Source organism: Coffea arabica, chromosome 11c, assembly GCF_036785885.1.
Source record: "Coffea arabica cultivar ET-39 chromosome 11c, Coffea Arabica ET-39 HiFi, whole genome shotgun sequence".
NCBI classification, from domain to species: Eukaryota; Viridiplantae; Streptophyta; class Magnoliopsida; order Gentianales; family Rubiaceae; genus Coffea; species Coffea arabica.
Genome location: NC_092330.1, coordinates 37,349,443 through 37,419,853, shown reverse-complemented (window position 1 = coordinate 37,419,853; position 70,411 = coordinate 37,349,443). Strand labels below are relative to the sequence as shown.

Genomic DNA, 70,411 nt, shown 5'->3' with positions numbered 1-70,411 from the left:
TCAAAAAACTCACTTGCCAAACGGGACCTTAATTATAATGGGTGAATTAGGGCAATAGTAAAACTTAAGAGGTCTAGATAAGAATATATTCAATTATAGTGGGATTGGGAACGCTAAAGGAGGAACATCTTCGTGACTTTTTGTTATAGCTTTTCATGAATGGAGATTCCATATTTTGTAGAACCATCTAATGAACTTAGTACCTCACATGTATTCTTGATTCCAATAAATGGAAAGAAACCACTTGTGGCATCCTTCCATTATTAGAAAGAAAAAGAAAAGTGCCTCTAGATAGGAAAAGAGAACCTGCTTTCACTAAGTTGGACCACTGGGGTATCTCCATATCCGCAAAATGCAAAGATTCTAAATAGCTAGCTGAAATAGAAAGGATTCTAAAAATGGGGCAAAAGAGGTACACTAATAAAAAGAGCAGCATTGCCTAATACCAACATTAACGAGATCATTGTCTGAAGAAAACCATTGTCCCATATTTAGAAATATTAAACTCAAGGTAGATGCAATGTTTTACAGCGATCTAGTCTCCTCTCTACAATAATAAAGCCTATCTAGGTGTTAATTTGGTGTCAACTTTGTTTGTTTCCAAATTTACCCTTATTTTTGTTATTCATTAATCCTTATTTCTATTATCCATTAATTCTTATCTTTATTATCAACTGATACACAAATTCTATCTAACCAAAATTACCTCCCTTTAATTCCCACATTCTTCCTTATTAACGGTTGTTTACTTCCAATTGTACATATTTCTGTATAATACATTGTTATTACATATTACATAAAATAATTATATTCACTTGCACTATTTTTGGAATTCTTTCAATTAAAAATATTTTTTTGACAAGTTATACACGCATCGAGTGTGCCTCGATAAATCCTACGTAAGTGTTAACTTGGTTCTAACTTTGTTTGTTTCTAAAGTTACCTTTATCTCTGTTATCCATTAATCCTTAAGTTTATTATCCATTAATCTTTATTTCTATTATCAACTGATACACAAATTCTATCCAACCAAAATTACCTCCCTTCAATTCTCACGTTCTTCCTTATTGACGGTTTTTTACTTCCAATTATACATATTTCTGTCTAATACAGTTTTATTACATATTACATAAAATAATTATATTTACTTGCACTATTTTTGTGATTCTTTCAATTAAAAATATTTTTTGACAAGTTATACACGCATCGAGTGTGCCTCGATAAAGCCTACGTAAGTGTTAACTTGGTTCTAACTTTGTTTGTTTCTAAAGTTACCTTTATCTCTGTTATCCATTAATCCTTAAGTTTATTATCCATTAATCTTTATTTCTATTATCAACTGATACACAAATTCTATTCAACCAAAATTACCTCCCTTCAATTCTCACGTTCTTCCTTATTGACGGTTTTTTACTTCCAATTATACATATTTCTGTCTAATACAGTTTTATTACATATTACATAAAATAATTATATTTACTTGCACTATTTTTGTGATTCTTTCAATTAAAAATATTTTTTGACAAGTTGCACATGCATCGAGTGTGCCTCGATAGCTAGTGTATGTAAGAGCAACAAGCTTCTGACCTTTAACAACTAATGGTGCAAATCCAATAATAAGGATCGGATTAATTGGTAAATTCACATTTCCTAATTAATAAAACAAATAACGTGTAAGGATTAAGAACTAATTGAACCACTCGTTGGTCCTTTATATTTGGTCCGAACCCTTATCCTATATCTCTCATTCTCTTGCACTGGATGCGATCCAAAATTTGAAAATACCGAATATAGGCAAAAATATCCACTATAAGACTAGGGAATCAGGACAAACATGCTACATCAGAATATGCAGGTATACTTTTTTTTTTTCTTTTGGACTTGGCAAAACATGTTTACATGAAATGTAACGAAAAGAAAGAGTTTTCAATAATCATGGTCCAGAAGAGTACGTGGTAAACTAAATGTGAGTGTACAAGATTTTCTGCTAGCTTCTGAATACTTGGAGCTAATCAACAATGAAATGAAAACACACCCTCTAGATTGAGAAAATAAAAAGTTAATAACTAAAACAATCAAAAAGAAAAGTAGGGTCCATTATAAAGAAAAAGAAGAAAGATTATTCTTGCGGCAACATCTGAGTTATGTGAGATGGGGGAATGAGTCTATAAAAAGAAAACCTAACTTCAGTATTCCATGCATATGCATGATATGCAATGTTGTCTTCTAAATTGTTTGATATCAATATGTTCTGATATCATGCTTTTTACAATCTACCAAAAAAAAAAAACCAAAAACTCCAGAAATATATTGAGGCCAGAACAAAGACTTCAAGACGATAAAGAAGAATGGAAGCAAAGTACGGTGGGCAGGTCCAAGGCAAGAAGAAGTTTAGGTTAAAATGGACCAAATTACTCCATGATTGCTTCGTTAAGGCAGTAAATCAGCTTGGAGGAGCATATGGTAAGGAAAAAAAAATCTAATTTCATCAAAAACAATTTTGGGAAGCAAACATACTCCTTAGTTCTTAAATTTCTTCAGCTAAATAGAAAATTTGCCATGCATGTAGAAGCAACTCCAAAAGATATAGTCAAAGTTATGGGAATCAAGGAAATTACTACAGACCATATTAAAAGTTATCTCCAGGTATCCTAATTTCCAATATTTCCAAGAGGTGAATTGGAGATCAGGTTTGCTTGAACTAGCACTAAGTTCTCCTTCTTAATTTTAGAAGTACAGGCTAAGTCAAGAAGTATATGGGGCAGCCTATACAAAAGCTGCATGGAGTGGTAGTAGTAAGATGACCCTCTCTCTCTATCTCTCTCATTTTTGTTTTATTTATCATTAATTTTCATTATCAACATGAGAAGACTCCTTTATGTACATCTGCCTCCGATATCTGAAAATGTTTTCTGCCTACTGGTGTACATATATTCTTCTCATCTTTTCCCATGGCAGGAATGATGTTGGAAGCAATTCAAGAGAAAGAGCAAAGAAGGAATCTTGCAAGGCAGATGAATGGGTAAGAAAACTGATGTTAATTAATTTTCTTAAGGATTTTCCAGTTTCCAGATCGTAAACATTTCGTTTTAGAGCATCAATATGCATCCAAACGAGCAAAGGAAAGAGCCCACTGATTGAAGGGCAGACAAATAGCTGCAAAGAGATTGAGGTATTTATTAGATAATGTCATCGAACTTCACTTTTTTTCCTTTTTTTTTTTTTGGTTTCTTTCACACTAATTATCTAAAAAGAAAATAATACCACTCTTAAACCCTTTTTTTCAGTCTTAAACCTTGATTCTGCTATGTTGAATCAGAATTGCAAAGTAATGAGAAAAATGTCCATTGTCCATTTTCTTTACTTGGACTGTTCAATAATCTATAATCGATATATCAAGCCCGGTAACTAATTTTGAAAAGTTCCAATATGGAATATAACTGCAAGAAGATTATTCTGGATATCCTAAGATTGACAACCCTGATATTAGATTGTATAAAGCTGCAGTCCTTTCCTTTTTCCATTCCACAATTTCGAATTTCTAAGCCAAGATCGATGCAGATAACTGGATTCTTAAAATAGTACTGCACCTAAATAGTTAAAGCCCAAATGATGGTACTTTTCATAAATGGTCAAGACACACATGACAATTCAATCCGGCTATGGAGTGCCATCGGTAACTTTACAATTTTATTTTCATGGTGTGTACTGGCTTCACACCGTTAGTATATTCTTCCCTTCTTGTACAATCAATTCTGCAACAGTTGAATCCAATATTTCGCACATTTTACCTACATGATGGCTTTTAACCCAGGGCTATGCAATGTGTGATCATATATGTGTGTTAGACTGAGACCACATTTGGGGTTGTAATGCATTTCTTTTAACCATCAAAAATGCTTTTAAGGTATTTGGTAACTAATTTTCATAAATTAAGGAGTCCAATTTTTGATAATTTAAAAACACTTTTATTAAAAATACTTATATCAAAAGTGTTTCTTTATAAATCACATCAACCCCAAATCAGCCTAAAGCAAATAATATCTAACCTTTCTTAGATGCCTGGCAAGTTGCTAAAAGATAAGATTATACTACTTTGTACTCCCCAAAAGATAAACTTGTGATTAATCACACTACAAACTTTTGATTTTGACAATCTAGTATATAAGCTTTTTTTTTTTTTTTTTGTACTTTTGCCCTAGTTGAACACTAAACGACTGCACGCACTGATAAAAGATAGCAACATGTGCACAAACTAACAAATAGCGACAATTGTCGTTAACCATTCCTCTCGCTGTATAGCTTATATTCGATATTAATTTCTCAATCAATTTTTATCTAATAGTGAAGTATTTTGAGTCTATTGAATACGGTGACTCTCGATTTCATTCTTGTGCATGTTAATTTACACTTCAAAGGTACAAGTGTTATTCATGTGTCTAATTCCTATCTTATAATAAGCTTCTAGTCAACCAATTGTGATGCAAGTGCAAACTATACTATAAAATTTGACTGGTTGAATTACCATAATCAAAAGTTTATAAGCAAAGTATGGCAAGCCTAACGAATCGAGTATGTCAGATAATGCACATACAATTTGTTCTCACACACGATATATATGACCAATATCAACATCTACACTACAACTAGATTCTAATTGCTCTTAAGCGAAGGTTCCATGGACAATAAATGGGCAGAACTTGCAAGCTGAAGAAGCAGAAACCACAAAATGTCAGCTTTTTCCGCCAGCCACCAATGATCAACTTCCTGTTCATCCACTAAGCAGCTGGTTAACATTGTATGAAGCACCCTCAGCGAATCATGTCAAGCGGATACAGGCTGCTAAAGCTGATTATGCAAATGCATCAGTGAGCAAGACAGAAAAAAAGTTGCAAACCCTTCAGACAGCTAAAGACAAAAGTGCATGGTTATTACGAACAAAATCTAGTGAAGGCAAAGGTTTACTTTCTTGGCCTCCGGCTTCAATGAGAGATGGAATTTTTGCGGGAAAAACAATGACCAGGCATCAAAGCTATCGTGATCTTACATCAACCAGTGGTGGGCTTCAAGTTGGTGGCAAAATTACTTCAACGAAAGGCAAATTAGCTACAGAAAACGAGCCTATTGACTTGAATGTTTCAGCTCAAGATATGTATGGCGCGTTGAAAAGGGCTCTATAGATTGAATAGAAATTAAATGATCTTGTATAGAATGTATTGAGAAATTTCAAGTTAATTTGTCTGAAATGAAGAATAATGCAGTGTAACGACAGGATAGGCCGAGGAATGTGCAAGTCACTAGATTCGAAGTATTTATGGAGAAAAACTTCCACAGGCTTACAAACTCTTTATCTTCCTTGTTTGTGGCAAGGAAGAAATCAGTGTAGATAAATCTTACTTTGCAATAGTCATTATTCCATCATTTTTCTTATGCACCGCATTACTTTAAAAAACATTCAACCATAGGATTGGCAGGGTAACAACCGACCTCAATGAAGTAATATTTATTTGCTTTATGGGAGAATCTAAACCTTATAAAGGGAAAGAAAAATGAAAGGTATTAAAAATCAAAGAAATAATCTCATAATCGTCTGGCTAATGTCGGGAAGATTTTAATAAATAAGGTTGGTTCAAAAGTGAATTTCATATTTTTGTATCTCACGCAAATGATATAGACGATCCCATAGACTCACTGTTTTCCAAGCATAGTGAAGATAAGCTACTGAAAATTTGAGTTTGAAAATGATAGTCATGAAATAATTCTAGCAAACAATCAATTAGTTGTCCCATGATTAATTAAAGTTAGAAAGCTCTAACTTCTAAGCTCATTAATTAATCATATTATATCCGTTTTTTGAGGGATGAAAATTTTGATATTGCGGTAGGCCTGCCTAAAGATGCAATTGTGAAAGCCCTATAGGGAAATTCTTGAACCTTGCTCACACGGCAATCTAGTCAACAGGCACTTCAATAATGCCCAAAGGCACCATCACGTGAGAAGTTGATGTGGCCTCTTTAATATAGTATCCCTTTAATTATGGGTTGTTTATCCTTTTTCTTTTCACTTCTCTGGTTGCTATCCAATCGAAAATTTTCAGTCAGTAAATGTTGACCTCTAATAATCTATAAATAAGTACTGGAATTGCACCTTATCTAGGTTTCAAGCTAGGTAGAATGAAAGTCTATTGGCAAGAAAATACATAAGCATCATAACTTTTTTTTTTCACATAAGCATCTTTTTTTTTCCTTTTTAAGTAAAAGATTTAAGTTCAAAATCTTTTAATCCCTTCTACTTTATCATCCAACCCAGCCCTTTCCAACATCTTAACATAGTAATTATGAAGTTAACTGAAGAAGGTAGCTTTATGGATAAACAATGTAGGGAATCAAATCATTCCAACTTTGGCAAATTGGAATTCTATATTTTTTAAGAGAGAAAGTGTGTAGAAATATGAAATGCAAAAGGGAGTGTTCGTGTCATATTTTTTTCTCAAATAGAATAGAAGTTTTGTTGAAAAATGAAGATGGTCAAACAATAATGGGTGCTGAAATTGGAGTTCAGTTTACATGTTTCCTCAATTCATTTTTGTCTTAGTTTTGCTTAGAAACCAGACAAACAATTAATCTTCTTGTGACTTTATATTCTTTTTTAGACAATTTTGTGAGCCTTCAAAGTCAATTGTGAAGAATTAAGTGTCAAAAGGTAGCATAGACATTTTCGAATGGTGAAATGCTGATAAGACAAGTATCAACTAGTATTTGAAAATGGTGAAATGGGCACCAAAGTAAGTGCTCTTTTCCTATCGATGATTACAATTCTATCATACTAATTAGGACCGATTGGATTTTTTTTTTTAATTTTTATAGAAAAATGTAGTGTGATGATTTAACGTACATGAAATAAAAAAAATTAAGAAATGTATTCAAAAAAATATTTTGGAAAAAAAAATGAATTTTCAAACAAGGCCAAATCGTCAAAGCATTGAACACCACAAGGTCAAATGCATGCCTCATTGCTGCATAGAAGCATAACATTGTGGAAAGAATCAGACAAAATGCAAAATCTAACCCTAGGAATAAACCGAACCGACCACGTTTCAAAGGTGGAGGTCCCTGCACACAGCTTTTCCCGTGACTTCCGCTTACTTTGTCTGACCAATATCTATCCAACATTGATGCTTTGCAGTCTCTTTTCATATTTTCATTCTGCTTTTAGTCCTTGCTTGCTTGGCAATTGGCCCCATTCTTGTTTTATTTTCTCCTTTCCATTATTCGTACTATCACTGAAGTGATAGTAGTATTTACCATCCATTCAACGTTTTCCGGGTTTATATTCTAGTTTTTTGACAAATTTGCTTCCTTGTTATGTAATCTCAGCCTAATATATTAGCGTTAGGAGTGAAAGATGAATCAAACTACTCGATACTTTTAATCGAGTTGAATTTAATATGAACCAATCAAATCAAACTTAAATAGTATTTTATGCTCAATAAACTTTCAAACTCGGATTAAATTTGGCTCGATTAATATAAAATTTCTAATTTTTGAGTAAAAAATACAATCTATTTAAACTTGCTTGATAAAAATTAGTTTGAGTTCAGTTCGTTAAATAAATAAACTAAATTTGAATGTAATTTTAAACTAGTTAAAATAATCAAACAAATTTAAATATTAGCAGTGTTAAACTCGTTTACTCATTTGCACTCCTAGCAAGTACTTGCTCCGAATCACAAAGTAATGTCCTTATTAAGCAAATTCATTGCATTTTACCTGTCGATCATGACAAATGGTTAACTCAGGTATGAAAATGTTCCGGACATTCACAACCCCCTTAATTTTCTTCTTGAGGATATTTATTAGCAGAACACAACCTCCCTCATTTTTATGATACCAAAAATCTAAGATGAAAACAATAAGAAAGGTCATTCATTAAAAATGCAAAGTTCTACGGTAGAAAGAACTCAAAGGAAGAGAGCTTAGTGTAGGAATGACTTGTGTATTGTTACTGTAAAAAGAGGAGCCAAAATTAGATTTTTTTTGTATTGGCAATTTGGCACTTGCCAAATGTCCGTGTGCTATATTGACCATTACTGATACTACAACCAGTTGTATAGAAAAATGTATTAGTTGATGTATATAAAGAAAAAAGGTAATTAAAAAATATATTTAAAAAAATATAATTTTTTTTTTTGTAAAAAATCACAATCCAAACATAAATTATATTCAAACTTATTCGATGATTTATCTAGTTATGCTCGACAATTATCACATTTTAACCCAAAATCATCAAGAATTTTGGTCTAATAACTTCCCAAAGATGGTAAGTAAAGCATCATTAGGACTGACTGGCAACTACTGCACAGATTGAGAATCAATTGACCAAATACATATTTCAAAGACGGTGACCTAGAAGACCCATTGTTCAAAAATTACAGAGAGAGAGAGAGTAAAAGAAATAAAGGAAACGTAAACTAATTGTTAAATGGCAAAAAAGATATTTTTTACCTGGATAACATTAAAAGGTAAGAGAAAAGTATTAACAGCACAAAATTAATACTTTCTAAGGATAAAATCGATATTTCTTCTTAATATTAACTGCTCACTTTGCTTGTGGTGATTAATTTTCAATATTCAGTATTATAAGAGAACTTTAATACCCAAAAAAAAAATTATAACGGGACTCCTAGAGAAAAAGAAGAAATGTGAAAAACCATAGACAAACAGGTTCTATAGCCCATGTTGGACCAGAATTTCCGCGTACACAAAATTTTGGCGTCCCCAACGACCTCGTATCCACCCAACAACTGTCTTAAAAGAGACGAAATGTCCGAAAAATATGCCAAAAACAAACAACAAAAAAGTGCGGTGCTGTTCAGCTACTATACTCGAGACTCTTGTTTCCTAATCTTCTTAACCACCTCACCAAAAACAACTCTAATGCCTCAAGCTGGAAGAAACAAAAAAATAAAAATAAAATGAAATAAAAGCAATCCCATATCTGGAAATCTTGCGAGAATATAGAGTTTTAAATGAAGGGGTGGTGAAGGTGAAAATGGAGGCAGCTGAGGCAGAGTTGGAGCGAAGAAGCAAGTTCTTGAACAGCTTAATACTGAAGAAGAAAGCTGTGGAGCAAAAAGAGCAGCATGAACGATTGAATGTACGTTTGAGAGCTTCTGATATGGCGGTGTCTTTGCAGAACCACGCCTTTAATTGCGCTAGAAACAATCTTGACTCCATGCCTAAAGGGAAGCTGGATAGTAAACGCCTTGCTCTTTCTCTCAAGAAGGTATAACAGCTACGGCACAAACTACAAACTTGTAGTAGTACTAATTTTTTAGCTTCTGGTCTCTGGATTGTTCAATCTTTTGGATTTCTTTGATGAACCTTGATTTTGTGTAGTTTCTTGGTATAAAAATTTGTGGGACTTTTATTTGCTTGTTTGAGTTTACAGAGCAGTGGGGTACTGATTTTATTCATGTTATCTGCTTAATCTAATAATAAGGCTCGTTTTTAGATTGCTCTCTCTCTCTCTGGTGCAATTATGGTAAATTTGATGCATCGAAAATGAATCCTCTTTCTTTTTTTTTTCCTTTGGAGTACATGACATTGGGAAGGATATTAGGGTGCTGTGATGGAATAATTAGAGTCAACAGTGACATATTGCTTTGGTGAGGGGTGGCCTTAGCATTTAAGCTACCCTTAGCTCACTGCAAAGAAATGATTGATTGCTGGCACCCTTACTAGATACCTAAAATTCTTTATTTATAATTGTGTATTTTTCTCTTAATTGGACTACATTGTGCCAATATGTTCTTATGTTCTTTTTTGGTTCTCCAAAGATTCTTGATGACTTTACTTAATGACATTGTGCCAAAGATTCTTTTTTTTGTTAAGGGAATGCTTTACTTTATATATTTATCTTGCTGTTGCTGGTCTGACTGATTGCTAATATCTAAGGGCAGAATCAATAGAAAACTCGTATTTTCAACTTTGGTTCGTATCTGGCTGCTTTTCTTAGATACTTGATTATTCCGGTTAGTTTAACATGGTGATTGCTCGGTGTTAATGCAACATCTAGAACACTGTCCTCCTCCCTGTTTATATTTATGGCAAAATGGTTTTTAGACCACGTTTGTTATCACATTTGAGATTATACTTTGCAGGTTGTACATTTGACACTATATACTGCAAGTCAAATGTCTTTTGACATAATATGAGGAAATTTCATTGGGCAGTGAGTTATGTTTTCCAAAATGTGCAGCTTGCATTTCAAATTTCGAAATTTGTATTATTTAAAAACTATATATGTGTGTATATCGTTTGGCTGTGTTGTCTTCATTTTCTGAGCTTCATCATTCTTGTTGAGTTCTTTGCCTTCATGTTTCAAATTTATTGAAAGGAAAATATAAGCATGCTTTTTTGAGCCAATCCTGCTGTTTGGTATCAGCAATAAGTTATGTTGATGGCTGTATTTCCTATGAAAATCGAGAGTTAGTTTCATTGCTATTGCTGAATCTCTTTGCCAAAGGACTAAAATCCTGCTGGTAAAGTTTTTAGAGGATTGATTACTTCCGAGCTTTCTTTTTGGGGCAAGTACTTCCAACCATATTTCTCTTTTGCCAGCATTGTTTCCTTTTTTTCTTTTTTTTTTAGCTCATAAGGTGTTTATTTACCCTGTATTTACTTCTTTTTACAAGTATTGGTACAAGCTGCTATGTGCTGTAATACATCATTATCACTTCATGAACTTGACAAGTTATAGGCAGGCCGATCTGAAGAAAAATTTAACTATCTAAATTGAAGCAGGAGAATTGACGTGACATGGCAAAGGAAGTCCTAATAAGATCACATATTGCACAGTTTTGCTAATTGGTAATAGGGACCGTGCATCCTTAATGGAACCATTCCACCTCAAGTTTCTGTACCTGTAACTCAACGACTTTCTATTATCTTTGTTAATTTTTTTGCTATCCTTCTGGCAATATGTTTGGGGTGTCATTTTGGCCAGTAAAATTAGCCTTGAAGGACTCTTTTTTTTTTTTACCATTTTCTTGGGTTTCCATTCTTTTAAGTCAAATAAATGGGGAATCAAACTGAGTCTTGTTTGATTGACCAACAGTGCAGAGGGAAGCAGTTGGTAATAATGATACGGCCTCCCAAACCCTTCTTCTAGTTGATGTTCATGATTGTGCCCTTTGCAGGGTATAGCATGTGCAATTTGGCATCTTAGATCATTTCTTGAAAATAACATCTCAGGAACTATGATTCAGACAGCAAACACTTGATCTGAAATGATGGATGGCGTACCTCATTTTATCATCATTAGAAGCAATGAACTTTGTGTTTAGGCCCTTGGTGCCCATCTTTGTTGGTCTCAACTTAATTATGTCTTCGTTTTGTTTACTTTTGTGTACTCCTTGTTAATAAGGATATACTGAAGCCTCTCAAATTATTCTCTCGACTCAAATGTATTGCTCAGTATGCATGTCTAATAAGAACTAAAAATTTTCATGTGAGGGACCTTTTAAGCCCAAATATGGATCATCATGGAATGTTAATTTTCACGTTGCAGGTTTCATTGTAGCAAAAACATATTAGAGGATGAGGACTTTGTCTTCTGTCTTGTATTGTACAGCTCGAACTTCATATAATCAGGGTCTGAAAAAATTCAGTAGAATTATGTTAGTATGTTAGCAATTATCTTCCTATATGATCACGGGAAGGTTTTCTTTATTCGGCCAGCTTCATAGTCTGAAACCTTAAGCTTGACAGAGAATTTTTTTTAGGGATGTTTCTTAAAGATACCTTGGTAACTCTGATACTCCACTTCTTATTCCTGCAACTAATTCCAATGTTCGTCCAGAGGTAATTATGGTAGAATCAAGACTAGATTGCTTATATCCTTCCCTTTTTATTTCAAAGATATGTCTCATGAGAATGCATTGTTTTTACAGTCGTACAATTTCATATGGTAGACAACTTCAGACTACTGGTTAATGGTTTCTGTATTGGCCTTACAGGAATTTGATTCGACATATGGTCCGGCTTGGCATTGCATTGTTGGAACAAGCTTTGGCTCATACGTGACACATTCCACAGGAGGTTTTTTGTATTTCTCAATCGATAAGGTCTACGTTCTTCTGTTCAAGACTGCTGTTGAACCATTAGACCGTTGAAACCCATGGTTATTTTATACTCTGTAATTGCAAAGATCTTGAATCCTGATTGCCTTTTGAAACTCAGAACCTTATGTAAAAAGCTGAAGGGAAAAAGGAAAAAAAAAAAAAGAAGAAGAAAGAAATCGACAATATGTAATTCTTCTCTGCCTTCGTTCTGTGTTGTATCTGATAACTGACCTATTGAATAGAGGAAAAGGAGGAAAATGTACTGTTTTTAACTATCCTTTAAAGTCCATAGGATTAATTGCAGAAGTTTGAATGTTTCATGAATTCTTGAAGTAGAATCTTGAAGATGAACAATCCAGCAGTTAGACTTACAGTCTAAAGCACTTCATCAACTCCACAACTCTGTTTGATGACCAAAAGAAACAATTTATGTGTACTGCATTTTCTTCTGCTCGTAGAAAGAGATATATTTTTCATCCCATCAAAATATTTCGCATAGTTTTCAAGAAAAATCTGTTGCGAGTTTCTGATTTTCAAACATGTTCCTCCTTGGAATCTCAAATAAGCTAGGATTATAGATCTGGAGAAATTGACGTCCTAGTTACAAAGGTGTATGGCATGGCAAGAATCTAAAATCGATGTATAATTGCTAAATATTTGATAATTCAACAGAGATTTAATCTATTTTTTTTTTTAATTTACGAGCAAATTATAGAGAATTAATTCTTCTAAAAATGAAGGAGCCAAACACAGCCCAACTGTGATACTCGACAAATTTTCTCAACCAAGCAATTTAGACACGTAATGTTTCCTCCTTCAAGTAGCCTTTTCTTCAGCCTTCTTCTACATCATCTTCTTCCTGTCTGGACTTAATTTAGGAGTTCGAAAAGATAACGAAACCTTGTCCTTCATCCTTTAAAACCTGTCCTTTCCGTCAACTGATGAGTTTGTACTAGCTTCACATATGGAAGAGAACTTAGTGCAAGATGCCTCAGATACTCCTCTCCAACAAGAAGAAGGGATGCCCCATGAAGCTCTATTTCTTGTCTTGTCTTATCTTCCTCTATATGAACTTCTTGTTATGGCTCAAGTCTGCAGATCAGTAAAAGAAGTTCTTACCAACGATATCTTGCCATGGCTGAATATGGTGGTGGGAAAGCCATTGAACAAGCGTTTCAACGATGTCCATCTGCTCAAAATTACCTCAAAAGCAGATGGTAGGCTAAAAACTCTGGCCTTGTTGAATTGCTCAAAGATTACAGATGAGGGGCTTCACCAGGTCATAGCAAGAAATCCTTACATAACCAGAGTATATTCATGAACCCTTTTATTCTTTTGTCCTGTCTTTGCCATCCTTTAGTGGGAACAGGAGATATAGTAATAAAAAATTAAATTTCATCATCCTCCACGATGCATGTTCTTTCTATTTGATTCTTCTTTATGTTATTGTTCAAAGTAACTACCTTTGTTGTAGGGGATGGAAAACGATAAGGTATGGTTTTAGTTGGACTAGATAAACTTTGTTGGTCTGTGATGTGAAGCTATGTTGGCATAGTGAAGGACTAAAGCTAAGCTCTAGAAAAGGCTGCTGTCTCAGTTCTTCCCTTTTTCTCAGCTCTGGTTACCAGCTTGCACCAGCTTAAGCACCAGTGGAGTGATTGAAGCAGTGAAGCTGCTTACCAAAAATAAGCACAAATTAAAGAGCCTAAGGATCAACGGCATCTATAATTTGAAGAAAGAAGATCTTGAAATACTACATTGTCTAATTGATGATGAAAACCACCCATGGCAGAAGAAAGGATTGAACTTCTATCATGAGTACAAAGAGTTTTCAACATTTAAACATTCAAACCCTCCTATTGATGTGGAAATATGCCCAAAATGTAAAGAAGCAAGAGTGGTTTTTGACTGCCCTAGAGATTCTTGCAAAAGTATGAGGCAGCAGCAGAAGCTTGAGTGCAGGGGCTGCCAACACTGCATCCCAAGGTGTGAAGAATGTGGCATATGTATCAAAGATGAAGATCCAGTAGAGGCAGCTTGTGTGGATGCATTATGTCTAGGCTGCTGGCTTCAGCTACCAAAATGTAGTTTTTGCAACAAACCTTACTGTAGCCAACATGCAGATCAAAAGTGCAGCCTAGTAGGCTCTTCAGGATTTGTATGTATAGATTGTCATGCAAGATTTATAGAGAATTAATCATCACAAGGGCACTAGAACTTTTAGCAATGAGATGAAATGTGTTAACTGTTATGGATTAGACTTGCATCTGAGAACTCCCACTCATTTGTTTGGTTGATTATAAGCATTACATCTACTGCATAATACCTCCACAGACTTTGAATTCTCTAGCAAAAAGTCGTTAGTTTCATATAATGGTTATATTTACCACTGATGCAACATTCCCATTGCTTATTGTAAAAATTCGTCACCTCAATGCAATTTAAGAGTAAAATTAACAACTACGAAACAAAGAAAGATCAAATCCAACAAGTGCCATTATAAACTTGACCACTCGAAACAATTTGCAGCAAAGGAGACATCTCAATGTCATTTACTTCTACCAACCTTTCTGCCCAATAAAAAAGAAAAGATGATACATGACAATATGAAGAGTCGAGACAACTCTATGGCAAATTCATTTTCAGGTTAAAAGAATACAATCCTTGAGTACAAATTGACTCTAATCTAACCTAATTACATCAATGGTTCGAAATAATCCCAAAGCCTTCTTTGTACATGTTAATGTACCACTCACCTCAAAGCAACTTGCCCAGCTATATAATCCAAGCAGATCCCAATGCCAACCCTAGCTCAATTCAGAGGACCAAAATTGGGTGTGGCAGAAGTTGTAGCAGTTTTCCACCCAAAGGTTTCTCAAGTGTCAACGTAGTTCAAAAGCAGCAAAAAGTAAGAGATCAATGTTTTACAAGAAAGCAACACCCCAGAGCATAAGACCAAGTGTTATGGAGTTAAAAAGGACACCTTTCTCGTTTAAATATTGTGAATGGCAGCCAGATACCGTGGAGTTCGACGATGGAGCTAGAGAGGTGCCATTTGTGGTGGTCCTATTCCTCCCACCACTTCATAACAAACCAAGAAGAAAACACAAACTCTCAGATGAAGCTTTTGCACATAAATAACAGAATATGGATGGCAATACAGAGATAGTAGACTAACTCAAAAACCATAGTTACAAACTCAATGCTTCATACCTTCCTGGAAATATACATGAATTATGACCTGCACAAGCAGAACGAACATTAGTATTTGATAATGCAACAAATGATGTTACAAGCAAGGAGTATAAGCATTTAATCTACACGAGTGCATAGAACATTTAACTACAAGATTCTTTATTTAAAGTTAAAGAAATCAGTCTTGGTATGTTTTCTTTCTTCGTCTTTGTACTCAGTAAATACATTCACCATTGACTTCACTAACTTCTCCAAGCTGCGGATTAGAGTCGTCCAATAGCTGATTATGCAAAAACCTTAATTCAGATGAAGGTATGCATAAAATGCAAAGCCAAGAACTCCCAATCAAAGAAAAAGTACGACTTTTACTCCATTTGCATCTGTGTTTTCAGGGAGAAGAAAAGAAATCTCCCCTTGAAATGCCATTTCATAGCTATTGATTAATTTTTTTTAGTTGTTTCTTTGTGGCACCTCACAATCTCAGTAACTAAGATAACAAAGCGTCAAAAGTCTCTTGGTAAACCAAGTCAATGCATAACAATATATTTATTACTTACTGGGATCCGAGGTTGTGACGGTAGCAACCCCATTGAAGTCACAGGTTCCATCTGTCATACCCATCTTGTGATAATAGGCATCAAAAGCATATGATGCATGTGCTACCACAGTATCCGGATCATAACATGGATTTCCTTGCATTAACGGATTGCAATCCACTTTTCCAGGGCCACAAGCCCAATCGAGGGCTGCTTGCAGCAACTTCTTATCAGCTCCTTCCTTTGCAACACAGTAAGTCTGATTCGTGGTGTCATTTGCAAGAACAGTCCCAGAACCTGTCAAGTGTAGGATATAAACAGGTACACCATTGGCATTAAAAAGTCCCCAGTTCTTCTCTGAAATAGACCCTGGTCTCAGATCTTCATTGTATAGCTCATAGATGTAGGTGCTCAGTGCAATCCCAGGGTGTTTTGGAGTCCCTGTGTTGTTAAGAACATGCCTGATAAGGTTACTATTGTAAGTATTAGCATTATCTAGAGTGGCATCTGGCTCAGAAGAGTCACCCTTTGAAGGCCAACCAGATTCAGTGATTATTATGGGAATATTGGTGAAGTTCAGATAGGACATGGCAAAATATGCTGCATCCACTACTGCATCAAAAACATTAGTATAATGCAGAAGAGTGTTACGGTCAACAGCTTCCTTGGTCGGTGGAAGAGGACGAAACAAAGCATAGTCTAACGGGATCGCACCATTTGATTGTACATAATCATAATATGGGTAAACGTTGAGCATAAGGAAGGAGCCAGTAGACTGCAAAAACTTGAGCAAGGGAACCATGACTGGCTCCAAGGTGCGGTTGAAAAATGCTTGAGAAGGTGGGAATGAATCAAGAATAATGGAAGAAGAGTGCGGGGTGGATACTTTTATCTGGGAAGCAAGATTAGAAGCAACTAGGGCAGACTGGATGAAATTCATTGCAGCAACCAGGACTGGGGCAGCATTTGGAAGGGTTGTCAGAACTTCAGATCCAACAGCTATAGCAGTGATGTTGGTTGCAGGAATATGGGCAATAACATTTCGGGAAACCCAATTGGCTGCTGTGGCATTTGACTGTCCAATTCCCAACAGTTGATCATTTGGTACTGATACAGTTACACGAATTCCAGTATTAGCAAGTGCGAGTAACATAGCTCTGTCAGCATCATACAACCTGACATGCCGGATTTGCTGAGCCTTGAGAAGGGCCACAACCTGAGTTGGGTCAGGCATGTCAGACAGGTCTGTACCTATATTTACACCAATGAAACCATCTGGAGGACAAGGACCCAAAAAACAATAAGATGTTTAGCAAAGGCATTGGCTGAGCAAGAGTTGGAGCATAAATTATTCTAATTCTCAGAGGAACTCCAACGAACATGAGTGTCATAAAGAATTGAAACCAAATACCATCTTAGACCGCATAGTTAATATAATTCAAAAATTTGAAATTCAGGAAATCGGAGCAAGTTTTTCTGCTTCATATACAAGAACAATCAATCTGCTATATAAAGCACCTGATTCATGACTGTTTAGGGAGACACAAATGATCATTGACTCAGCAAAGCCCCTCATAAGAACCAGTCACTTTAAATTAGTTGCCTCTTGCATCATTATTGCATCCTATCATTCTAAAATTCTAAAAAGACCCCTGGCAAAAAATGAAGTAAATGAAATTTAGCAAACAATCAGCCATCAGCATCAGATAGCATTATTGGTTTTGGGTTCATAGCACTAGGGCCTCTATTAACTGAATCTGCTGGTGAAGGGGCACAATGAGTTGCAGGGCAGAATCAAGAGCAAGAAGAGAAAAAGATTGTGAGAAATTAAATGTATAAATTAAATCAAGGCAACAAACCAAAGGGCTATTACTTCCATCGTAATCATCTTAAATGTAAGGTATCACGCAGTCTTTACGGAAACTATAGTTGAAACCAATTGTGGTTTTTTCATTTGCTAAACCAATGACATCAAAGATCCTCCTCAAGTTCAAGCAATTTTGTAGTCCAGCTACTCAATAGTCTTGATTACAAATATGATAGATAACAATAGAAGAGTTCATCTCTAAATCAATATGGAACAAACTACCAATTTTTGCTGGGTAAGGACACTCAAAATTAGCTATACTACAAAGCACAAACAAGATTGGTGGGCAGCGATAGCCCCATCGCCTTCAAGATTTCGGATATGTATTCACTATAAGATTTTGTAACAAAAACAGGGCCATAAGGAAGTAGATAAGGACACAAGGAAATATGTATCTTTAATCCCTGTATTCAATTGTCATTATCATAAATTGCAAAATGTTGCTGGTTATTCAAATTGCTAAACTTATACCTACAAAGATATGTTATCTTGTTCTTTTATTTGTCAACTTCTCTTTTTCATTAATCACTTGTTTCTCCAACAGGTATGCTTTTACAATTAGGTCAAAGCTTCAAATATATGCCACTGCCACATGTTCTCTCTTATAGGAGCCCACAATGGCCTTCCACACCACCAGAGGTCATAATCGATAGGAAACAGACAATGCTAACTAATTGATACAAAGCCTCTCTGCAAGAATATTGGTCCAGCATGCTACTGCTGAAAATTTTTTAGGAATCAAATTTCTCGCGGAAGAAAAAGTAGCTTCTATAAAAAGCCAGAGTAGATTCTTACTGTAATAATATTACTCCATGGATATTTAAAGACTAGAAAATTTTTCAAAGCACCTTCTGTAAGATCTAAACAAGCATAGGAAGAAGTACATGCATGGAAAAACTGTCAGATAAATGATGGGCACATATAATATAAAATATTGCATCACAACATTGTCAGCTTGTCACATGTCGACATGTTAAACATCAAGCAAGAAAATGACATTCTTTAAAAAATTTGTTGGAACTTAATGGAAGAAATCGTCCTCCAATATAACTTTTTCTTTTTCTGTGGCAGCAGGAGTATCTTAAAGAAAAACCTACATGAGCTGGGCCGCAATAGCTTAGGTTCTGTAGATGGTCCACGTCAGATTGAGGGCTTCACCAAAAATTTTTTAAAAAAAAATCCACAGAAAAGACCCTACTTTGGGAAGAACAAAGAAAAGATTCTCTCTTTCTCTAGAAAAGTCCCTATTTTCAGCGTAGAAACAGCCACTTTGTCAAGAAAAATGCTTAATAGAATTGCTTACCTCAAACAAAATTCAAAGCTTACGCTAATCAACTTTTGCACTTTTTTCTAGCTGATATAAAATCTTTCTTCTCAACTTTACGCTATATTCCTAACACCTTTACCTTAACCAAGACACATCCTTTTGGTAAAGGGTCTCACTCCCGCATACAAGCATATTGCGCACAGGGAAAAAAAAAAACTAAAACTAGAACAGCATAATATTGCTACTGAAAAAACTAAAACTGCAACGTGAAAACAAAATGAAAAAGAAACTATCCCAGCTTGAAATTAGCTAAAACAAAACAGCCCGGAAAAAATACAAGCTGAAGACCACCACTAGAGTAATGCATGAAGCAATCAATACCAAGTAAAGAGTTAGTTTTTCAGCCAAAAAAATGCAAAAAATGAGCCGAGAGATGGAAAAGATGAAAGACTAGGGAAAAAAAATACAGTGGAACTAACGTAGGAAGAAGGAAAGACACTAACCTTCAGCAGCAGCAGCACCAGCAGCTGAAACAGCAGAAATTAGTAAAAGAAGAAGAAGAAAAGATTGGCCCTTTATTAATTTCATTTTATTCAACCCAAAAGTTTCAATCTTGGGATGACACATGAGCCCCCAAAAGCATAGAACTGAAGAAAATGAAGGTGACTATTTCGAGGTGACTGAAACGTCTGATAGAGTGAAGGGGTCCGCTCTGCTCTGCTCTGCTGAAAGGAGGTGAGGGGTGTGCAAGAGAGAAGGCAGGACGAGGGGGAACCAATTTGGCTTTGAATTTATTTTTTAGCTGTTTGTTTTGGACAGATCAAGATTTTATGTCAGAGATCCGATGGCTGAGATTAAATATGTCTTATGACTCAGGTTCTTTTTTTTTTTTTTTTATCAAAATATGACTCAGGTTCAGCAGATGGAAATTCTGAAACTTTAATGTCCTGTTTGGCTTGGAGGACCGCAAGAGTAAAGTACTTTTGGATTTTGCATTTGACGGGTTTTACTTTAAACCCCTGTCTGTCTGAATGGCAGGGTGTGGGGCATGGTTTTCCGATCCACACGGTTATTTGTAGGTTTTGCTTAAGTTTTGAGGATGTTTCGTGATGAAATGATTGACCAGTTTACCTCTTGCACCTTTGATTGTGGACTAGGACGTTTGACCAAACTTCCATGGTGATTAGTGAAATGAATGCTTAATGTACAAGTATTTAGGAGAGATTAAAAGGCAAAAATTAGATTTGTTTATAACGAAAGATTACATTAGAAAAGTTGGGAAAAAATTGGTTTAAGTGAAGCAAAATGTATGAAAAACAACACTAAATCAAGAAAAAATTGCATCCTTTTTTTTCACTTTTTTTCTTTCTATAACAAAATCGAAATAAAAAATAATATATATAGTGCATATCATGTCAAATAGATGATTAAAGAACAAATTCCTTTAAAAGATAAAAAAACACACAACAAAACCCAAACAAATACAAAAAAGAGGGCATAAAAATGTTGACCCCGATAGTAAATTATTTGAGATAATTTTGTGAAAAAATACTGTAGTACTTTTTTGATATGATGTATGTGAGATAAAAAAGTGATTGAAAAATATGTTAATGGTGCAAATAAGTCAATGTATGTAAATAAGATAAAAATAATGTGTGATCCAAACACACTCAAATGTCAAGCATACATAGTATTTGTTATTACTTCAATCTTCATATGTAAATTTTCCTCAATTTGTTAAAGAACAACAAAGTTCATTGGAGGGAAATAAGTTAAGAATCTAAAGCGGGTATATCCTAAAAATATCTTAAAAAGGATATCAGCAAATGACACAGACAAATAGATGTAAGAGAAGGAGAGAGAAGTTATAACATTCTCTAGATCTTTTAGGTTCCAATTCTTGTTGTTTGGATTACATGTATTGGATTCAAAATCTTGGAGTGAATTATTAAAATTTGGGAATTCTCAATCCCCAACAAATTGGGGGGTTTTGGTGGATTCTCAAATTTGACTCGAAGATTTCAAAAAAAAAAAAAAAAAGAAACATGTCGTCTTCATCATTCTATCACGTTGGCCCAACCTTCATAGCAGCACTTTAGTATCAGATTTTCTCTCTTATCTTTTCTCTCTTATCCCATCTTCTAGAGTAGGCTTTCATTATCATCATTTTCTCTCTTTCTTCTCTCTTCACTCGCTCTTCCAACCCTCAATGGCAGCAGCAGCCCTCCCTACCTTGGTTATTTCTCTCCTTTCTTATTAATATCTGTCTCACTTTCCCTTTTATTCTCTCTTCACTCTTTTTCTCTTTCCTTCAATACTTCATGGTTGCCGCTTCTCTCCATCTAGTTCTCTCTCCTCTCAATTTTTTTTTCCTTTTTGTGTAAGTCTTTCTCTCATCTCTTGTCAGTCGTTCTTCCATACTCCACAAATTGCAAGGTTGATTGGTGATAGTCAAATAGTGGTTCAAGAGAAATTGGTGAAGCATGAATACTTAAGGGCTAGGAAGAAGGAAGTAGAAAAAGCGAAAGCAGAAAAAAATAAAGATAAGAAAATGAAAAATAAGTTGATTTCAAAACCTTATAAATATATACCCAACACTAGTCATTATAATGATACTTTTGATCAAACCCCATACAGAATTTTTGGACGTGATTCCAATTACAATTTCGATTCCTACATTTGAACCAAGTGCCCTCTTAGGTTTTTTTATTGTTTTACCCTCTAATCACCTTTTATAATAGCATTCTCTAAACCTAGTATATACTATTTCACAATTTTTCTTTTTTCTATTCTTGCAATTTTTCTTGAGTTCTAAAATTATATCCCCTTAAACCCTATTTCTCGCCCCCTGTTGATAGCAGTATCCATCTACTGTCTCCCAATCCTTGCTTTTGTTATCTATACCTAGATTTGTTTGTTCAAACCTTTACCTTGAAATTTTGATTTTCTTGATTATTTTTTGTGTTATTAAAGCGGGGTTTTTCTTTTTGGTGTAAATAGAAATTATAATTGGATTTTGTTAGGAGATTTTAGCATGGAATTTTGGACATTTGGTTTGCATTACATTCTTATGAGTTCTTTTTGTCAAGAAGAAAATTTTCAATTTCCTTATGTGATTTAATCATTTTGATAGAGTAATAGACGTTATTGGTTTTCTATCAATGGCTGGTCATAGCATAGTTGAAATATAAATAGGTAAAAGGAAAAAAAACAATGAAATTAATGAAGAAAAAGGGAAAAAAAATCACCACTAAAGGGTACTATCAACAACAGATATCTTCTCCAATTAAATTAGTATTTTGTTAAAAATAAATTGTTAAACTAACTTGACTGGATCAATGTGTGTTAAATTTAAAGTATAAGGTAGCAAATACTTTAATTAATAATTCAAAAAAAATTAAAATATAGAGATCATTTGACAATTTAAGTGATAAATTATAGAATAGAATTAGTTTAAAGGATATGTTGCAATTAATACCTCGAACTAATAAAGCATTAAGAGTATAGAGTTCCTTTACAATTCTCCACTCCCTAACACACCATAACTAGAGACAACCTCAATATGGTATTTCTGTTGTGAAAGTTCAATTAAAGACTACAAATTCTTGTCACCCCTTCAAACAATTGTACACAAAAAAAAATGGTCATATTTGAAAATATCAAATTCTTCCTTGTAGATAGTTGTTTATAGCTAATTGAATTGTAGACAACTTTTCTTCTTTTCATGTTTTTTGCCTCTTCTTTCCTAGGTAATCTCTAGGGAAGACTTGCTTTCTGGATCTAAAGCTTTGATATCTTCGAATGTTTTACCTTTTCTGGTGAGACATGTCTCCAGATTGTGTGTGTCAATGTGAATGAAAGAAAAAATAACAATGCTATATCGAAAAATTTGAACTCACTGTACTCAACTGAAAAGAGGTAAAGTCACTATTGTGCCTCTGAGAATGGAATAGCCAATAACGAGTCACTTACCAAATAATTGGACGATCAAAGACTTAGAGAATAAAGCATAGTTGAAAAAGTTTTGTTTTTAAAAGAGTTTTGATGTGGCCAATAGCCAATACAACCATATGAAAACCATTTTTGCTAAAGTTGTTCTATAGCAAATGGTATAAAAAAAGTTTTTCATTAGAAAATGCTCGCTTAAATTCTAATGCAAACAAACATTCAAAAATTGGGAAAGTATTTTTCAAAAACTATTTTACATTAAAATCTGATTTCGCATTGTGTTTTTGGTGGTACCTTTCAAAAATTTTACTGTAACGGTATATATGAAAAACTTTTACGGTAAATGGTTCATTTGGATTCTATGTTTTTAAGAATATATTTTGGAATATTTTAAAATTTTAAATTTTTTGTATATTTTTGTAAATTTATTTAAAATAACCTCCACCCTTCTCTCCTTCCTTCTCTACCATCGTTACTCTCTTCCGCCACTACCATCTCTTTCCTCTTCCCCTTTTATTCTCTTTTCCCACCATCCTCTTCCCCTCTTCTTCTCTTTCTAGTCATGACCAAAATAGGAAAATGGGAGAAGGGAAGGGGAAAAAGGGAGAAGGGATCGACAAGGGAAGAGAAGGGAAAATAATAGTAGAAAAAGGGAAAAGAATGGAAGCGAGAAGAGAAATGATATAGGAGGGATAGGAGAGGAGGGAGAGGAAGGAGAAAGAAGGAGAAGGTACTGGCAACGGAGGAGGATGGCAAGAATGGAGGAGAGAGGAGGGAAGGGGTAGCGGCGGTGCCGTGTGATAGGTGAAAGAACCAAAAGTGGTAGGATTTATTTTTATCTTTTACTTTTTTTGTAAGTTGTATTTGAAATTGTGTATTCTAAAAGTTATTTTTTGTATTTATAACTGGAGATTCCACAAATAAAAACAGTTTATGGGAAAAATAACTAATCCAAACAGAGCCATATCTTAAATTCTTTCCTTAATCACAGTATCCAACCAAAGCACCAGGATATCACTTGGATACTTCCTCAACTATAGGTCAAGAAACGAATGCCCTAATCTACATACTCTATTCTATGCCATACCAAAACTTTTGCACATTAATGTTGAATTCCACACCTTTTGCACATTAAATCCCCATGAATGCCACAGCTTTTGCACATTAATTCCCATTGAGTAGCTATAGCTTACAAGTTAAATTTGTGTGCAATAGTATACTTTTCAAATCTTAAGAAAAGCTCTCTCCTTCTGGTTTTTGCGGGCCATGGTCCCGTTAAGTCCACTATCTCTTTCCAACCTATAGATGTAAATTAGTATTATTGTTATTTGACGTTCAAAAGAGCGGTTAATTATTTACCTCCTCTCAAATTTAGCCAAACTATAAGTACGACCTTGAGATTTAATCAAATAGCAAAATTTGTTTTCAAATGCACAAATCTATAATAAAGAGACCTTTATTCTTAGCTACTAAAATTGATTTCTTATCACCAATTAATGTTGATAAAATGTATTAAAAATTTCAAAATACCATTTACCTAAAACCTTAGCCAGATCTCTTTGATTTCTCCGTTAACACTCTAGTACCATAATAGCAAATAATGACAACTAAAATCTGGTTGTCATCAATATTCCTTTTGTGATTCTCTTTTAATTTAGTCCGATTACCAAAAATTTATACCTAGAATGAACGAGTAAAAAAAGGCTAATGACTTTATTTCCAAACCCTGTTTTATCTAACAAAAGAACTCTATTAGACATTAAGTCCAAAGTACAAACCTCTAAAAAAAAAACTATATATTCAACTATTAATATCTATTAAAAAAGGAACAAGATCCTGTTATTTGTATTAGGCAATTGATAATGCCACATCTCCAATTTTATTTTCATAGCAATATTATCTTTAATACTCATAATATCCTATCAAAGTCAATACAAAGCTCACAAATTGCATGTACCCTACCAACCACACTATAGGCACATTCCCGCCATTCATGCCTTTTTATTTCTCTTTCTTTTTGCCCTTTTTCTCATATTCTAGTTCCTACCTTGCAATACGCTGATGCCTCTATCCCTTCTCCTCTGCCCATGAATAAGTCTCATATACCATTCTCCCTAAACCATAGTTTCAATGAAAGGGAACACGTCTAAGTTTTTTTTTTTTTTGACACATATACAAAAGAAATTTCTAGCAGGACAAAGATATTAGGAGATTTAACTTTCAAGACCTTTGACTTTGCAATCAAATAAAAGGGCCTGATTCCTGAAGAAAACTTAAGCAAGACATTCTTTCCAACAAAGTGCATAGGGAATCGAGTTGTTTGCTATCAGTTGTATTCATAAAATTTCATCCCAAGCTAAAACACAAAAGAATGTAAAAGCCCATGGCATCACTCTAATTTGATCAAAGAAATTTACTATGAACTTGCAAGAATTTTTATTCCTAGAAACATAAATTGGAAAAATATTTGAGAGTTTTTGAAATACTTATTTTTTATCTACAAATCTACAATAACACACTCCAAAAATACCACCAAAAAACACTCATTATATTTCAAATACAACTTACAACAAATAAATCCTATCACCTTTTCTTCTTCCTCCGATCACTACCACCCACCACCACCATCTACCACTCCCTTCTCTCTCCTTCACCATCACTATTACCTCCACCGTTGTTCCTCCCCTCCTCTCTCATCCCCCTTCCTTTTTCTCCTTTCTTCCCTACTCTTCTCCTTCTCCTCCTCCTCCTTCTCCTTCCTCCTTCTCCTTCCTCCTTCTCCTTCCTCCTCCTCCCTCTCCTCTCGTCTTCCAAGAACCAATAGCAGCTCTAGCTGTGACCTTTTGGTTGCACTAGTCATGAGTTTCTGGTCGCAACCAGATCTGATCGCGACCAAAAAGGTAGCGCTACTATTGGCGTGACCTTTCTGGTCATGACCTAGAAGGTCGCGCCAACAATCTCCAGGTGAGTCTAGTAGGGACGGGAGAAGGGGAAGGAAAAAGAGAGGAAGGAAGAAGAAGGGAAGAATAGAAGGGGGAGGGGAGAAAGGAGAAAGAGAGGGAAAAGGGAAGAAGGGGAGAGAAAGAAGAGGGAGGAGGAGGAGGGAGGCAGTGGTAGAGATGGATAGTGGTGGTGAGTGGTGTAAATTTTTTAAAAAGTATCCAAACATATTTTTAATTATAAAAATACCCCAAAATACATCCCAAATATCCCAAAAAATATGGGAGAGAAAGAGGGAAGAGGAGGGAGGAGGGAAGGGGTGGTGGTAAGGTTTTATGCAATTTTAAAAATATCTCATTAAAATTTTAAATCTTAAAAATATCCAAAAAAAAAATTTCAAAAACACCCTAAAAACACCATTAAAAATATCTATAGTAAAAGCTTTTCACATACATTACCATAGTAAAATATTTCAAAAACACCTTCAAAAATAACTAATTCAAACGGAGCCATGAAGATTTGGCTAGGAGCATAAAGTTCAAAAGAAAGAAAAGCGGAGGTAGTATGAGAGAAGGGAAATTGATGTGGTGGTGATGGGTATGTGAAAGAAGATAAATCGGTTGTGAAGGAATAAAAGAAAATGTCGAGAAGAATTGTTGTTTTCATCGACAAGAAAGGAAAGGAAAGAGAAACAATCAATCCCTTAAGTTGATGTTTACTTTTATGAGGGCAATATAGGCATTGTAACCTAAATTGCTATGAAAATAAAATTGGAGCTGTACAAATTGTGGTATTATCACTTGCTTTTCTATAATCAGAATCAAATTGTGAGTGTCAAATGGTTCCTTGATCATTTATTTTCTAATCTCTTGCTATTTGAGTTTACTATAATTGCAACTAATCATTTATTAATTTGTGGAAAGGGCAAAAGAAAACAAAGGAACAAAAAGAAAATAGAGAAAATATAGAGAGAATGAAGAAAACAGGAATGAGAAAAATGGTGTTCAAGGAGAATAAATCATGAAACAACAATTGAGACTTTTTTTCTTATTAACTTTCTTTTTATCAAATTTATTTTTGAAATCTATTGTTTTTATTTTCTTTTTTTGTTGCAATTTTATTCTTATTGCTTTTATCATTAATCTTACTTCTTAATATTAGAGAAGTAATGGAAGTCCTAAAAAGCTATATGCACCTAGACTCTTTATTCTAAATCGTGATCTTCATCTTCTTCCTTACTATCATTATAATGAAAACCTAACATCACAATAATTCAATAACAATACGAGTAACTAGATCAGAATACCATCGGCCATCTTCATGTGCAAATTGCAATCTCTCTTAATCAACACCACCCACTAAAAACATATTTCATATAATTGAACAAAATAACTCCATTAAATATCAAAGACTAAACTACAATCTTATTGTCTTCCAAAAATAAGGGAAATGCAATAAATTTAGCTATCAATGTCCATATGCAAAAGGTAAAAAAGTCTAGAAATTGCTATTTGCAAATTGAAACGGAATTGTGAATCTAAGTAATTTTCATAAACATCTATTCGTATAATTTCTTGCTATTTCTAGTATGTGTATGACTGATCATAAAAAGTGAATATATTAAGTGCCTATAGATGGCGGAGGAAGGATGAACACAAAAATTGAATTTGCATGGAGGGAGAAGGAAAACAAAAACTAGATTTGCATGGAATATTATTATAAGAAGATGATAATTGAGGAAGATGAATTATGAAAGGAAAATGATAAACAGTCTAAATGGGTCATTTGGACATTATAACAGCCAATTGATGTGGCACTACATAGATAACTTTTTTGATCCCTTTCTTGAGTTAATTTTAGCAATTTTCAATTCTAAAAACATTACCAACCTCAATTGGCAGCACAACCTATGATTCGTATGGATTAAGTATTTTTGAGATATTTTTTAAAAACTTTATTATAGTATTGTATTTTAAAACTTTTTACTATAAATGGTCCATTTGAATTAGGTATTGTTGGCATTTTTTAAAAATTTCCTACAACAACCATCACCATTCCTCTATTCCTCATTCACCACCACCATCCCTTCTCCTTATCTGCCTCTCCCCTCCTTACTCATTTTCTTGTCTTTCCTCCTTTCCCTTCTCTATAACTCCTCTCTTCTCCCTTCTCCTTTGATCACTGGCCACGACTATTACGACCCACCTACAATCAAAGGGGGAGGTAAGGGAAGGGAATGGGAAAAAAAGGAGAGAGGAGATGAGGGAAAATGAATGAGGAAATGAGGAAGAGGAAAGAGGAGGAAGAGGAAAGAGGAGGGAGGGAGAGAGAGAGAGAGAGAGAGAGAGAGAGAGAGAGAGAGAGAAGGAGAAGAGAGGAGTGGGAAATGGTGGTGGCGGAGAAGATGAAGCGGATAGTAGGTAGTAGGTAGAAGAAGATACAGGTGGTAGGTTTATTTTATTTTTCATTTTTTTGATAGCTATATTTAAGATTATACATTTTTGAAGTGTTTTTGGGGGTGGTTTTGAAATGTATTACAGTAGACTCCAAAAATAAAAACTTGTATTTGACATACTTGGTAATCCAAACAAAACCCTAATTCTCTCCCTGAACTGCAGCCATGGTATCAACTCATTGAGTAATTACTCTAATTTTTCTTGGCCATCCCTTCATATCAATTCTCTTACCAATTTTCGGATCTCTCCCGACATCAATTCGCTTTTATCATATCATAAGCTAGTTTACTCATAACAGTAAAACTTCTTCCTAAAATGCCTAAACAATGGCTCTTTCTATTTTTTTGCCCTCAACCTATTTTGCCTAGAATGTCGTAAACAATTACAATAATTAAAGGCTTTGATTCTGGTTGACTACCATAAAAGGTTTTTAAATTAGTATTAGAAAGATGATTTTGTTGGTTTGTTTGCAAATTCGAGATGTAGGAATGAAAAAATTATTTGTCAAACAAATATGAAGATTTGATTCATGATAAAATTGAGATTTTTGGATAGTTTAAATGTTGAGCTATTTCTATTTAGTTATGTGTGCTTCTTCTTTATTCAATAAGTATCTCCTTCTATATCTTCCGTTAGGATGTAGGAGAGCTAGTTTGTATATCTAGGAAGAAAATAGTATTGACTGGTGATAGAGATGGTAGAGGAGGAAAAAAGAGAAATTGGGAAGTAGTTACAGTGAAAAAAGACAGAGAAGAGTGAAACAAAGAGAAAATGGAGTAAAAAAAAAAAAAGACTTAAGAGTGTGATTTGACTTTTCTGACATGTATGCCACGTCAAATGTCCACATTCGATCCAAGGATTCAAATTTTGGGTTTGTATCATCACTTGTCATGAAATAGCGTTGTGAGAATCTAATTGCAGAGTGGAGTTTAAGTTCCCTATTAGTTTCACTTCTAGTTTTAAAGGTGATTATTTTCTTTCTTCTTGTGGTTTCTCTATTTTGTTTACTCAGTTTGTAAGATTTTTTCTCCTTCTCTATATTTATTCTTGAGTATTTAACCCTTATTATGATAATTAGAAATTTTTTATTTTAACATATGTTTGAGTTTTGTTCTTTATTTTTTTAACTTGTTAGGGGTACTTCATTGAAAAATATTGGAATGAGAATTAAAATGACTCTCATACTTATTGCGTGGCTAATAGGTACATGTATTAAAATCTTAGAATAAAATCTATAAAGCCAGCACCTCTTAGCACCCACTTTAGAGATTTTGATGAATCTCAAATTTGATTCTAAAATTTGAAAAAAGTAATCTTAATAAAAACATCTTTCTTTCTTTCCCATCCTCTTTGCATTTTTGTGGCTTCCTACTGCTACTACTTGCCCCTCCATCCAGTTTTATCTCTTTTCTACTCCATTGCTGCCTAATCCTATCCACCTTCTACCTCCTATTATCACCTTTTCTTTCCCCTATCTCTCATCTTCACTCACTCCTAACCTCACTTCCCTTCTATTGCTAGTCATCTCATACTACTCGTTTTATGCCTCACTTTCACTGAAATATCTTTCTTTTTCACCTGTTAACCTTTTCCTCATATTCTTTTTTTCTAAACATTTCCAATCCCCACCACAACCATTGTTCTTCTAAGGGGAACAAGAAATCAATTAATTCACGCTTAAACGTTACAATTAGATGGTGGTTCTAAATTCATACGGATATGTGGTGCACCCATTTAGTCTGATGGTGGTTCAGTCCCCGTCATGTTCCCTCGGTTCAGTTGGACCACCCCATATAGTAGATTTTCCCCCCTCCCCCCCGGGGTAGGAGTAAGTAGGGGTGGCAATTTTCGACACGACCTGAAAACACGACACAAACCTAACACGAAATTAATGGGTTTGGGTTGAGGTTTCGGGAATTCGGGTCAGAATCGGGTTGAACCCGATGAACCCGAAAAGAAAACAGGTCGATTTTGGGTTAACCCGTGGTGACATGATATGACCCGTTTACGAATTAAAAATAATTTAATAAACATAAAAATAATTTTATCTAACTAAACTAAGTTATTCTTTTTTTCAAAGGCATTAATTACTTAATCCTAAATGAATTTATTTAATTTGTGTGAAGTTGAAATTATTATATTTGGACAAATAATATATTATATTATTTTTTACTTTTATACTGTTTTAATTTATTTTATATTTTGTTTGGGATAAAACACTTTTACGGTGTTTAATTTATTTTAGATTTGGTTTAGAATTATTTATTAAAATTTTTATTACTTGATTATGTAATTAGTTTTGTGAGAAATTAATTTTATTAGAAATTACAGTGATAAATTAATAAATTAAAATTAAGTTTCGGGTCATTTTGGGTCGACCCGCCAACCCGTCAACCTGAAATTTTCGGGTTCGGATCAGTATACCTGACCCTTCACGGGTTGACGGGTCGGGTTCGGGTCAACAAATTTTCTGACGGGTCGGGTCAGACCCGACTCGCCAACCTGATTTGGACCCGAATTGCCACCCCTAGGAGTAAGAGTATGTTAGATTAGAGTAGATGTGCGATTACGACACAAAAAAAAAAACCATACAACTAGCTGTTCAGATTTATTGCTCCTTGGTTATTCATATTTGCTAGTTTGATAAATACCTGTCAGAGTTGAAGTTGATCATGAAGATTTTATTCAGTTGAACAAAAGAAAAAAAAGAAACAATTTAATTTGATAACCATTCTCAGGAATATTACCAAGCACTAATTAGAATAAAATCCTTGTATAAAGCCCATGCTGATATTTTATATATGAATCTAATTTATTAGTATGAACTAAGCACCTCTTTCATTTTTCTTTCTTTGTTTTGGTATTTGTATTTTTTTTTAAATCCTCTACGCCTCTCATTCTTTCAATTTTATATTTTCATTTATATTGTTAAAAATTTAAATTCCCTACTAGCTACAATTTTTTGCTCGTATATACCTTCTCTAGATGGAGGGCAATTGTGATAAGGAAATTTATGTAATTTGATCAAACTTTAGGCCTAACTTGTAGTATAATAAAACTTTAACGGAGGTAAATATGATTAACTCTTTTTTTTGGTTTCCAGTTAGGCCTTCTTTAGATAGTTTGACAATTCACTACTTCAGCGAATGCTCATTCAGGAATTTCAACCTTCTTATTTTGTACACTCTAACAGGAGATGCATGAAATTTGGAGATACCTGAACATCTGACTTGTAGTTTGGTTAAGACTCAGGGGCACTAAGTCTAATTAGCCAAAAAAATTTCTCCCGTTCCAGCCTTACCAGGTGTTAAACCCATCACTTTCACGAGCTCCAATCCCACCAAAAAAGCCCCAAAAAAAAACACGAATGAGTAAAATTCTGTGTAAACTCTTGTAGAAGTCGGTCATTTTGCTAATTAAACATTTGAATTTTGCAGAGAAAGAGAAACATATACACAAATTCTTGAAAAGCCACCATGTTTAGAACTCTTGGGGGTGGGAATGTTTCGAATCAGACCCCAACAACCTCGGACAGTGGTATGATGATGGACCAGAACACAGCCCATCACCAGCAGCTACAACAGCAGCAGCAGATGCAGAATGGTCAAAGAAACAATCCCAGTTCTTCTTCTACGTCTGCTACTTCAAGGGCTCTTCAATTTCACCCTGCCAGACCAGCCATCCTCGACCTTTTCAATCTTTACTTAGGAGTAAGATAACAAAATCCCACAAAACATAAATGTTATAAAGTTCAAATTTTTATTCCGTTTTCTTACTGTATTTTTGCTTTATTTTCTATGGTTTTGCGTAATTTGATGTTTCATTGCATTTTCATATTTTGGGCTTTTGTTGGCAGAAAAAGAAACCTCAGGAACCATAAATAGTACCAGTAGAAAGCTGAAGTTTTTTATATTGTTTCTTGCTTTACTGATGTTCTGATTTGTGTGGTATTGCTTAATTATGTTTGATTGCATTCTTGTGTCGAGTGTTTTAGTTGTCAGAGAAAGAAAGCTCAGGAAAGATAGAAATTAGTATAAAGTTCAGTTTTTTATCTATGATTTTTGTTTACTATCTGCTGTTTTCAATGGTGCAGCACGATTTGCGTTTGATTCATTTTTTGTGTTGTGGGTTTTTATTGGCAGAGAACTGCACAGCAAAAATCGGATGAATCAGCCCGGGAACCACCGTATGTAGAATCTTTTATGCAGTTTTGTTTCAATCATGGGTTTTGATAAGTTTGACATGGAAGTTATTTTGATTTTCGAGGGCTGTATGGAATGAAGTAGGTTGATTATTTATTTGTAAAACTAACTCTTGGTTAAATCATGATAATAATTGTATTCCATGCCTTGGATGTAGTTTCTTCTGATTGGAGTTTGTGTTTATTTCATCATTTATTTGTTATAGGAAAAATTAGGTAAACCTTTGGGGTTTTTTTTTTCTATGTGTTGTTAAGATGTGATAAAAAATTCCTTTCTTTATAGATTCTTGTAATCTTTTTGTTAGGTTTGACATGTTTTGTATAGTTGTCTTTTCGTTAAGATCATTTTTGGTTCATAAAGGAGTTGATGTGCCATTGATGTGACTCATTTGTGGGCCTAAGTTTCAATTTTTACAAGTCTTTTGTGTTTTGGTTGGAGGATTAATTGTTTAGGTGGACTAATTTAGTTTAGAAGTCATCAGTCATTTGCAGGAAGTGGATAAGTCCAGATGTAAAAGTGGAAGGAAGCATGCAGGGTTGGCTGATAGATAAAAGCCTCAGTACTAGTTAGAAAGGTTGGTTGACTCAGGTTTTAGGCAAGTCCAGACATGATGTGATTGTTTGATGTGTAAAAGGATGATCAGACATGTATGACAGAGGGATAGGATTCTCTCTCTCTCTCTGTATCGTGAAAGGCTGTATTTGTTGTTGAGTTGGGAAAAAAGAAAAATAGGTGAAAGTCATCATTTGGTAGCATGTAGCATGTTATCTTTTTGATGGTTCTCAGACATTTCTCTGGTTGCTGTTTGGTGGCCATCAACATCTCTCATCAACTTTATTTACTGCAAACCAAGGAGGTTGATATTAGGTGGAGACTTGAGATGTTCTTATATGCAAGGTCTCCAGTAAGTGGTCAAAGTTGTCCCTAGTTAACCGGAACTGGAATAGATTTGGCTTATCATTACTTATGTTATACAAATAATTAACTTGCATTTGACATCTAGTTTATGGCCTGACATCTTTTTCAGTACTTTTGATTTATTAGTTCATTTAACTTTGTTGTGCAGTAAAATTTAAGTGTTTCATTTGTCTGCAAATTGCTTTTAAGATAGGGAATTGGTGTCTGTTCTAGGTAAACTTTGTTGTGCAGTAGAATATAAGTGTTTCATTTGCCTGCAAATGCTTTTAAGGTAGGGAACTGGTGCATTCTAGGTTAGAAATCATTGTGCAAGAAAGTGAAAATTACTTATTAAATACTTCAGTCTGACAACTTTTTCCACAATTATTTTATAGACTTAAACTGGACCCTGAAAATCGCTCTTATTCTTTTATTTCTATATCACTTGAATTATAAAATCGCTCTTATTCTTTTATTTCTATATCACTTGAATTATAAAATCGCTCTCATTCTTTTATTTCTATATCACTTGAATTATAGCAAATTGAGCATATTGCATGTAGCCATAAGGAAATTTTATTTTATCCTGTAATGTATAATCTTGCAAATATTGCATGGTAATTTCGCAAGGATGAGAACTTGTAAATCACCCTCTTCCATCCTGTGAGCTTCTAGCTAGCATCAGGGCATAAGTTAGTGTTTTAGTGCTTTTGAAAACATTCTTTTATCACTTGATTTTTAAAATACAATTTGTATTGATAAACAGGAACAAGACACAGAAGCGCATTAGTGCTCTCAATAGAGATCTGCCACCTCGAAATGAACAGTTCCTGTTAGATTTTGAGCAGCTACTGAGTCAATTTCAAGTGAGATTAAGTTTAAAATCACTTATGCTTCGTGATCCCTTTCTTTTACTGGCCCATTAGCATTCAGACTTGTATTGTTCTTATATGTTATCTCCTTCAGGACCAGGATCAACTGCGTGCTTTGACAGAATCTACTCTTATATCTCTGGTTATTCAGTGTAGAAGTCACGCACCCCGAGCAGAATTTCTTCTTTTTGCATTGCACAGTCTCTCTAGCATAAGTTACATAAACTGGGATACTTTTTTGCCATCTCTTCTCTCTTCAGTTTCTTCTGTGGAGGTTTCAATCAGTCAAGGAAGCCAATCAGGGGCTACTGTGTCTTCTGCGACTTTAACACAGTCTGGGGTGTTGCCACCTTCCAGCACGGTTACTAATCCCACCAATTTTCAGTCATCAAGTCCTGCATCTCCTCTGCCTTCTGTTCACTGTATTGGATCCCCAGCTCAATCAGTTGCAGAACAATCACCAATGAAGTCCCCTGATGTTGGTGGCGGTCAACAATCAAATTCAAGAATCAACTTAATTACAAGGGACAATTCTATGAGCAACTTGCGCCACTTGTGTTGCAAGATAATCTTAATCGGCCTAAAATTTAACCTAAAGCCATCTACCCATGCTGATGTTTTCTCTCATCTGTTAAATTGGATTATCAACTGGGACCAAAAACAGCAGGGTATTGATGAATTTGACAGTGCAAGATACTGGAAACCTGACAAGGCACTGATTGAATGGCTCCATAGTTGTTTAGATGTGATATGGCTGTTAGTCGAAGATGATAAATGCCGTATACCTTTTTATGAACTTGTGCGAAGTAACTTGCAGGTCATAGAAAATATTCCAGATGATGAGGCACTGTTCACACTTATTTTGGAGATCCACAAAAGGCGAGATATGATGGCCATGCACATGCAAATGTTGGATCAACATCTTCATTGTCCTACATTTGGAACTCCTAGGCTTTTTCCTCAGGCGATGAATAACATTTCAGGTGAAGCAGCAACTCACATGAGATATCCAGCAATTACATACCCAAGTGTGCTTGGAGAACCACTGCATGGAGAGGTAATCAATAATGACCTTTTCTTTCCTATGATGATGAACTTTGATGACCTCATGTTCTGTTTGCTTAATAGCTTATTGCCTTCTGTATGAACTCTTCTAAAGTGTTAAACTGATTGAAGTTTATTCAAGAACTTGAATGTACAAATATGTAACCTACAACTTTACTTGGGTAAGTAGATAATTTCTTGAGAAGATTATGGTTCTGGATTTTCTGTGATGACCATTTTAAAAAACACACTTGATGGTATAGTTGGTTGGACAATACTGGTCACGAAAGGCCAACTAAAACTGATTGACAATATATCTGAGATGCTTTTAAGTTGTTTTTATATAAAATGTGGATTCCTTATTTCCATTATTATTTTTTTACTTGCTATGTGTTTTATACTCCAGGGTAAAACGGGTAAAGGTGCATGCAAAACTACGTGCCATAATGAGGTGTCTTTGTTTTAAGATAATGTTTTAAACTGGAATTGTCAGACAAAATAAGAAACAAGAAAAGACACTTAGATTCAACTGGACTTTTCCATGAGGGTTGTCTGTCAAGTTTTGAATTGTCAATAGGGTTTTCTTGTATAATTGTAGAATAGTTTGTCTTCAGAAACTGAATTAGGAGAGTTGAAACACTTTCTTTCTTTTCAATATTTTGCTTCTCGATTTAGGATATTGCAGTATCCATTCAGAGAGGAACTTTGGACTGGGAGCGTGCTCTTCGTTGCATAAGACATGCTCTTCGTAATACACCATCACTTGACTGGTGGAAGCGTGTGCTTCTTCTAGCTCCCTGTTACAGGCTTCAAGCTCAAGCACCAACTCCTGGTGCTGTCTTTACTGCTGAAATGATTAGTGAGGCTACAATTGATCGGATTGCTGAATTATTGAAGCTGACAAATTCAGGCAATATTCTCATCCTTGATGTTATACCTGTTTTTCTCTTTTTAAACTGGGATCAACACAACATCATGTGGTACATGAAAGAAGCACTTTACTGATAGAAATGCTGTTAGTTTATCTCTGAAGCGATGAACTGGAGATACTGATCATTAGTTTTTTATGAGTTGTGGGAAGGGGACTTTTCTGCAATTTGTAAATCTCTGTCCGTTAGCTTTGTTTTTATGCTTGCAGTTGCATGTCCTGATCTCTGGATGGCTACTTTTACATCTATTTGATCTCCAGCATGATACTTGTAGTGTTGATTTTCCTATACAATGAACCTAAAGAAATGTTTCGGGAAGGAAACAAAAGATTGGAATTGGAGTTGCATTACTTTACCATGTCAGCAGTATGAATGATGTGAATTATCTGTCCTTATATGAAATGGCTCTATAGCCAACAGTTAGCAAATCTCTGGCACCTGAATGATAATATAGGATTTGTAGATAGTTTCCCCACCTTCCACATCTAATGAAAATTGTTTCTATTAGTTTCTTCTTTTTTATGCTTTTGTTTTGAATTTTTTCAAAATACCTTATTCTTTCTTTTTCTTTTCCAATTGTTAACTTTGCCTTGTTCTAACTTTATTTGGCAGAGATAAATTGCTGGCAAGAGTGGCTTACCTTTTCAGACGTATTCTTTTTTCTCGCGAAAAACGGATGTCTTGATTTTGTTGACTTTGTGGACAAATTGGTTTCTCGGCTTCAGGATGGTGATCAGCATATCCTCAGGACAAACCACGTTACATGGTTGCTTACCCAAATTATTCGGGTTGAGCTAGTAATGAATGCTTTAAATTCAGACTCAAGAAAGGTGGTCTTAAACTTTTGAGCCACTTGGCTTTCTTGTGTCTTAATTCCATCACTTGGCTATCTTGTGTCTTAATTCCATCACTTAGCTTTCTTCTGTCTTAATTCCATGCATGGACTGCATTGATCTTGCTCTGATTATTTTCGAAAAATGTATTTATTATTCATCTTAATATTGAAAATGTCTACTTGTCATCTTTTTTCTTGTTTAGAGGAGTTAGCACTCTGATTCTCCCATCATTTTTTTTTGAAATTTAAGTCTTTAAGCCTGGACATGTGAAATCTAGATGTAGAAAGTTTCTTACGGCGGATATCTGAATCCTAATTTGATCTGATTATGATTTTTTAAGAATGTAGTTCTTTAATTTGCCCTGGTCTAGTGGTCTATTTTAGAAGGAAGAAAAGAATTTGCCCAAATACAAATGTTCAAAACATGTATGGTACTAATCTTATGTGCAAAAGCACATGAGAGGTAATTTTGATATCCTCATTCATACATACCAGAGGGTGGGAGTGCATAATAGAATATTGGCATCCTTACTGTTGGGTGGACATTAGTTCTTTGAGTTGAGTACTTTTTCCCTTTGAGTTGAGCACTTAGTAAGCTTGTAACAGGATGATGGTCATGTGTACAGGAGAAATCTGATTTCGGACTTTTAGGGGCGGAGGGGTTTGGGGGAAGTTCTTTGGGGTTCAAAGGTAAAGGAAATAGAAGAGAAAGAGTAGTGGGTGGCTTAGGTATCATGGTTGTGATATGCTGATCGAGAGGTAGGCCAAAGGTTGGATAGATTTGCCATAAGTCAAATGGTCGAGTGGATTGAGTAGTATAATCCAATGATCATGAGAGAACCTGTTGCGACCTTTAGTTTAAGGGTGTTTTTCTATATTATTTCGTAAACCGCTTTCTGCTGGCAGGTTGAGATTACGAGGAAAATTCTCTCATTTCATAAAGAGGCAAGTTCTGACCCAAATAATCCCCAAAGCATCCTGCTTGACTTCGTAAGTAGTTGTCAGAACTTGAGGATTTGGTCGTTGAATACATCAACCAGAGAATACCTAAACAATGAGCAGCTTCAGAAGGGAAAGCAAATCGATGAATGGTGGAGACAAACAACTAAAGGTAGTGAACAGATCAAGAATGCACTTGTACTTTACTTGAAGTTTTTAAAGTTCATCATGTCTATAACTTTTAGCTGTAGCTCCTGCGATCATGAAAGACAAAATTGCATGGCAAAGTCTTGTTAGGAGAATATGCTACTGTACTACAATCACCTAATTGGACCAGTTGTTGCTGGGAGTAGTGGTGGGGGATTGAGATTGGAATGTGTCCTTCTTTGAAAATTTGACTTAATCATCCTTGATCAAATGAAATCTTCTTTAAAATTATTGAAGAGCTGAGTCATTGGTTGAAAAGTGACTCTGTCTGTTCTTTTTATAGTTTTCTTTTTTTAAAGAGATGCGTCTTGGTATTTTTTTTTTAATTTTATTTTCATACATGTTTGCTGTTTTACTAGATTTTTTTGGTTGCTATACCCTTTGGATTTCTATCCAGGAACATTAAGTACCATCTGTTTCCATTATTTTCAGAAATTTGTTGCAAATAGTAAACTTTACCAAGTAAGAATGTTTATACTTGTTTCGTTTACTGACTGACTTACCATCCATTTGACATTTTGAAGTGTTTAATTTTACTTACTTTGATTATTTCTTTTTCTCTTCTAACATTTTTTTGGTCATATTGTAATCAAATTTCAGGTGAGCGGACTCTGGATTATATGAATATGGATGACAGATCGATTGGTATGTTTTGGGTCGTGTCTTACACCATGGCACAGCCAGCTTGTGAATCAGTGATGAATTATTTAGCATCAGCTGGAGTTACGGAGCTGTTACCAGGGTCAAATCTGCAGGCTAATGAGCGAATTGCAGTGATGCGGGAAGTTAGTCCACTGCCAATATCACTATTATCGGGGTTCTCCATAAACCTATGCCTAAAATTGACATTTCAGATGGAAGAATCTATGTTTAATGGACAGGTCAACCATCTAGTTTTTTGCCTTCTTTCTCCTACCTTTATGGAACTATTTCCTTGGATAGGGTAAATTCAGGTTTGACAAGTCAAGCATTATACATAAGTGATGTTATTCAAAATTTGAGCAACTGGTGCCAAGGGTATAAGTAGAAGAGGTTATCTTTGGGAATCTGCAAAGAATTGGTGCTTCTCCATTGTATGGGTGTCTCATCTTCTTTTCTTTTCATTTATGTAAAAAAGTTGTTTGTCTTATGCTATTTGACATGTTATAATAAAATTGGTAGCCTACTTTACTAAGAAGTAGACCAGATTACTCCCTCTATCCCTAATTGAATGTCCTACTTTTAATGTGGCACAAGTATTAAGTATAAGCAGCTGGTGGTAGACATGTGGGTTTTACTGCATTGGTAATTTGAAATGTATGAATAATGGGGAATATGTGGTTCCTTATTGTAGTTGTAGGTATAAAAAGTATGTGGATGGTAAGAGGATTTTGGAATTTCAAGTTTCCATTTATGGAAAGTGGACTCAGTTTTGCAATGGGCCAGGCAAGACATTTGATTTGGGACAGATGGAATACTATTTTTCTGGTGCTTGTGGCATTTGAGTGTTAGTGTCTCAAAACGTTGTTATAGAATTATCTTTCTAATAATGGTCCATGAGTACATTATAAATTGTAGTTCTTTTTTTGTGACTTTAGGATTTTGATGCAGGTCATCCCAAACATTGCAATGGTGGAAACATACTGTAGATTGCTGCTGATTGTCCCTCATTCATTGTTCCGTCCACACTTAACTGTAATTACGTTTCCTTTTGACTTGCTGTTTACATTTTCATAAACCACTTTTCTGATTTTGACTCTATAGTTCAGCAGTACAGATTTGTTCAATGAGGAATAGTACATACATATTACCTCAATTTATTTACTAAACGAAGAAAATTGTATCACCGTGAAGGACTCAGTGACAATCTAGTTATTATTGATAGTACCGCATAAGTTCAATTCCAGTTTTGTACGACTGAATCTTCTCTTCTGTGAACTAATTGTTGATGTTTTGTTTTGCATGTTCTGAAGTTGCATGTTTGAGGATAGTTGAGGTTTATTCATTGCTATCAGGAAAAGCTAAACATAGAATGAAGACATTAGCTTAGGTTTCATGTATGGGATGCTTAAATTGGTAACTGACTAAATTTGGTCCTGTTCGATTTAAAATAACAGAGACACTGCAACAATTTACAGTGTTGCATTATAACCATTCAATTATCTTTTATGTGCTTCATTTTTCTTCTTTTTTCTTGGTATAGTAAAAGAATCTTATTAATAGGAATTAGTAGTACGTTAGTGGAGGCCAAGAAATCCTTTTCAATAAAGAATAGATTTATATAGTTGCTTTCTAACTTGGTGATTGCGTGATTAACTTCTGATATGTGGCTTCTGATTCAATTTAACGTTGTTAAGATGGAAAACATATTTGTATAATCAGGGTTCCTTATTGACTGGGCTTCTTTGGGTCTTGTTGGATCTTTGGAGCGTAATATACCATGGAAATTTGGCTATGTTGACATATATTTGCAATAATGTGTAAACTTAAGATTCTAAAAAAAGTTTAACAAAAAAAAGAGGAGAAGAAGAAGATGATGATGAAAGTTTTCTTCATTTTTATGTTCTCTCTTCTGCTATCCTAGATTTTTATGGTATCTGGGGTCTGGGGACTTAATTTGGAGCTCTACATTCCCTCGATTGCAACCAAATTAAAAAAGCAGGAAAGAGATTGCTGATGTCATGCTATAGCTGAATGGGATGATAGAAATTAAATTTTACTATTAATGAAGGGAGAGAAAGGTTTGATCTGAGGGTCTCTCTTCTCTTTTTAGTTTTGTTTTTTTTTTGGTTAAAAGAGCCTCTCTTTAAGCTATAACTCCAAAAATGACTTTCAACAAAAAAAAAAAAAATCATCCATAGAATAATAACTCTCTAATTATATGACTACCTATCTAATGAAGAGAATTTTTGTTTTCTATCTCTGACACGTACTGCTATAAAAAATTGTGTATGCTTATTAAATAGACACTACTAATTTAATTTAAACTTTTCATCATAAAAAAGTCAATAATTTTTGAACTGCAGTCACATTGAGCGTGGCAGCATCACTGATGGGTATAAATACCATAGTACTTGAAGTTTCTTAAGGTATTTGGAAGGGGAACTAGATCGTTGTGATGGAGATGACCTCAAGGATGGGAACAGAATTTACTGAAGTACTTAGATGCCCATATGTAAATCTGGGGTCTCAGAGTTGGATGATTTTGAACTTGTTGAAGATTAGAATCATAATGAAAAGTTCAAGCACAATGTTATTATGGAACTAAAGAAGTGGAAGCCTGTATGGGCCTTAGGTTAAATAAAGTTGACTCTAAAGATACAAACAAGATGACAGCCTCGCAATGTAGATTATTGGAAGTGGTCTATCTGAAAAATAGCTAGTTCTATTGTTTCTGCTGTTCCGCCTTCCAGATAATTAGATAAGATTAATGCTATCTTGCTTCCTAAATGGACATAGCCGGAAAGCCAGTTCCTCTGGAAAGGATTCAGTTCCAGCAAGTTGGAATTAATGTCAGGCCCTTGGTTAAGGTGACATAGAGGAAACGATATCCGATCTATAGGGTTGACACATATCTGACCTGACTTTCGAAAGAAATTAATAACTAGTTCTTATTCTCATAGCAACTTCTCTGTCTGGTAGAAATCTATCTGAAGGTAAACAGTTACCATAAGCTTCTCAATTCCTTTTCATAGGAGCACTGTGGTTTAGCAGCCTTTGAGTTTATAGTGAAATAACAGTCAGTTGTAGCTGGCCAACGTGAAGTTGGTGGAACTTTAAACACAAAAAGGTTCCCTGGCTATAAACCACATAGACTAGAAGATTGAAGAACTAACAATGGATGTGCTTGGGTCTGGGCCTTGGATTTGTGGAGAACCATAATTCTAGGTAGCAATTGTTTAACCAACTTGACATTGGACCTCTAAAGTTTTCACATTTTATTTGCTTGGTGATTCAAATTTCAGAATGCATTTCTACCTTAGTTCTGTTTATAATCAGATCGTCCACATCATAACAACTTTTACTGGATTTCTTTGATTAGTATGTTGTCTTGATGATAGCTTCTCTTGTTCTTTGGGTAGGTAAGCTTAGTGGATGATAGCTTCTTGTATGACATTCTCTCTGTTTCTTTCTTTTTTCTTCCCCCAGTTTCTTATATAACTTACCATTTCATGTTTTTTTGTGCCAAGTACAGCATTTGAGTCAAAGGAACACTGCTACTTTGACAAAGCCTGGTGCTTCCATTCTGTTGTTTGAGATTTTGAACTACCGCCTTCTTTCACTTTACAGGTGATTAAGCAGCCTGTGTATAATTCTGTTTTCTTCTTTTGATTGGTAGCAATTTTCCTTTCTGTACTGGCGCTACTTATAAGAAACTAGAAGACTTTACTGTACTAAAACTAATAGATTAAAAAAAAAAAATAATAGATAATAGGCTGTCATTCATCATGATAATGGAATATTTCTTCTCTCGATCCAAACTCTGGGCTGGTTTAGATTACCACTGGTTGAGCTTCTCAGAGTAAATCCATTTAAATGGTGATGAGGAAAAAATTTCATTGTTTAATTCTTCAGGTACCAAGGGAAGAGCAAAAATTTGATGTATGACATCACAAAAATGATTTCTTCGCTAAAAGGGAAACGTGGAGATCATCGCATTTTCAGATTGGGGGAAAATTTGTGCATGAATCTGCTCTTATCATTGAAGGAGTTTTTTCTTGTGAAGAGGGAAGGGAAGGTAAGAATTATGGCTCTGAGTGATTTCATAATTTTTTTTGCTAAAGGAAAACTTAATTTCACTACGTAAGCTTTTGCAGGGTCCAACCGACTTTACCGAAACTTTAAACCGAATAGCAATAACTAGTTTGGCGATCATTATTAAAACACGTGGCATTACAGACTTCGATCATTTGCTATATCTTCCAACAATGTTGGAGCAAATATTGGCAACTAGTCAGCATGCTTGGTCTGAGAAGACTTTGCGTTATTTTCCATCTGTCCTACGTGATGCCTTGGCCGGGAGGATGGATAAAAGAGGCCTTGCGATCCAAGCATGGCAGCAGGTAAACTGCATCTTTCCTCCTTCCTTTAATTTTACAGGCTATATGACAGTGTATGTGTTGCATTTGGCAGTGGTTCCACCTTACTGATGAAAACCTTTCCATAAAAGTTACTATTTTGTGTCCCTTATGCTGCTGTTAAATTTTCATTTGTTTCTGAATTTAGTTAGACTAGTCTCGGCGTTCAATGAATTCTCTCCTGGAACAGATTGCTTTGTGAATTTGGGATAGGAGGTTGGAACAAGGCACAACTACTTCATGGTGAAATTATGGCTTCTCAAAATTTTATGGTTATCTCCTCCTGTAGAGCATGCTAACAAGTTGGCGTCTAGTAAAATTAAGCCAAAAGAAATGATCCTTGTCAAACACAATTAATCCCCCCCAACATCAATGAGGTGGGATGGGCATTGTTTTAGGAATATTTTGCAGCATTCCAATGTTGTTGCAAGTTTTTATGTCATCAAGCCCATTTACATGAAACAAAGTCTTATATTTCTTGTTCGACTCTTTACTTAATGTAATTCCATCCTTTGTTTTACTTGTTTAACAAATAAATATTAAATATTTTTTCATGCCCCACTTGCAGCTGTTGTTACACTTGCAATTGGTTGAAGTGATAATCCAGTGTTCAAGTTTGGAGGACACTAAATAAGTATTTTCAACGTATTATAAGTTTTTAAGTGCCAGACAGGATAAAAAAGGGTCTGAGCTGACATTATCTTTAAATTCCAAGCCAACAGTTTTGTGCTTGAATCTAACAGTGAAACTGCATCATTGACTGCATATTTAGAATTTTGAATTTCGGGGCTAAAATGTCAACTAAAATCCAGTACATACAGGCAAGAGATATATAGTTATATCTTTTTGTTGGATCCTGGGACTTGATACTTAAATTCAATATTGGCAGGCCGAAACTACAGTGATTAACCAATGCACTCAGCTTCTTTCACCGTCAGCTGATCCTTCCTATGTCGTTACTTACATAAGCCATAGCTTCCCTCAACATCGTCAATACCTGTGTGCTGGTGCTTGGGTGCTGATGCATGGACATCCTGAGAGCATTAACAGTGCTAATCTTGTAAGACATAGCTCCCTTTCTAGATCCATCATTCTGGTTAAGATGGAGAATTTTAGCATTCATATGGGCAGTATTTCCTATTATGATTAAATCTTCTCCATTTAACACATACTAAGGAATGCAGGGACGTGTCTTAAGAGAATTTTCTCCAGAAGAAGTAACTGCAAATATATACACAATGGTGGATGTGCTACTGCATCACATTCACTTGGAACTACAGCGTGGACATTCCCCACAGGTTTTTCTATCAGCTTGCTTCGCTTTATTTTCATCATCTTTTCCGTTGACATTTTTCTGTTGGCGATGCAAATTTTTACTCAATGAGCTTAATTTTCCATTTTTCCTCCTTCAGGATCTTATGCTAAAAGCTTGTGCAAACCTTTCTTTTTTTATTTGGACCCATGAGCTACTGCCTCTGGACATTTTGTTGTTGGCGCTTATAGACCGTGATGATGATCCACATTCTCTGCGGATTGTGGTATGTTTGTCTGTCAACATACTCTGACTACTAAATGATGCATTTACATGTTTCTGTGTATGTATATCATGATATGGATTGGATTTGCTAGATGACCATTCTGATTTGTATATCGAGCCATGACATTGACAGTGGCGGTTACTAAGGATATGGGATGATATTTTGCTCTCGAGTATTGATGTTTATTTTTGTGACTAATCTGGTTTAGATATCCATTTTTGGGTAAAACTAGAGCTCATAATTGGCAACATACTATAACTTATGGTGATGTGACTTCTCATTCTATGATTTCTGTCATTAGCCAACTTGAATCAATAATAGTTTATGATTTCTGTCTTGGCTTAGTTATAGAGCTAATTCAAGTTGTATTCCTGAGAAATGTTTTTATAGGGATGAACATATTGTTGGGTTAACATTCTTTAACTCAATAAAAAGGTGAATCTGGATCAGGTACTATAGCTTTAAACACACTGTGCTGAACATGTGAAGTTATACTTTGGACTGAAAGTTTTGATGACTTTAATGCCAAGATAGGTGAATAACTCCTTATGTGATGTCACCTGGTTCTGGTTAATTCCTTTGGAGACGGACGTGTGCATATGGCCTAGTTGAATAGAATTCAATGTTCAAGGCCTATGTTACTCTTCTTTTACTGGAATAACATTTTTAGTTTCTTCTCTTTGCTTTTAGTTTTAAACTGTTTCTTCCTGGAACTTCTAAAAAAAAAAAAAATTTATATTGTAATTTTGACTTCTGAAGGCAGCTGATTCTGATTAAAGGAGACACTTCCACCATTTTTTTTAAAAAATGCAGAAGATTGATTCCATTGAATGGGGGAAGATTAATTACAAAGACAAATGTAATGAACTTTTACCCCATCCAATCCAGTTAAATGATTTACATAAGTGGATGTGATGAACTTCCATCCATCTGGAGACTTCCACCATCTCTTCTTTTAGATAAAGCATATTTTTTCATTTCTCTCGTACTTTAATACTGTTCATCTACCAGACAGTCTGAGTCCTTGGATTTTTTTAGTCACTTTCCTCTAGGTCCAACTTTTTCATACACTGCTACTTTCATGGTTTGAACTGCACCTCTTCACCAAATGGTTTCGTTCAAGAACTTGGACTGTCTCAAGTTGCTCTTACTCATCTCCCACCATTCTAGTTTGTCTTATATGCCTTTTTTTGCTGTTTGAATAAAAAATGATGATGGAGATCAGCCACTAACACTTGTAATGAAATTGGCATTTGTGTGCTGAGTTTCCTGTTCCGTTTAAATTTCACTGCAGTAGTCATAATTGTAAGAGGGACCACTAAAAGTTTAACGTGTTGGTGTTAGTGAAAGGTCTGGGACAAGATTGTTAATTTTTTTTCCTCCTGCTGGCTCTGTTTTCCGAAGAATCTGTTCTTGCCTGTGCAAGAATGCCTGAATTCTGCCAATGGCAACTTTCCTGTGGCTCTTGGGATGTTGGTTCAGAACTCATCTTGACTTGTATTCTAGTTGTACTAGTCATGATGTTGCTTGTGATGGTATGTCAAAGTAAATTTCTAGTCAAAGGAAAAGGAAGAAACTATACTCTTAAATGTGAGAATCAGGTCCTCTCCATCAAAAGCTGTTGGAAATCTTCATAAACAAATCTGATTTTGTCTCAAAGGAAGTTAATTATTTTAAATGGGTTCTATATGTCAGATTACTCATAGAATGCTGGATGAAAAACCATTTACAACCTCACTTAATTTTTTCCCTTTTTCGATTGTTTGTGTTAATGCAATCAGATGAGTCTACTGGAAAGTAAAGAGCTCCAGCAGAGGGTAAAATTGTACAGTATGAATCGTGGCCAGCCTGAGCATTGGCTTCTTAGCGGGACTTTCAAGCGTGTTGAATTGCAAAAAGCTCTAGGGAATCATCTCTCTTGGAAGGAAAGGTGAAGCTTTTACTCTGAGAGACATTATTGTTAGTTGCTGAAGGTGCTAAGCTCTAGATTCTGTGACTGGGTTGGAAGTGAATCAAGTAAGAGTGTGAGACTTATAGCTAATGATTAAAGTAAAACCTCAGCGGATTCATCAACATTAATGATGAACTTCATGTCAACTGGAAAAGTTACTCTAGATTGTACAATCACAAGTTTCATGATGCATTTGCATTACGCAAATTTAAGCTAGCCAACCTAGATATTCACCCATTTGGGGAATGTTGTAAAGGATTGACTATGGTGAACCTAGTCTTTTTACCATCAGCTTCAACCAGAATCTGCTGATCAGATTAGTGATATCATGTCATTTCGAACCCACTTAACTATTTTTTCAGTATTGCATTTCAATTTCTTCCTATTTCTTTATGCTAGTAATTTCAAGTGGATTTGTAGACTAAGGTTTGTAATGGCTCTACTCTTCTTTGCAGATTTCCCACATTTTTTGATGATATTGCTGCACGTTTGCTACCAGTGATTCCGCTAATCATATATAGACTGATTGAAAACGATGCTATAGATGCAGCTGACAGAGTTCTGCAGCTGTATAATCTATTCTTGCATTATTATCCTTTAAATTTCACATTTGTTCGTGATATACTTGCATATTTCTATGGTCATCTTCCTGGGAAGCTTATCCTGCGGATATTGAGTGTGTTAGATGTCAAGAAGGTAATGATATTTCATTTTTCCTTTGATTTCTTCCTTTAGTCTTCCTCTAACTCTGCAACGGTAATACTTTCAGATTCCATTTTCTGAATCCTTTCCCCAGCATATTAATTCAGCAAATGCTTCTATTTGTCCACCACTGGATTACTTTGCCACTCTGTTATTGGGTCTGGCGAATCATGTAATTCCTCCTCTGAGTAACTCTTCAAAGCTTGGACCTGCTGGAGATGTCTCCATTAGTTCTGCCAGGATGCAACATAATAAAACTCAAGCAGCTGCACAGCCTGGGCAAATAAATGCATCTGAAGGCCAGAAAGCATTCTATCAAATCCAAGATCCTGGGACATATACGCAGCTGATACTTGAAACAGCAGTGATAGAAATATTATCTCTTCCCATATCTGCATCCCAGGTTGTGTCATCACTTGTTCAAATTGTTGTTCACATACAGCCAACGCTGGTCCAATCCAGCAATGGAGTACATGGAGCTCCTGGTGTTGGTGGACAAAGTTCTGTTCTGCCAACTTCTCCATCTGGTGGAAGCAATGACTCGTTTGGTCCAACCAGAACTAGTTCCTCGCCCTCTGGAATGAACACATCTAACTTCATTTGGAGAAGTGGTTATACATGCCAGCAATTGTCATGTTTACTGATCCAAGCTTGTGGTCTTCTACTGGCTCAACTTCCTCCAGAGTTTCACGTACAATTGTATATGGAAGCTGCACGTGTTGTAAAAGAATGTTGGTGGCTTACTGATGGAAAAAGGTCAGCTAGTGAGCTTGAATCCGCTGTTAGCTATGCTTTGTTAGATCCAACATGGGCTGCCCAAGACAACACTTCTACAGCTATTGGTATTCTTTTTCTGAACTTTTACATGAGCCTTTTCTTGATATAGTTGGCGACCCTCTCTCTTTCTTGTTCTCTTTTTGATTTTTCTTACAACTCTGATTTTGTAAAAGAACGTAGCTTGTGCCACGTGTGAATACTACCCAAGGATTCTAGCATTGACATGGATTTGAAATCGTATGAAGACTTTTAGGGGCATTCCTTTTGCTGTATGATGTCCAAAAGTTCGTTGAGGGTTAGAAATTGGCTTCAATGACCCCAATTTGCGAGCAACCTGGGATTTGGGATTTGTTTAAATCCAAACAACCTTGATTGAAATGTCAGTATGGATTTGAAGTTCATGCTCAAATCCCTCCACTTTGACTCTTATCACCATTTCCTGCTGTTCCAGACTGAATGTAGTGTCGTGATACTATTGCTAAGTTGAGTTGAGCCAGTTGGGCAAAATAAGGATTGCACTAGTACTTTCTGACTATCTTTTTCCCTTTGGGATAACGATGTGGCATTATTTAAAGCCAATTGTTGTTTGTGTCATTGATATATCAGTAGTCATTAGTCTATTACTAGGTGAACTAACAAACGTTCCACTTCAGTAAACATTGTTTTGTTCCTTCTCTCTCTGTGGTTGGTGGGGATAGATGTTTGCTGGAATGACTGGAACTATGTTACATGAAACAAAATATACTTCCAAGTACAAGTGTCAGTTGAATGAAGAGAAGCATAGATTTGTATTATCTTGTTTGCTAATAATAATAGAAGTGTTTGTTGTTCATCTATGCTACTGTTAGATAATTCCACCTATAATATATGATTTTGTCCAAATTATATTTCTAATTTATTTACATGGCCCTTTCCCCACTAGGTAATGTTGTGGCGTTGTTACATTCTTTCTTTAGTAACCTTCCGCAAGAATGGCTAGAAGGCACGCACCTAATCATCAAGCATCTTAGACCCGTGACATCGATTGCAGTTTTGAGGATAGCATTTCGTATTATGGGTCCACTGCTTCCAAGATTGGCCAATGCGCATCCCCTCTTCAGTAAGGTGCATATAGGCATTCATAGTTCTGGACATACTCTCTCTCTCTCTCTCTCTCTATATATATATATATATATATACAAACCCCACTGAGTTGATCTTTTGAACCTGCTTAAAGCCATGATGACTAAATAACCAATCTTGGGGTAAACAGTTGCTACTGCTTTTGTTTATTTCGCTCTTGTATATAGGAAATGAGATTCGATTTTATTGACTGCAATTTGTTAAGCCATTTTCTGTATAGATATATAAATGTGTGTATCCATTATGTGTCTTTTTAGATATGTCTGTACATTTTATTGCTTGGAATGCTTAGCATACTTCTGAATGGAAAATTTACTGCCTGACATTTGTTAATATTTACCAGTTTTATATTTACCAGCCTTAGAGATCTTTTTTTGTTGTTTTTCTTTGGGCTTCTTATATAGAGCCAGGGTACAAAGTTTGATCTCAAGTAAGTAAAAGCTTTTCAAATATAAATGAATCATAATTAGCAAATTTTGGTGTCTATTTAAGTCATTCTGAAAAATATATTTACTTTTTAGGGAGAAGTTGGCATTTCCTTCTATGACTATTTCCCTCTTCCATATGAAAGTCAAAAAACTTTTCTCTACTTTTGGCATGCATACTAGGTAGAAGTCACTAATTCTTTTCTCCATTTATTATTATACTCGCAATTTAAATTTAGAATGCTTGTATAAGTTGTATAACATTGCATGCATGGTCTAGTGAGTGGCAGACCCAGGACTTGGAGAGTTATGGTGCAAGATTTGAGAGAGTCCATATCTATTAGAGCCATTTATTACTTTTAATACAACCTTTTAGGGGTAAAATCTAATAGATTTATAAGATTATAACCGAAGAATCTAATTCTGAGTTTTTATCAGCTTGTAATTTCTTTGCACTCCCCCTTCCAGTTTGTGATAGTGGAGATTCTAACATTGATAAACGAACATGTATATGCTAGTTGATGTTGACTGACCATCTTATGTTAAACACTTAACGAGGACATTATGCTATTATTTATCTTATTACTTATGTGACCTTGCCATTGGCTTGTTGCATTGTTGATTTTGTTCATTATTAGTTAACTCTCAACGTACTTTGAGAAAATCAGGAGTCTACCCAATTATGCCACCATAACTGTTAGCAGAGGCATAGAAAAACTTCTTCCTTGCTTATCTGTGTAGCTTATCTTGTTTGTAATATCCGTCCAAGATGCTTTGTTCTAAATTTGTTTAATGCTCAAGAATAACATTTTGATGAATTAAAGTTGTTCGAGGAAAGTATTGAATGCCTTTTTCCTTCTTTCAGGTTCACTTGGAATATACAATTTTGCCTCTTTTTGGATTACAAATTTTTTGCCATTAGCAATCACCTTTTGCTGCATTGAACTGTATTTGTTATTATTTAACTATAATAATCTCCACTTTATTGTGCTAGACATTGTCACTGCTGTTAACGATAATGGTGGATGTTTTTGGCAAGAATTCTCAACCATTAGCTCCTGTTGAAGCATCAGAAATAGTAGATCTCATTGACTTCCTGTGAGTTGGTCTTCATTGGTTTTTTCTTAAGTGGCATCTCAAGAAACAAGTTAAATTAATATTGCCTTCTTATCATAATATATTGCTTTGTTCAGCCATCATGTTATTCACTATGAGGGGCAGGCAGGGCCAGTACAAGAAAGTAGCAAGCCCAGGACAGAAGTTTTGGCTCTTCTTGGAAGAGCAGCAGATAGTTTACGTCCTGACATGCAGCGCCTTCTTTCACACTTAAAAACAGACGTAAATTGTTCCATTTATGCAGCAACTCACCCAAAGCTTGCACAAAATACCTCTTGACAAATGGAATTGTTTGCATTCCCGGTCACCAAGCCATCTGAGATACAAAAAGAGCGATGGAGTTGCTGAAACCTCTGTTTCAGCTGTGTGTGTTAAGACTTCGGAATCTGTTCATACTTGATGCTTTATGTATGTTAGCACAAAAGCGCATCTTGTAAAGCTACAAAATTGATGGATCTGATATCATGGAAAAATTACTTTTGAGCTGATCATGATATTTCCCAATATACCAAATAAGCTGTAAACTTTGAGTTTCACAAGTTGTAGTCGCTTGCAAGGTCGTGTCATTACTGAGGAGAGTATTTCCTTTGCCGTTGTCCCAGTGAAGATTAAGATGAAAGGAACCCCAATGGAGATCCATGCTCTCCTTCGTACCTATAATTTAGGATTGTATATATAAAGGGGTTGAGAAGAAGAGCAGGGTTGGCATTAAAAGGACAGTATTTGGGTGTAACATTTGCTTGCTTGGGTGAAAGAGATGAAGATCAAAGGATACCTATTTCATATTAGTGGCACTCCTCTCCTGTGGTAATTTATCCTCGGCTGACCCTCTTTGTACACAATTGTAACTTGTTCCAGTGCATATGATAATCTTTTGGAAACCTTTTAAGTCTGGTCTAGAAGGCTGTGTTCCTAGCATCTGTAATCTTGGCCAGGTTGAACTTTTGATTGCTGTCGCGAATATTTCTTGCTAAATATGCACTTGCATTCTACAAGAATCAGGTACTTCTGCAAGAACGCAGCCGTGTTTGAACATGTCTTGCTAAATATGCACTTGCATTCTTCAAAATCAGGTGCTTTTGCAAGAATCCAGTCATGTTTCCGAGGAATTAATGAAAATGTCAAGAAGGAAGGCAGAAACATGCAAAAAGAGGCTTCGATAAAGTGACATGAATCATGAATCAAAAAGAGACTTTGGTAAAGGTCCCAGAAAAATAAGCCTTGGCTGCAATGGTTTAACCGTCACGGACAATAGTAACTTCGATTTCAGGGCTGTATTTGCAGCAGTAATGAACCAAAACTAAGAGGGATTTGGGTGCTTGACTTGGCAGAGGAGAATGATTTCCTCACATTTGCTTAACATACTCAAGTGAAGTTTGTGTTTAAAGGTTTCTTGAGTGAAATATTGGATAGTTGATGGGTAGTCAACGTCTGTAATCTGATTGTCAATTTTTCACTTTAGATGTAAATTCAATTCTCTTGTTATTATTATTTTCTTAGAGATGATCTTACTTTTTGATTGTTAATTTGCTTTTCTTGTTACTGTTTTCTGAAAAGTTAATTGTCAAGATAGTTCTCTTTCTGGCCCAAGTTGCACAACAGTAGCCAAAGAGTAGGGTAGATTAGACTGCACCCCCCTGTAATTGTGTCTGAGTTTCATTTTGCCCCTGTAATTTTTGTTAACAAGCACTTTGTCCTCTTTGACTATGTTAGTATTTTTTTCCGGTTGTTTTGATTGTATATTTGTTTTTTCTTTTGCTACTTCTCCCAATGGATATTAGTTTTTCAGAATCAACTAGTTTGACTAATTTTGCATATTTGTGGTTAGTTTTTTTTTTTTTTTTGGTTGATTTGGGGAACATGCTATGAATTCCATACCCACCAAAAAAGAGAAGGGGGGTTGATTGCCTTATTCTACTCCAGTAGATATTGTATATTGTAATTTACTACATGTAAATGTAGAAGTGTCAGTCACAATCTAATTATGTTGTTCGTTTTAAACTCGTCCACTAATAAGTGAATTTTGAGTGGACCTAAATGGGTATTCAATTAAATTCATTTAATTGGAGGGTAGCGGTTGATTTGACTCATCCATTATACCCCTTTAAAAATAATTATATATTTAAAACTCAATTTTTAGTGGATGTTAAGAAAATAAATTTGAATTTTTTACCAATCTATTAACAATGAAATGTTTTTATTTCTTGTAAAACAACATGCAAAAAAATTAAAAAATAAAAACAGAATTTCAAGTGAGTAATAATGGGTTGATTCATTTTGATCAATTTATTAAATGAGTACAAATGGATTGATTCAATTAGGCAATTATATTCATTATGTGATTCAATTATGACCTGTCTAAACTCACCTATTTTGACACCTCTACGTAAATCATAGCATAGCTGATATAAATAATGGATTGTCAGCATTCAATGGACATTAGGTTGGTAGGAAGCAAATATTTTGGGAAGAAAAAGAGGTGAAAACGAAGGAAGAACCACACGATATATGATCAAGGGGACCTTTTTATTTCGCGAAATTGTAAAGTTTTAACATGTTAAAATGTACTAATAGTAATATTCATATATACCATGCATTTAAGCCAATAGCATTAGCAAATATTTATAAACATTAATTGGGATAGAAACTCGGACGAAAAAAAATTCCTTGGCAAAGATAAACTTCATCCTGAATGCAAGGGTCTTTTTAGTTAAATTCACCACCAAAAGCACTAAGGAGATGGTTATAGAGCATCTTTCCTTTCATTCATGCAAATGAACTCACGTATGGACCGCCTGTTTCTTTCTTATAGTAACATAATACATGTACATGGGACACTCTCTATTAACCTAAAACATAAACCAATGGGTTCCTAAGATTACTAAAAAAACAATACCATAAGGTAATGACTAATCAACTAGATTAACCATAATTGTCCCAAATCTAAATCATGGCTCGTAATATCATGAAAGGACTAGAGGGGGGTTACGTGGGGGAATGGCCAACAAGTGGCAGGTTACTTTCATTTCTTTTCAGGCTGCTCTGCTCTTTCTCCTGTGTTTGATTTGAGACCAAAAACATATGCTGTCTTCTCATTCATACGATGATATGACTCGTACAAAAATGTGGACAAACGACATCCTGCGAAATCTCGGCATCAAATTGCCCGAACGAATGGTCAGAAAACCTTGTGAAGAGGAATCAAACGTTTTCACATTGACTGATTACTGCACTTTGGTCCACACAGAATTGGGCAGTCCGCGTCATGCCATTATCTGCAGTAACAGCCACTTGGCTCTCTCTTTTGATTCTTCCCTCTCTCTATCTCTTTATGTGGGGAGGGTGATGGGGTGCTGAGCTGGGGTGCTGAGATGGGGCGGGGGGGGAATGACGATTGGCTCTTCAGAGTCTCGAGGGTGAAAATTCTGCACTTGGTTTGGTTATTTTTGTTCCAAGTTCTTTAATAATAGAGTGAAGCAAAGAAGGGGGCAAAAAGAAAAGGACGGAAGAGAACATGGTTACGTTTTGTTCTAGAAGCATAATGAGAGAGGCTAAATTAAGTTTAAGTTCACTCTAAATTAAAGCCTTGTGCATGTTTCAAAACTAATTGTTTAAAAAAAATGTGGTTTCAGTATTAAAAATACAAGCCATCGATACATCAAAAAAGTGTACCATAATATTTTTGTTTTAGGATAGATGGGAGTGTATGTAAGCTGTCCAAATGACATTAAGATAGAGTACTATAGTAATTGACAATAGGATTAATAACACTTTGATCTCCCAAGTTTTGGGAGCAGTCACACTTTACCACCTTTAGTGATAAAAAAATACATTTCATTGTCTATGAAAACTAGTCAATCTTGAAAACCTTAACTTCATATTAAAAAAAAAAGAAAGTGAGTGTTATGATAATATTGTCCTTTTATTCCCTGAATTATTTACAGGTTATAATTGTAGGCCTTTTCTTGTAGCAGAAAACAGTGAAGTTTGATTTAATCTATATTTTTGTCTTCTTGGTTTACAAATAAGGCATATTAGCCCTTCTTAAGTCAGAATTTATTATTTGACTAAATTCACAAACAAAAATAAAAATAATATTATTTTAACTGTTTACATAAACTGATATAATAAAAATTATTTTTTAAATAATAACAAGTTTAATATTACCTTAATTTTTAAAAATTTTGCTAGACTCAATTTATTGTTAGTATTGTGTTATTTATCCTTATTTTTTGATTTAAAGTCTAATAAATTGAACAAAGTATATGTAAAAGTAAAACATTAATCCAACTTGAAAATTATAAGGATAACAAGCTAAACGCAAACTTTATTTTAGCTTTTATATAATTGATATTTTTGTATACTAGATGCCATAGAAAAGATGTATATTATTTAGCAATAAAACAGAAATAATAATAAGTTATAAATGATCTCCTGAATAAAAGGGCAAAAATATCATTGCACTATTTTTTGTACATTTCTAACTTTGACTAATCTTCTTAAGAGGTTAGAGTGCATATTTTTAAGATTAAGGATCATAAAGTGTGAGTATTCCTAAAGTTTAAGAGGCCAAAGTGTTGTTAACCATTAAAAATATGCTATCCCCAATGGTACCGTGATCTCATTGCAACTTTTGTTTGGAAAATTAGCCTTTTGAGAGATCCTTTTGGAGTGCGTACCATAATATGAAGTGTTAATTTTAATGAACCCCTTAAAAAATATTCTTTTCTCACCATGGCCCCGAAAGGTGGCGTTGCACCAGTCCATCCCTTATACTATCATAATATGCGCAATTAGGTGCTTTCATGTTAGAAAAGCCCAAATTTGTGACTAATTCAGTTATGTGCACCTGATTTGTGAAATGACCAAACTATCCCTACAAAAATCAGCAATTGACATGCCAAATAAATAAATAAATAAATAAAATGGTCTAAATGTGACGTGATTTTTAACTACATATATGAATCGTTTAATAAGTTCATCAAAGACCAGAGCAACAAACCCATTATCAAAATGCTTGAAATGGTAATAAGACAGTTTAGTGGTTAAGACTGAGACGCAAGGAATTACACATCTTGCATTTAAATAGTGCATTCTCTGGCATGCTTCTTAAATCCCACTTGTCCCTTACTTAAAAATAGTTTAGAAAAATGATGCAATTTTTTTAGGTTATCAAGCAAGCAACTGGGTCACTTTATTTATTGGCGAGTTATTATACCACTAAAAAAAAGGCAAGTTACTTGCTTCATTTACATATTTTTCTACCATGTCAATTACTAATTTTTGTAGAGATAATTTTGGTCGCTTCATATAATTATGTGAGGTGCGCATAAGTTGTCCGACCAGATTGCACCTTATTGACAATATTGTAATATCGTAGGGGATGGATTGGTGCAATTCAACCTTCAAGTGAGCAACGTGAGAAAAAAATAAATTTTGAGGGGGTTTATTGGAATTAACCCTAATATGAATGGAGTTATTGACATACACAGAATCAGAGGATAGGGGATTTATGATTACAATTTTGATTATAGAGCACAGGAATGGAGGCATTATGATGACCATTTTGATTGTAAAGGAGAATTCACAGCTCAAATCAATTTATTTTTGAAATAAAACATTGTGTTGCATAATGCAAAACAGCTTTTCCGGACAAATATCATATGCAAAGATGTATGATATGTTTGTAAACATCATAGCATGTACAGCTTCAATGATAATCTTCTACTGCTGCAATCATTAATTGTTTTTTTTTGATAAAGTATAAGTCAATATTATTAATAATCTAGCTGGAAATTCTCCAGCACAATTTGCTTGACAAAGTAATCTGCACTAATGGTAGAAAATACATTGAACATGTCATAGATATATTAGATCTGAAAAATTATAAGATTTAACAGAGTTACAAAATATAAAAGATTACACTTTAAATCACAAATCATCATATCTGACCAATTGAATAAACCGCTCCATAAATATCTATGTATGTCTATTCCCTCAGATCTGCTATCCAATTGGTTCAAACTCAAAATTGATGTTCAGATCTGACGAGAAGATCAAAAAAATTTTAGATCTAACATATAGATCTGAGAAAATAAATAACAAAAAAAAAACTAAACAAAACTCTCACCAGAATAGCCTGGGAGACGAGTAGTGTGTTTGGATTGTAAGTTATTTGAAATATTTTTACTGTAGCACTTTTTGTGATGTGATGTATGTGAGATAAAAAGGTAATTGGGAAGATAAAAAGGTGTATTGGAAATTGTAATGGTGATGTCAGCAAATATATTTGGCCAAATAATTGGCTGTCCAAACATACTCGAGAAAACTCTCACCAGAGTAATTGGAAGAGAAGAAAACTCTCACTAGGATACCCTAGGGGAGACTTTATTAAATAAAAGTAAGAACAAAGTGAAAGGAAGAACAAAGGAAGAGAAAGGGAGATCTTGGTTTAAGGCCAAGATCTCTCTCCTATCGAAGAAGAAGAGTAGAGAGAAAGTTGAGAGTACAGAGAGGCAATCAGTAAATGTTAATGCTCTCTTCCAAACCCAAAAATATTTAATGAGTTTTCAATCATTGGGGGCATCACTGGGAATAATAATCAAAAAAATGTTTGTGTGTAAATAAGAGTTCAATAATTGAGTGCCTTGAATTTGATATTTAAAGAAACATAGGACCACATGCATTGATATAAAAGGAGAACTAGATCCACCCCTTGCACCAATTTCAACTTTAACAATACAAGTTACTGATGCATCAAACATGTGGATCTAAAATGAAGGGGTGTCAATTAAGCCCTTGGTTGATATAATTGGTTAGTTTCACTTATGCATCACTCTTTATCAACAAAAAATCAATAAACTCAACATCGTAGATTCCTTAATTCCTTGTTTATCACAAGAAAAGAAGAAAGAGGACAAAAGGATGTTGCATCATCAAAAGTATTGTTGATGCAAATTTCCTTCCCTTGGCATGAGAAGGCATCAAAAGTAGGTCAATACATGAATCATCCTTATGTTTCACATGGAAATTGACATCAGTGCTAATCCCTTAGCTGTAAGCTTGTCACAATCTCAAAGGCAGATAATTCTCACTGTTTTAATCTTATGGCACATTATTTTTTTTTTGATAAAACATAAGCTAATATTAATAAACTAGTTGGAAATTGTCGAACATGATTTAATTGACAAAGAAAACTACACTAATGGCAGGAAACACAGAACAGATCACAGATATATCTGATTTGAATAATCATTGATTTAACAAGATTATATTGTGAATTACAAATCATTAGATCTAACCAATTGTACAAGCTACTCCATAAATGTCTCTGCATGTCTATTTCCTCAAATCTGGTTCAAGTTCAAAACTAATAATGAGATCTAGCGAAAAGATTTAAGAAATTTCAGATCTAATATATATATATATATATATGAGAATTGCTTAATTTGAGAAAATAATAACAAAAAATTAAACAAAACTCCCATTAGAATAACCTAAGAAATATGAAAACTCTCACTAGTAAACATCAGGAGGAGAGGTTTCTTATTTGTAAGTCTTTGACATGCAATCAAATTCATGGTCATCCCGAAGCATAACATTTGATACTAACAGAGGTCAAGACTAGCTCAATAATTGAGGCGAACGTGTATGTTTCATGAGAGAAAGGATAGGAGTAGTCATTGGCAGTAAAATTTGTAAATTGGGCATCCCTATTTAAATGTTAAGTCCAAAATGCCCTTTACAGCCAAAATATGAGAACTTTTCTTGCAGTACAACAAGATAATGTACCCTACTTACCACTTATTTACCCTCTAATAGTGATAATTTTAAAGGGACAGGTTACGTGGGAATTTGGAAATAAGAATGGTAAATCGCACTGTTAGCCCCTCATTTATGAAGGCTTTTAGCATAAAGCCCATAGATGTTTTGAGTTGGCAACTCAATGCACTTGAAGCTCTTGTGAATTTCAGTTCAATCTTTTTATTTTTTCTGGGAAATGGATTGCTGGTATTTAGTAAAACTCTAGAAGACACAAGCATCACGAATCTAATTTCTAAGCAAAGCGAATACCAAACTTACTTATTAAAGTGGTATATGGAAGATGATTTTGGTGCCTGAAATCAAGAAACTATAAATTCCCTTGGAAGAACATCCAATTAGGAAACGCCCATGGCACTCTTTGACACAAGCATCATGAATTTAATTTTCTAAACAAAACGGATACCAAAATTGCTTATGAAAGAGGTATCTGGAAGATGATTTTGGTGCTCGAAATCAAGAAACTTGGACTGTTATTTTTAAACGTTTTTGTAGAAAAATATACTGTAAACATATGTAAAATAGAAAGATGATAAAAAAATATGTTAAAAAACCGTAAAAATTTTTCTACAAAAAATCACATTCGAAACAAGGTCATAAATTCCCTTAGAAGAACATCCAACTAGGAAACACCCATGCATCAATCTTGTCTACACTGTAGCAGTTGCCTGGAGTAATTATAGAGAAGTCATGGTTGGCCAACACAAATATACAGTGCTCATGCCCCAAAATTCAATTAGGTGAATAAATTTGAAAAAAAAAAAAAAACTGATCAGATGGTCCTATGTTCTGGTACAATTACGTATGATGGAAACGTTACACCTACTGGCAGTGATGGAGAATATGATCACATTGTCCCAAACAAATATATACACAAGTCATGGTTGGCCAACAGAAATGTACAGTACTCATGTCCCAAGAAATAAAATCCAATTAGGTGAATAATTTCAAGATCTGATCAAATGGTCCTATGGTGTTTGTACAATTCCCTTTGACGGAAACGTTACACCAACTGGTCGTGATGGAGAATATGATCACATTGTCGGAAATTGGAATCGACATTTGAAGCACTAAGACTGCCCAAGAAACCAAGCTTCTCCTCTCATTGGTAGGATTCATTGACAATTTTAATAAAAGGGTCCCAAGAAAAGAAAACCCCTAAAATGAATGTGGGATGAACATGTTTTATTACTACATGTGGAATAAAATTGGCACAAAAAAAATGTTAATTCCATAGAGAAAAGGACCAAAAACAAGTGGGGAGGGGGATGTGCCCACCACCATGTGATCTTGAGGAAGGACGACCACAAAAGGCTTCGTCTGGCACACAAATACTACTACGATCTTTTCATTTGGACAGGACTCCTATATTTTCATTTGGAATCCGGATGCACGTGGAAATTGTGCATGGGTATCAGTTGATGTTACCCGTCTTTCGAATATATCCATCTAAAAGAGAAAATATCAACAGTCCAACCTGTTGAATAGTTAGCAATTCGCAAGTGTAAAGCGTCGCGTTTTGAGAATTCACAAATAAATTTTATTCGTGTACACCAAGCCGTATATTTCAAGTCTTCCAAAATTTCAAGTCTTCGAAAATTTTACATGCATGACTAAATTCCTAAAAACCACTAGCTTTTAGATCGGTGACCACCATCAAACTTTTAAGGCTTGGTGGTGGGGTGAGAGACAGGGTTTGACACGTTAAAAATGTGGATTTGCTTCAAAAAATTCAAGCGAATGCATAATGCACCTGTTTGGTCCGGTGATGTATTCAGTCCCCTCCGAATTATCTCTGGATCTCCTTAGATCCACCCCTTCTCCTAGTATAGGATAGATTATGATATACTACAGTTGTCGTCTCCCCAAAAAAAAAAAAAAGACTAAATTCCTCAAATCATGTGCTAGTTATTTGGTATGATACTGCAACGAAAATATAGACAAACGTCCATTTGTTTTCTTTACTACCAAAATGGTTGTAACTTTGAGAAACTTTCAAGCATTGGGAGTTGCAAGAAAAGATTTCAAACATATTCGAACAAATGCAGTATCAAAAGGGTTGCAGGCTATACTATACTTTCCATTCACTGATTAAAAAAGCATGCTAGCAATAATCAACTAGACCAAAGACGTACCCTGATAGATTAACAAGAACTACATCATTAAATTATGTATACTAATTTATATATGTGTAAAAATTAATAAAAGCAATACAGTTGATTAATACAACCAGCTCTTAAGTTTGCAGATGGAAAAACCTATACTGCAAAAGAAGAGTAGTGGAATAAATAAAAGCTACACCAGTCTAGTAAGACTAAACTGGATTACAAGTTAGACAAAGTTCAAAATTACAAATAAGACTTTGAGAGGATAGCCAAAACTAATTGCTTAGCGTTTTACTTTGCTACAGAAATTTATATATTACTATACCAAGGATTCCAATTCATCGACGAGCCATCATGGCATCTCATTGCTGGTAGACAGCAAGCTAGAGCCAGCAATGGAGGCTGCAGGGGAACCGGCGATGATGGAATCTGGGATGCTACAGCCAGCAGATTTTTTATTGGGATTGTATGGTGATGAGTTCAGTGCCCTACACAAAAAGGCATGCAAGTTAAACCTAAGATTCAATTAGAGGAAGAAGCAGGCAAGAAAGAGAAGAAATATAAAAGAGTTCAGAGAATTAAGTGGGAAATTCTGGAAGTCATTGCAATATACGTTAATCAAATGAGTCGTGAATCTCATTTAAACCTACAAGATCCTCTTATACATCAAGTAATTTACTTATTTACAAGCTTTGCATAGAATAGCCCTTGAGGACTTGGAATAGTCATACCACAAGCATCATTGACAAAGCTAATTCAACAGATATTGAGTTAAATTTACTACAAAATAAAGCATAAGTTGAAGAGTAAAGAAATGGAAGGAAACAGATTTACCTTTCCTTACGCTTCTCCAAAAACCGAGCCAAGGATGCTTTACGAGCCTGTGGAACAGCTGCACACAAAACCTGGTTTCTTAAATGTTGCTGCTATAGTTAACTAATATAAATAACTAAGCCCCATTGTTAACAAAATTGGAGGATACTAATGCTTCTGCTGCTAAAATGTCTTTCACATACCTCATACATGGGAAAGCAAGCAATTGTGCAATTCAAAACATGATAATCGAAAGCAGATCAATAAATAGAAATCAAATACAAAAATGATAGCGAGGCCAAGATAATGCAGTTAAAAATAAAAATACTGCCAACACCTCAGAACTTGTTAAATGGCTTAAGAATATTAATCTGCTCCCCATATTAGTATCACAATAAAAACAATAGATCAGCCCAAAAAAAAAAGATACCAAGAAAGTCCAACAGCAAAACAAGAAAATCCATAAATCCAAGACTCAAAAAGATAAACGACATCAAAGCTACTTATAAGGAAATTTTAGACAGATGTTTTTGTAAAGGCAATTTTTGGATGCTAAAAATATCAAAACCAAGTAAGTGACATATACCTGATGGAATCATGGTTGTGGAAGTAACAGGTCCAAGTGAAGCCACCATATTTAAAGGTTCCACTTTGTTCACAAGATTTGTTGACATGCCTGCAGTTTTAGAAACCTTCAATTCATCATTGTTACTAGAACCAACACCTGACTGGCCAACCGGATGGGAAGAAACAGAAATTGGGCTTGAAAGGGCAGAGCTAGATTGTGGGTGTATGGTTTGGTTCACAAAAGCAGCATCTCCGCTTGCAAACTTGGAGGCAGGTGGCTGAACTGGAAGCCTTGTTTGTGCCATGTTACATGCATTTCCGGCCAAAAGCATTACAGCCTGAGCCTGATAAGGTATATAGCCATCAAATGAGACAGGTAAAACCATGAAAAACTTTCTCAGCAGAGAAGAGAGAAATGCCTGAATTGCTTTAAATTCAAAAAGAAATAAATTATCCAAAGACACAAAGAGAGGGTGGACCTTCTCAGGAGTGATATCATCAAAGACATTCATTGTCCCTCCATAAAAAATAGTTAACTGAGCAGCACCCCCAGAAGCCTTGGTACTGAACCTATCAATGAAGAAATCCAAAAACACAGAAGCAGCTTCCTATATCATTCATTTCCTCTGTTATATTTCTCAACAATAGAACTATAGGTCAGAAAAAAGTATGAAATTATGACGGATATTATATCCTTTAGGTCTACTTAAAGGTCCATTAGATTCATACCATGGTTCAGTTGTCCCTGCCACAAAACTACTAGAAGCAACAAATGAACAAGGAGCTGCAACAGGCACACCTCCAATGAACTGCTGCTTTAAACTAGCACCAGCCAAGTTCTGACCAGCACCAGCAAAATGAGTCTTCAGGAAAGGGTTGCTCATGCAAATTGGAAGCATCTTAGCATCATGAGTAAGATGCACATGATGGATGTTCTATTGGATAAAAACAAATGTCAACTTAAATCAGTGCTGTCCTCATTATTATGTGTTTCAAAATGGAAAAGCCGTATCTCAATTTGTGAAGACAATTGCATGAATATTGCTTTGAAAAATGCTAACATGCAAATTCACGCAGCCTGTTAGTAAAGCATATCATAATTAGACTGCTCTTGTATTCACATGCGTAAACAATGAAACAAACACTTTGACGCAACAAATTTCCCTTTGAAGGATAGATCCAAACCTGAGCTTCACCAGATTGTCGTTTGATATCAAAAGCATCGGCAGAAGACATTACCATATACCCAGAAGATGCAAGGTGATCAGAATTGACTTTTGGCATCTTCTCATCATGGGAAGTTTTAAAGGGCACGAAAGGAGCAAGGGCAGACACCTTGTTTGATAATGGCCATGGAACTCCGGAACTTCTGACCAACCCTTTGAAGCAAAGTCCAGTCAGAATAAAGGATAATGCATTTTACAGTTAACTCATCCTTAAAACAGGAAACTACATTGAAGAGGCAAATCTTACCCAGAAAACTTACTTTATTTGGGCAACACTAACATAAAAGACTGAACTAACTCCAAACAGATACAGTCTTAAGCGGGTTCCAGTTTGGAGCCAAAATTAATTGAAGTTATAACACTTCCTTTGTGAATCTTATATATAAGAACTAGGCCAAATTCCAATCATGAATGATCACATTGAGTCAAACTTTCTTACCGAACTTTGAAGTTCTCTCTCTCTAACTAGTAATCAGACCAGACATCATTTATTTCTCATCCCTGCAACTGATAATTCAATTAAAACAAGCACCCCTTTAACAAGAATGGCAATTTTTGACTCAATTACCACACAAAATTGTACTTACTCAAAAGGAAAAAAAAATTACTGGGCAGACAATAAGCCCTATACTATTAGAGCATGGCAAACTACCCACAGAATTCAGTCACCTACTAATAACAAAAAGTTTACACATCCGCTTCCAACCCTATTGAAAACTAACTCATTTGTATACAAGGCCCTAAATATGACATCAAACTCAGCTAAAACTTGCATTGCTGTATAAATTTGCATAAAAGGCTCAGAAATAATTACTAGCAAACAGAATTAACTGTAATTCATATAGAATCCCAATCACAAAACCAATACTAGACCGAGGACAAAAATTTTTAACTTTGGTCACCAAAAACCAGCAAAGCCAATGTGATTCACACACAAGAAACATGCTAAACATAGTTCTGCTTTGCTACAAATGACCAAAAAACAAAAAAGAAAGGGAAAGAAAAAAGAGTGAGAATTTTACCAGAGTCCTTGAAGCCTTCAACAGCTTCTTCCTTGACAACAATAACAGAGTCCTTTAAATTCAATCCCAAGAAGTCTCTCTCCATCTCAGAATCAGAGTTTTCAAGAAACACCAAAATTCAAACAGAACCCAAATTTCCAAATTTCAAACAGAACCCGCAATTCAGTAGATCAAAAAAGAGCTCAAAGTTTTCTGCTTTATCACAAAAAGAAAAGAAAAAAGACAAATCCCAGAATCCCAATTCTCCTCTTAAGCACCCTCTTCAGCAGAAATGCTTTAAACAGAGGCAATAGGCAACGCAACCAGACAAGGAGCAAGGACACAGGGAGAAAGCGTGTTGGTTATAAGCCCAGTGTGTGTTGTGGGGGTGAGTGTTTGCTGCGGAGTATTTTATTGTGAGTTTATAGGAATGGGCAAGTGGATGATGGGTGCTGCGTTTCTATTCTTGAGCTTTGTATTCATTTGAGCTGATCAGTTTTAATTATTTTTTTAGTACAATGGGCAAGTGGATGATGGGTGCTGCGTTTCTATTCTTGAGCTTTGTATTCATTTGAGCTGATCAGTTTTAATTATTTTTTTAGTACTAAAAATTGATATTGACACCACATGAGAAAAAGTTTTGGACATTACTTTTTTTTTTTTGTTTAAAATGACTAAAATCTCCTTTGAAAAGGAAAAATTGTTGTATGCCTAATGGATCCCACATGGTTAAACACTTATCTCATGATATGCCTGGTTCAATCTTTTATGGTACAGATTGAAAATTGATAATATGTAAAAAAAAAAAAACAAAATTTACTCCAAACATCTAATGCATTACAGTTCAATCTTCTATAGTACAGATTGAAAGTTGATAATATGTGACATGTACAAAAATCTAATCGCATAGAAACTATGTTAATTTTCTATAGTCTGTCAAGTTGATTAGAAACACAATTTACTTCAAAGTCCTTGGCAATTTTGTTTGATGACTCTAAAGAGATGATTCAGAGCTGAACATGGTAAATGATTTCTTTTAATTATTGGGTGTAATAATTGATGCTGCAAATATTGATAATTGGTAGAATTTGTAGTGGTTTGATTGTATTGAATGAGCCTAAGATGTTTCATGACCTGCATGGGAAGAAAGACACTCGTACTTATTGAGTACTAATAATTGAATCTTGTAATTTATAGGCGAAATTTTCTTATAAAGATTTAACAATGATCCGCATTAAGTGCAAATCTTGTAATTTATGTTCGAAATTTTGTTATAAAGACAAAAAAAAAAAAAAACGACCAGTATGCGCTAAAAGTTCATTAATTTTGGTCGATGGACAAACTTGCTTTGTTGATCATTTCCTATTTGATATGCTTTTTGATGTATTTTTGCTTGTTCTCCATGTAAAGTTTTAGCTTATTCTAGAGTAGTTGTGATTCTATGATGTATTCTCAAATTGCTCATACTTTTGAAAACTCTTAAATGAAAAGTATCTTATTAATGCTTAACTCAACAATCACCACCTTTTCTCAATAGCAAGAGACTAAAGTGACAGTTCACTAACAAGAAAGATACAAGTGGTTGAAGTTTAATGCTGATAATAAAGTTGCAAAGGGTTATACTAAATTCATGTGAGAAGAAGCAAGTGAAAGTAAACTGCTATGTGTTGCATTAATTAATTTAAATGAAATTGGCTTTTAACATTGGTGAAGTATCACCCTAGATTTGTGCTTTGTTCAAATCGGTATAATCTCATCTTTTAGTATTGAATGCTTTCAAAAAATCAAACTCCATATAACATACATATATTCTCTATCACCATAATTGTTAACTTCTGAAGCTGAATAAATAATGTTAAAAGTTAAAAAAGAAAAGAAGAGAAAACAGTGCATATTGATAAATTAATTAGTTTGGAGAAGTGTAATGCAAGCAATACATAATTGATTGTGTACAAAAATCACATTAACATGTGGGATCTAGATACTGCCTCGAGACCTTGTTCCACATATACTGAATTCATGCAAACATCATAGTACCAACAAGATTTATGCCATTTTTCACTCAACTAATACCTAGTTCATTTTTTTAGTTTTTTTATTTTTTTTTTATACAGAAGAGAATTGATGCCTAATAAGAAATTAAATGAGGGACATAAAACAACCACGGCATCTCAACCTAAGATGCTTTTTAAAGAATTCGATGACTCGATAAACACCTTTCAATTTGGATGTTGACCCTGATTCGTCTTGATAAGATGATATGCACAAAAATTATTTACTCTCATACCACATTTGAAAAAACACCTATCCAATGAGATTGAAATGTCGGTTGGCTTCATTTGCTATTCATTCCATTTTTTCATCAATAATAATCCACATGGTACTTGAAAAGTACCAATAAAGATCTATAGCTATTGTTTGATTTTTCACCATTTGACAAGCATGTGAGAGGTACGAAAAACTCATCACAATCACAATCCACAAAACCATGGTCAATCTTGTAATTTCAATCACATAGAAACCTTGGGGGAGTGGAAAAGGCGTTCAAAGGATTACCCGCATTGTACAGCCAAAGCAAAGTAAACCAATACTTTAAGTGGCGGGAGCTACAGTACTTGATATGGTTCGCATGGAGATGCTTTTACCGATTAGACAGGTGGATGACCGGTCAAGCCGGTAATGGAACCACGTGCGCAGCTATTTAATCCATGCGTTGCTAAAATCGTGCAGCCCACCTGTCGGTGGTACCACAGGTCTATACTGTCACTGACTCAGAGAGCGACACGTGTACACGTGTTTTAGCAACTCGTGAGACTATACTGGCTGGGGTCGGGCATCACGTGGGATTACTCGACCTTTTAAATCGGCCATTCGTAAATATCCAGAAACTCCCCGGGCTGAGGTTTGCTAAAACGCCCACGCATGGCACCAAAAGTTGCGTGTCACCGCAGCAAGTGGGAAGTGTGGATAAGCATGGTGGTGGACCAGGAGGGGTTCAAATTAAAAAATGCCCCTCAAAGTCTCGTGGGTTTGTTAGCACGTGAGGATTTAAAAATTCGGGATTGATATCGTATGGATAATTTCAGAAACCTTCCCTAAGATTTTCAACTATTCCGCTGTCTTCCACTTAGGTTTCCAATTATTTTGAAACATTTAGACCCGGTCAATAACTAAAAACTAATATTAGGAAAGAGAAAATATAACATCATTCAACTACTACATTATTTAGTTAATTTAATACCAATCTACGCATTAAAGAGAAACACTAAGATTTGATGTTTATGATTAAGAATCAAATCATATATAGTATAAAAAAAGTATATAATTTTATATTTTTCATCGAATGTAAGATCTAAATTATTCTTTTTAGTTACATATCCATTATTAAACATGATGAACAACAAACAATCAAAAAAATTTGCAACGAAAATATTACAGAGAGAGAACTTTAACATCATAAATATTCTTGTCAATATATTAAGGTTAGTTGTTGATATTTATTTATGGTATTAAAGATTGCTCTTTGTAATGTTTTGGTTGCATTTTTTATTATTTATTGTTGAGCGTGTTTGGCAACAAATTTGTAACTGAAAAAAGTAATTTAGATCTTATATTAAGTGAAATATATAGAATGATATACTATTTTTGGATACTGTATGTGATTTGATCTCTAATGATAAATAGCAAAATTTTGTTTTTTTTTTAATATGTGGACATGTATTAGATTAACTAAATAATATAGTAGATAAGGGCAATGGTGAATCATGATATCTTTTCTCTCCTCATATCACTTTTAAATTGTTGGTTAAACCTAAATATTGCAAGATAATAAATCTTAAGACAGGTCAGTGTAATTTTTAAAATTTAAAGCGAGACTAATGAAATAGTTAGAAACCTCGAGCAGGTCTTTGAAATTATCCCTATAGGTTATTGTGGAAAAATTTATGCCTGAAATGTGTGCTTACTACAAAATGGGAATGATTAACTATACAGGGAGAAATTATTAGCATTGGAGATTTATTAGACATCTCTAGATATCTTGCCTCGTTCTCTCTCCATCCACTCATTTTTTCTGGCCTTCTCTCTGCTTTCAATTTTCTCTCCACCGTTCTTCCAGGAGATCTTGTTCTCAAGTCAAAATCGCCGTTCCTCTTCCTCTATTTTTGTTTTCGTTTAATAAAGTTTCTTCTAGGATATTCTAATGAGAGTTTTTTCTCTCCTAGTATTAACTAGTGAAAGTTTGCTTCTCTTCTAGGGTATTCTAGTAGGAGTTTTGTTTAGTTTTTTGTTATTTTTCTTTATATCTGAGAGTTTTTTCAAATATATATGTTAGATTTAGAATTTCTTGAGTTTTCTCATCAGATTTCAACATCGAATTTGAACTTGAACTAATTAGATATCAGATTTGAGGGAATAGACATGCACAGATATTTGTGGAGTAGTTTGTACAAGTCAGATGTAATGATTTGTGATTCACAGTGTAATCTCTCTTATTTTGTAACTCTTATATATCTAATGATTTTCCAGATCAAATATATCTATGGCATGATCTATGTATTTTCTCCCATTAGTGCAACCTTTTTTGTCAAACAAATCATATTGGATGATATTTAGCTAGTTTAATAATAATATTGCCTTCTGTTTTATCAAATAAAAAATGGGAGATTTATTGGTTTTGGTATTAATTAGTCAATGTCAGGCATTTGTTCCCTCATTTCTTGTCCATTAATGGTAGACTGATTTAAAATGGACGCATGCTCGTTTTGTTCCATAATTCGTAAAAAACTAATTGAATTGTGAGTTTCGACAGAAAATTCTCTCGACACATTTTATCAATTAAATTTTACCTTATATACATTACATCGCTGCAGTATTTTTTTTTTCTATAAAAACTGGCACTCCAAACAAAGCCTAGATTTCTAATGAATTTCCTTAGGGATGTCCATTTATTAATACAAATAATTTACTATATAAAAAAATTTACTATGTAAATACATAAATCCACATTAATTGCCTCTTGCACTTAGACACTTCTACAAATTAACTTCACTTTTACAAAAGCTAATACATAAGATCCCTCTTAACAAGTAAGTAGTAAGTATCTACCAGTCAAACCCATTTTTTCATGGAACATGGAATTATTGAATCTTGATGAGGAGGCAGTTAATGAAATAATAATATGACTATCACATTCAAAGTACAGCAAATAATGCACACAATGGTGAGATCAATTTCTTGAAAATAATTGTACAAGTGATTTGTTATTCCTTCAATTCTTTAATCCTGTTTCGATATAATTGGTATTCTTAAAAATTGAGCTCTACACACATCTTATACAGATAGGTCCAACCATGTATCTGCACGTAGACTGTTTATGTTGCAATCTAGATTTTCTGTTAAATCTCGCTCACCAAACATTCTAGTTTAATAAGGTAGATGTCACTATATATCACTGGTTATACACAGAGTAGGAATAGTAGTTATGTATTACTACTAAGCTAAGTTCACATTTGCAATAGTGACAATAAAGCAGAGGTGGCAAGCCGACAATGCTGTCGTTTGTGGCTTGCACTCAATTGGTATCTCTATTGGAAGTATCTCTTATTGTGTCACTAATTCTTGCTTTTCCAGTTTTTGCTCAAATTTATTTGTTGACACCCAGAACACCTTTATCCATATTTATCTTTATCTCATACTTGTTGCACTCCAATTTAATGTCACAGCACACTCGACCCAAGGGGATAACCTCTCACGAGCAGCCACACACTTCTTATTAATTCATGAAGGACACTATAGTTGTTGTAGTTCAGTGAGCACTCGTTAGCGTATAAATTTTTGGAAAAAACATTAATAGTTTGAGTAAATCTTATATACGTTGACAGTGTATATACTATCACAGTTAAATGCATGACATATATGTAAAATTTAATTT

At 34.7% G+C, this 70,411-nt stretch overlaps 6 protein-coding genes across 22 annotated transcripts; 4 read left to right on the top strand and 2 right to left on the bottom strand.

Annotated features, from left to right (window-relative positions):
• Nucleotides 1-2,219: 2,219 nt before the first annotated feature.
• Nucleotides 2,220-5,434, top strand: LOC113716560 (uncharacterized). Of its 4 annotated transcripts, none has more exons than XM_072070249.1 (6): nt 2,220-2,463; nt 2,570-2,646; nt 2,735-2,789; nt 2,959-3,022; nt 3,094-3,172; nt 4,674-5,434. In XM_072070249.1, exons 1-6 carry the CDS (start codon nt 2,349-2,351, stop codon nt 5,178-5,180), a joined length of 897 nt encoding a protein of 298 aa, XP_071926350.1. In that variant the 5' UTR covers nt 2,220-2,348; the 3' UTR covers nt 5,181-5,434. The 4 variants fall into 4 exon arrangements, with proteins under 4 accessions (XP_071926350.1, XP_071926348.1, XP_071926349.1 ...); XM_072070247.1 differs by having other exon boundaries at nt 2,735-2,795; XM_072070248.1 differs by having other exon boundaries at nt 2,732-2,789.
• Nucleotides 5,435-8,849: 3,415 nt separating this feature from the next.
• LOC113716518 (uncharacterized) lies at nt 8,850-12,399 on the top strand. Its single transcript, XM_027240897.2, has 2 exons — nt 8,850-9,285; nt 12,020-12,399. Exons 1-2 carry the CDS (start codon nt 9,052-9,054, stop codon nt 12,173-12,175), a joined length of 390 nt encoding a protein of 129 aa, XP_027096698.1. The 5' UTR covers nt 8,850-9,051; the 3' UTR covers nt 12,176-12,399.
• Nucleotides 12,400-12,950: 551 nt separating this feature from the next.
• Nucleotides 12,951-14,351, top strand: LOC113715560 (F-box protein SKIP28-like). Its single transcript, XM_027239790.2, has 2 exons — nt 12,951-13,433; nt 13,740-14,351. Exons 1-2 carry the CDS (start codon nt 13,089-13,091, stop codon nt 14,319-14,321), a joined length of 927 nt encoding a protein of 308 aa, XP_027095591.1. The 5' UTR covers nt 12,951-13,088; the 3' UTR covers nt 14,322-14,351.
• A 249-nt stretch (nt 14,352-14,600) lies between these two features.
• On the bottom strand, nt 14,601-19,938 carry LOC113715559 (glucan endo-1,3-beta-glucosidase 3-like). Of its 2 annotated transcripts, none has more exons than XM_027239787.2 (4): nt 19,493-19,938; nt 15,877-17,130; nt 15,338-15,365; nt 14,601-15,205 (listed from the first exon to the last, which is right to left on the bottom strand). In XM_027239787.2, exons 1-4 carry the CDS (start codon nt 19,614-19,616, stop codon nt 15,049-15,051), a joined length of 1,563 nt encoding a protein of 520 aa, XP_027095588.1. In that variant the 5' UTR covers nt 19,617-19,938; the 3' UTR covers nt 14,601-15,048. The 2 variants fall into 2 exon arrangements, with proteins under 2 accessions (XP_027095588.1, XP_027095589.1); XM_027239788.2 differs by lacking the exon at nt 19,493-19,938 and adding an exon at nt 17,374-18,867.
• Nucleotides 19,939-31,434: 11,496 nt separating this feature from the next.
• Nucleotides 31,435-51,848, top strand: LOC113716829 (mediator of RNA polymerase II transcription subunit 23). 9 transcript variants are annotated; one of them, XR_011823051.1, is made up of 22 exons: nt 31,475-31,637; nt 31,771-32,043; nt 32,476-32,519; nt 34,199-34,298; nt 34,399-35,361; nt 36,024-36,258; nt 36,890-37,107; nt 38,019-38,223; nt 38,859-39,139; nt 39,849-39,932; nt 42,433-42,527; nt 42,813-42,975; nt 43,055-43,300; nt 44,205-44,375; nt 44,500-44,613; nt 44,728-44,853; nt 46,635-46,783; nt 47,260-47,500; nt 47,574-48,348; nt 49,240-49,387; nt 50,825-50,928; nt 51,024-51,848. XR_011823051.1 is itself a non-coding variant. In XM_072070681.1 (22 exons), exons 2-22 carry the CDS (start codon nt 31,810-31,812, stop codon nt 51,223-51,225), a joined length of 4,932 nt encoding a protein of 1,643 aa, XP_071926782.1. In that variant the 5' UTR covers nt 31,475-31,637; nt 31,771-31,809; the 3' UTR covers nt 51,226-51,848. The 9 variants fall into 9 exon arrangements, 6 of the variants coding, with proteins under 6 accessions (XP_071926787.1, XP_071926783.1, XP_071926782.1 ...); XM_072070681.1 differs by having other exon boundaries at nt 49,206-49,387; XM_072070683.1 differs by having other exon boundaries at nt 49,206-49,382; nt 51,024-51,437.
• A 9,078-nt stretch (nt 51,849-60,926) lies between these two features.
• LOC113716794 (protein TIFY 6B) lies at nt 60,927-64,877 on the bottom strand. 5 transcript variants are annotated; one of them, XM_027241244.2, is made up of 7 exons: nt 64,501-64,877; nt 63,438-63,631; nt 62,982-63,187; nt 62,732-62,822; nt 62,272-62,596; nt 61,707-61,777; nt 60,927-61,360 (listed from the first exon to the last, which is right to left on the bottom strand). In XM_027241244.2, exons 1-6 carry the CDS (start codon nt 64,583-64,585, stop codon nt 61,746-61,748), a joined length of 933 nt encoding a protein of 310 aa, XP_027097045.2. In that variant the 5' UTR covers nt 64,586-64,877; the 3' UTR covers nt 60,927-61,360; nt 61,707-61,745. The 5 variants fall into 5 exon arrangements, with proteins under 5 accessions (XP_027097045.2, XP_027097041.2, XP_027097042.2 ...); XM_027241240.2 differs by having other exon boundaries at nt 61,707-61,764; XM_027241241.2 differs by having other exon boundaries at nt 61,707-61,764; nt 62,732-62,816.
• Between the last annotated feature and the right edge of the window lie 5,534 nt (nt 64,878-70,411).

Coding starts and splice junctions, on each gene's coding strand:
- LOC113716518 (XM_027240897.2), top strand. CDS start 9,052: ATGGAGGCAGCTGAGGCAGAGTTGGAGCGAAGAAGCAAGTTCTTGAAC. Junction 9,286..12,019: donor TTGCTCTTTCTCTCAAGAAG/GTATAACAGCTA, acceptor TTGGCCTTACAG/GAATTTGATTCGACATATGG.
- LOC113716794 (XM_027241240.2), bottom strand. CDS start 64,585: ATGGAGAGAGACTTCTTGGGATTGAATTTAAAGGACTCTGTTATTGTT. Junction 62,823..62,981: donor GCAGGGACAACTGAACCATG/GTATGAATCTAA, acceptor CTTCATTGATAG/GTTCAGTACCAAGGCTTCTG. Junction 61,765..62,271: donor CACAACCATGATTCCATCAG/GTATATGTCACT, acceptor TTTTGTGTGCAG/CTGTTCCACAGGCTCGTAAA.
- LOC113716560 (XM_027240943.2), top strand. CDS start 2,349: ATGGAAGCAAAGTACGGTGGGCAGGTCCAAGGCAAGAAGAAGTTTAGG. Junction 2,796..2,958: donor AGCTGCATGGAGTGGTAGTA/GTAAGATGACCC, acceptor TTCCCATGGCAG/GAATGATGTTGGAAGCAATT. Junction 3,023..3,093: donor CTTGCAAGGCAGATGAATGG/GTAAGAAAACTG, acceptor ATTTCGTTTTAG/AGCATCAATATGCATCCAAA.
- LOC113716829 (XM_072070682.1), top strand. CDS start 31,810: ATGTTTAGAACTCTTGGGGGTGGGAATGTTTCGAATCAGACCCCAACA. Junction 35,362..36,023: donor GAGAACCACTGCATGGAGAG/GTAATCAATAAT, acceptor TTCTCGATTTAG/GATATTGCAGTATCCATTCA. Junction 49,388..50,824: donor CGCATCCCCTCTTCAGTAAG/GTGCATATAGGC, acceptor TTATTGTGCTAG/ACATTGTCACTGCTGTTAAC.
- LOC113715559 (XM_027239787.2), bottom strand. CDS start 19,616: ATGTGTCATCCCAAGATTGAAACTTTTGGGTTGAATAAAATGAAATTA. Junction 17,131..19,492: donor TGGTGCTGCTGCTGCTGAAG/GTTAGTGTCTTT, acceptor CTTGTCCTCCAG/ATGGTTTCATTGGTGTAAAT. Junction 15,206..15,337: donor TCATGTATATTTCCAGGAAG/GTATGAAGCATT, acceptor TTTGTTATGAAG/TGGTGGGAGGAATAGGACCA.
- LOC113715560 (XM_027239790.2), top strand. CDS start 13,089: ATGGAAGAGAACTTAGTGCAAGATGCCTCAGATACTCCTCTCCAACAA. Junction 13,434..13,739: donor GAAATCCTTACATAACCAGA/GTATATTCATGA, acceptor CCTTTTTCTCAG/CTCTGGTTACCAGCTTGCAC.